Below are 72,089 nucleotides of genomic sequence, written 5' to 3'. Positions count from 1 at the left end.
CTGGAGACAAGTATGGAAGAAAAAAAAGCAAAAGTAGATCGTGAATGCACATTATTGATGAAATCTTAGAGTGAACAAACGTGAAGACACAAGTTGTGCTAAAAGACACGTGAGTGTGTGCCAACCTCCTTTGTGCTCGAGTGAATATGCAAAGTGGGGGGCCACAAAGGCAATCACACTCATGTGTTCCGACTTGTGCAAAGCTAGCAAGATTGTCATCAAATGTGATTTTTTTGAAGAAAAAATCGTGATCTACCGCATGAATGTGCGCCCATTCATGTGACCTCGATGAAAAATGTGGATTTAGGAGTATTTTAATGGAGTACTGCAGTAGATAATGTAGATAATCACTGTAGTAAAGTACTGTAGTAGTCACTATTCACATGTCACAGAAAATCAATTCCTGCAGATTCATATGGGTGTGTGCAAAATCCACACACCCGTGTGGATGCCCAATTCTAGCCCTACTTAAGTCACAATTTCAGCCTCTTTTTAGGTTCATTTGCTTTATCTTTTTCTTATATTTTCACCATGTTTGGATGCACTCATGGCTAGGGTTTAGAGAGGCTTTAGCAAGGCTTTTGGAGTGGGTCTAAGGCTTTCAACACTGTGTTCCTTTAGAAAAGAGATATTAGGGAGCTTTCATTAGCATTGATTTGGCGAGTGCCCTAAGCTTGATGAGGGAATCTTTGGAGAAGACGTGGCCAGTCCACAAGACCATCGACATGAATACCAAGGTGGTTTCACTTATGGATTGCATGTTTTTACTTCCGATTTCATTATTGGTTGTATCTTGCTCCATGGAGAGCTAAACCCTAGTGGGTACTTAGACTTGTAAACCTTAGGATGATATTGTTTCTTTGACATTTCTATTTTTTTTCTTTAATTGATATGTTTAATTGAGTTCTAATCTTGAATGCTTGTTGAATGAGAATACCCTTAGAATGACACTAGGGTTGAGAACCTATATTGGTAATCCTTGTGAGTAAGTGATACACCATCAGGGTTAGACAAAGCAAGATTGGAGAGGGTCGAGTGGGTAAATCGAGAGATAGCGAAACATCCGCCTTCACCTCCAGTGTAATTTATCCTACCTCCACTTTCCAAGAGTTCTTTGCGGTCACAATAGAGTGAAGTACTAAGAGACGAACACCGGTGGGGCTTAGTTGTGCAAGCAACAGAGTAAAGCATTGAAGTAATCCTTAGTATCTGGGGCTTAATTGTGATTAGGGGTCTTTCACCTGGGCCAAAGGGTTAGATCTATGTTAGGGAATAGGGTTTATCACTTCGAGTCCCTAGAGCTTTAAGCAACTTTACACAATGTTAGGTGCTGAGATTGAGTGATTTCAACGCCCGGCCATAGTGTTGGGTTAATCACGATTGACCTTATGTTTGGGACCGTGTATTTTAGGATTTTCACAACTCATTAAGCATCAGTTAGGAGACATAATAGTTGGTATTGCACTTGAAGCAATAGTCCTAGGGGGAGCAATGTTCGGGTGGCCCACTTCCTATCGATTGCCTTTCCTCTCATTTTGTATAGCGTCTCCCTTTCTTGTTCTTTTTTTTATTTTTCATATTGATATTATTCACACCACTATCGATCCATCTTCACTATAGTTAAATGGAAATCCTTGTGTTTCTGATCACTATTCCCTGTTGATACGACTATCCACACACTATGGTATTATTAATTCAACAAACCTTTGCACTTGTCGTACACACGCAAAGGGCGTTTGTCAAGTTTTTTGTGATGTTGCTTGGGAATATGTATTTTGGAAACACTTTGCACTTTGCTATTTTAGCCAATCATCACCTATTATATTTCACACTTTCTTATTCTTCCATCATTCTAATTTGTTTTTCTTTCTTTGGTTACAGCTCTAACTTATGACCTGAGGGAATCCTTCGACGTTGGTTGAAAGGGATCTTGAACTTGAACGAACACTTCGTAGAAGGGGAAATGAACCTGTGGAATAACAGTCAAATAAAGCTGAGGTAGAAGGTGTAGGGTCAGATAGTATGGCAGAACATAATGAGCAGTAGAGGACACTCTCAGATTGTGCCTGACCCGCAGTTTTAGGCACACAGTCTAGTATTGTACCGTCACGATCATGGCTCAGAATTTTAAGCTCAAGCTAGGCTTCATCCAGATGTTACAGTAGTCGGCATAGTTTAATGGTTTGGCCGATGAGGATCCAAACAATCACATTGAGAACTTCTTGGAAGTGTGCGACATGCTCAAGATTAATAGTGTTATGGATGATGCTATCAAGTTGAGAGCCTTCCCATTTTCCTTGAAAGGAAGAGCGAAGAAATGGCTACATTCATTAACTAGAGCATCGATCACTACTTGGGAGGAAATGGTAAATGGTTTTTCTTGGTCGATATTTCCCTCCCGAGAATCCGTGAAGCTTAGGAATAAAAATATCAACTTTTTGTGCAAAAAGAATCGAGTCTCTTTTGAGATATGGGATTTGTTCAACGAGCTTCTATGGAAATGCCCTCAACATGAGTTCCCCGAGTGGATGACCATTTAGACTTTCTATAATGGGTTGAACCCAAGCACAAAGACAGCTTGCTTGATGTCGCATGAGTAGGTACTTTAGGAAGCAAGAGCATTGAAGAAGCCCGACATCTCATTGAAGAAATGGCCATGAACAATTATCAGTGGAACACAAGAGACAAAAAAAGGTAGCCGGACTTCATTAGGCACCCAAGTTTAGTCACTGAGCAAGAAGTTAGATACTCTAAATTCTCCTAGAGTGGCGGCCTTGACCAGCTTACATCGGGTATGAGGGAGGACATGCTTTGCCCGATTGCCCGATTTCTATTGGTGGTACATCCTCAATAGAACAAGTGGATTTTATAGGTAATGCATTGAGAAGCCAAGGAAATCCATTTAGCAACACCTACAATCCGGGTTGCAGGAGACACCCGAATCTTTCTTGGAACAATCAAGAGTAACAAAAGACCATGGAACCACCAGGTTTCCAGCAACAACAACAAGCCTCGAACATGGAGAATGGAGTTTCAGGTTTGGAAACCCGGATGATCGATCTAGAGAAAGCTTTAACCAATTTCATCCAATCGTTGGATATAAATTTTCAGTAGGTCAATGCTACACTTCTCAACCACACCGCTTCATTGCACAATCTAGAGAATCAAGTGGGGCAAATTGTGAAGTCGTTATCGGAGAGACCTCAAGGAAGCTTGCCTAGTAACACGGAGACCAATCCAAGAAAGCATGTTAAGGGGATCGCTTTAATAAGTGATCATGAAGTTCAGGGTAGAGTCCGAGCTAAAAAGAACAATGTTGAAGTACCCGAGGTCGTGGAGGTTGAGGAAGTAGCAAAAGAGAAGGGGTGGCACCTCTACCCTATAAGCTAAGGATCCCTTATCCTTCGAGACCTAAAGAATGACCAAAATGAGGAGTAATACAAGTTCTTGGGTCTATTCAAGCAGCTTTCATATCAAAAATCCAATTTGTGGAGGTATTGTCTCAAATGCCTCGCTACGCAAAAGTTTCCCAAAGGACCTCTTGACCAACAAGAGAAAGTTGAGGAGAGTGCATCTGATGTTAGATGCTTCATGTTCGTGGTGTTGTAAAAAAATATGCCAAACAAGAAGAAAAACCCCGGAAGCTTCATTATTCCTTGCAACATTGGTAATTTGGGTGAAGAGAAGGCATTGGCAGATTTAGGGGCTAGCATCAACGCCATGCCTTACCCGTTTCTTTTCAAAAAGCTAGGCTTGGGAGAGCCTAGGCCCACTCGGATAACATTTTAATTGGCGGACCGAACAGTGAGACATCTGAGGGGCATCATTGATGAGGATGTCAATGTCCCATTGATACTTGGAAGGCCATTCTTGTGTACTTCCAAGGCTCTTATCGACATGGGTGACAGGGAGTTGACTTTACGAGTTGGGGATGACAAGCTTGCATATCGCGTCGCCGAAGCTATAAGACATTCTCTAGACTTTGATGATACTCTTTACTTTCTTGACACTACCCATGAACTAAAAGATGAATATGTATAGGAAATGATGTGTCCGGACCTGTGCAAGTAATTTCTAGACTAAGAAGTGGAGAATGAAGAAGTTGTGATGCCTGGTCTAGAAGATAAGGTACAACCTACCCAAGTTATTATAAAGTAGATCCAGAAGATAAAGCGAGCAAGGAGACGTCACAAGAAATGCACCAAGGCTAATGGAGATGTGCAAGAACGAAGTAAGGGTGATTTACTCTCATGTGGTAACATGCTCGACAACTCCTCCTCTACCTTGAAAAGATTATGTTCATCATGCTTCCAGGTTATGGGTAAGAGGAAAACATTCATCTGAGCCCCCGTGAGTTAAGAAGAGGTACGTCAAGCTTAGTGATGTTAAACAAGCACTTCTTGGGAGACAACCCAAGACTTTCCTATTTTCTAGGTTTTAGCTTAGTGCTTGCATGTATAAGGGCTTGAGTGTTGGTGTCTTAATCTTTTACATGATTTATTTGTGATTTTCTCATGGATCATTGGCATTTTCGTCTGCTTAATTGTGATTAGTGAAGTTCTTGGTCGTTTGAGCATGTTGTGCATGATTCTCTGCTTAGTTGTTCATAATGTAGGCAGGTTCTGAGTTGGTGTAAATGTGCAAAAATTTTCAGCTGGGTTTGTAATTTTTTCTAAGTCATCCTGAGAAGATACAAAGTGGTGTGGAATTTCCACACGGGTATGTGTTTCTATTCAGAGCTCAAATTCTCAATCCTGAGAAGACACAGGGCATGTGAATGCCCCTGTGAATAACCCTGTGAATGACCTTGTGACAGTCACACGCCCGTGGGTAATTTCGACGCGGGCATGTGTTTCTCTATATAGTTCAGAGCTCTATCCTTAGAAGACACAAGGGTGTGTATCTGCCCCTGTGGATGACACTTTGAATTATACACAGGCATGGGTTATTTCCACATGCCCATGTGAAACTCTGCATAGAGTTCTCATCCATCGTGAGAAGATACAAGGGCCTATGAGTGCGCCTATGAGTGGCCATTGTGAAGATCCACTGGAGTATGGAATATCCACATGGGCATGCGAAATACTTAGGGAAATTACTTGAATGGACCAAAAAGCCAAGGGCGTGGGTGATTTCCACACGTCTGTGTGGATGCGTTTAGAGGCAAGATGTGCTATCTCAACAGCACATACGGGCGTGTGTCTGCCCTTGTGAAGCTCCCTTATGGAGCCACACGGGCGTGGGTAATTTCCACATGCCCATGTGGATGTGTAGACAGTGAAGAGGCGTGACTTTTTCTTTATAAAACGCTCATGCCCCTTCGTTCTTTAACTTCCAAACACTCAAACGTCTCTTCCCTTCACTCTCCTGACCCTCACCGTCTATATATAGAGTTCTAAGGTTGTTTGCCGGTTGTATTCAAGGTCTTTCATCATGATTTCATTCGATTGAACTGGTGAATGTTGCTTCATTTGTATGTTAAAATTGTTGGTGTGTGGTTTAGAGTGAGTTTTGAGCAAATTTTTAATGTATTTGTGGATTTTTACATAGTGGCCATGTGGTTTTCACACCCCGTGGATCCACATGAGGGTGTGAAGTTTCCACATGATCGTGTGGATTTTTTCAGTATTGTTTTGTGAGTTTATTTAATCAATTCCCTGTTCAATTTTCACAGATATGGCTCCCAGAACAAAGAAAGTGACAGGCAAACATCCTAGAGAGAACTCCCCTGAGCCAGAGCTTATGGAATTCATGATTCTCGAGCACCAAGCTTGGTTTAAGAGGCTTTCGAAACTCATGTTCGGACAGACACGATTCTCGAACTTGAGTGCGCCCTGGGAGATTTAGTTATTTCATGATATGGCCGATGAGGTCAAGGAGCTATTGTCGGTGGGCTATTAGCTTAGATTGTTGACTCTTCATGACCCTGCCATCCGTTTGTTGATGTTAGAGGTGCTGCCGACTATGAGCCCCACCCCTTAATCAAATCCTAGCCATTGCTTTTATCATTTAATCCTAGTCATTGTTTTGACTTTTAATCTTAGCCATTAATTTTGTTTTTTTTTAGTTTCAAAACCCTAGCCATCTCTTCAGCTTCTTCGGTTTTAGATTACCGTTTAGGGAGAGAGAGAGAGAGAGAGAGAGAGAGAGAGAGAGAGAGAGAGACTTGCCTTATCTCTTTATCTTCCTTTTTACAGGTGGTGTCAGCGACAAGGACGGGTGAAGGGTCTCATCATCACGGATTTTGTTTCACTGTTATTGTTGGGGTAAGGTTCCAAGTTATTATGTTATTGCTCTTTCTTACGCTTGTTTGTGACATGTTACTAGTTAGGGTTAGGGTTTGGTCAGAATTGATTTAATTTTAATTTGAGGATAAAATTCACAAAGTTCCTGTTAGCATAGTAGAGATCCCTAATTTATTTTGGAGATCTAGAGATTTAATTTGGAAGAGATCAGAATAGAAAAATTGTAGATCGAGGTCTTTTTTAGCTTGCTACCAAATTTCAAAATATTTGCAGTAGTATCCCGCAAATTATAAATTTTTAGACGCAGGTGACGCGGATAGGATTTCTGTTTAGCCCTTGAACAGTTTTTGATTATTTTCATAATTGTAAGTTCTGTTTTAGATTTATATTTATATAAAAAAGTTATATAGGACGATGTTATCTTTGACCCTGCAAAAGTTAAGAATTTTTAGCCATGTGAATTTTGAGATATGATTAGATTTTTATAGATGTGCTCAATACTATTTCTGCAGAAAACATAAAGATTACTTAGACAATTTGATGGTCTTGTACATGGAATTTAGAGAAGAGTAATATAAAAATTTTATATAATTTGATGTTTTCTAGATACCTGTAAAAAGTTAGATTTTTTGGATGAGAATTTTAAAAGTTATAGAATTATTAGTGTAGTTGTGCCCAATGATATTACTGTGCAGAATCTGAAGTTTGTTTGGTACTTTTCATGGTCTTAGATATTGAATATAGTATGGAATAAAATAAGAAAGTGATGCATTACTGGATTATCTGACTACACGTAAAATATTATTGCTTTTGAAAATTTATATTGAGAGATATTTGTATTTGAAAGGAATACGTCTGAATTACAAGACTGCAGTAATAGTTGGATATTCAATTGAATGTTATAAATTATGTAGTACTCTAAATTGTCTGAATTTCGGATATGTCTTAGTGTTCGGTGTTTATTTTTCCCAGAATTTTGAACTTTGTGATTGGGAAAAGTGTATGTGAAGTTATGATAGTTTTAGTACTCATTGATCACGTTGGAATTATTGATATGGCTTTTAGAGTGGGTAATTGCTATTGTACCCTTCTAAAAATCTTTTTTTTAATACTATTGATTGTTAGCCTCGATTTGTTATTTGAAAGCTAATAGGATCTCTTTCAAAATATAGGACATGCCAAAGGTGTAAGGTTTGGGAGTATTTTTTTGGGCGTTAATCGTGTAAGTATGCCCACATATAAATCCTATTATATGTATATAGTTTAAAATTCTAGTTTTGTGAACTTTTGGAATTTTTGAGAAAAATAATGATTATTTTGAGTTATATTTTCAATTGTTTATTTATTATTATTTCATAATTACTTTAATTTTTTTGAAATTTTGAGTTAGTGATATTTTATTTTGGAATAGAATTATCTGAAAGGTTTGAATATCTATTTAAATTCAGATTATTCAAGTTCTAAAGTTTAGACATCTTATCTAAATATGTATTACTTCAATTCTAAATTTCAGATATCTTTTAGTTAATTTCTGATTAATTATTATTATTATTATTTGTTTAAATTATTTCATGTTTGGATTAAAATAACTGGTTTATTTTGATATGATAAAAATGGGATCATGCGACTTCAAATTACTTGCATTTTGCCAAATATGAACTTGACAATTTATTGTTATGTGAATATGAAATATTTTGACACAGTACTCATAGTCCCCAAACTAACTTTGAAATAACCCTGTCACTATGGGTTAAACACTGACCATGTTGACATGTACTCTGATATAGAAACTATAGTTTCCCACCGCTTTCCGTCTGTCAAGAATAATGACCTCTGATAAATCTTTCTCGGATCACCGAGGGTAAAAATATAAGTTCTGATAATTCTGGCTCGGGACACCGAGGGTAAATATATGAGTTCTGTTATTTTGTTTTGGCAATAGTCCTATATGTTTTGTTTTGACATCTGTGTTTATCTGAAATAAATTTGATTTCTGATTTTGATTTTGATAATTTATGATTTTTTGTAAATGATCCCTATAATTTTTAGTGGGTGCTTACTGGGCTGTCAAGCTCATAATCTATTGTTCAATTTTTTTTCAGATCATGAGTTTAATAGATCACCGCTTTAAAAATCAAGTTTTGAGTCCTTGCACGCCTATTGGGTCTCGGTCTCTAGAGTGTGCGGCTATTTGTCTGCAGCACCGGATTTAGCTGACCGGGTTTGTGGCGTGACAAATTTAGTGGTATTAGAGAGATTTAGTAAAATTTTGATGATATTAGTGTGCCAGATAGAAAGTTGAATCCCATGGTGTTATGGAAGCTTGAACCTAGAAAGTCAAATTACAATGGGAATATATTTCCTATTAATTGGTTGCTATTTTGCCCTTCTTTTTGTCGGATTTATGTGTAGCAGAATATAGTGGGCCTTAGTTCCAGTTTTGACATAACTTGTAGCTTTGATATGCATCTTCGAGCTTTTGTCTTTGATTAGTCTTCTGTTACTGACATGGTGTTTTGACACCCTTTGAAGGAAGTCTACTAGCGACCCTCTTTATTCTTGGTAAAGAAAATCTTGTGGTCATGTACTGTTGGTAATTAATTAGCATGTTGAATTAATTACCTCCATGCATTAATTTTCTTGGACTTTCATAGTTTATGGATTGACAATCTTATGTTCCTCTACTTGCTTTTTACTTAAACTCATTGTCTACAATTGCATGTTATAGTATTTATTTTGACAATTTGAATTGAGGGAAAATATATTTTTGCTTTGGTTAAAATTTGTCATTTGATCTTGTAGGATTGCATTGTATTGGAAATTGCTTGATATGGCTATTTGATATAAAGAGAATAAGGGATTTAGAAATTTGCAGATAAAATGATTTGGGAGAAAAAAAATGATTAGAGTTGAGTTCTTGTATTGTTATACATTGAAGCATAAGTATTGTGACTTTCAAGATTTTGATTTGAGTTGCCTGAAATTTTGTCCAAATTCAGAGACTATAGATATAGAATTTGGGGAAGTTTAAAACTAGAGAATTGTGGCATTTATCCATAGCTATCTACCTGCGAAATTTTGAATTTATTAGATGTGTATCCTAAGAGATATTCTCTTATAATTGGGTCTACTCCGGATATTATTGTTATGCAGGACTTGAAGATTAAATGTTATTTTTCAGGATTGTAGAGGAAGATTTAGCCAAAGTGCATTATAGAGAACTTGTTCCATATGCTCTTAACTACTTTTTCGTAAAATATTTCTACAATTGGATGTGTAGTTTGTAAGATATTCATAATCTTGTAAGACTAACCTAGAATATAAATGTGCTAAATTGGGTGAGATTTATATTGATGTCATAATTTGAGAAAAGCTAAGAATATTATGAAACTTGGTCACATTGTATCTTGGTGGGTCTAAATCTTTTTGAAATAGGAATCATGAGGTTTGTCAAGTTAAAGTACTGCTATAATATCAATTTGAGGGAAAAAATGAAATCAACCAAATTTAAGGTTTGTGAATACTTTATGATTGCTGATGTAATGATAAATTTATTGCATTGTTGATGTTAGTAAGGCAAAAGATATTTATTGAGCTGGGAATTTTTTTCAAGGCTACTTGTTTCCAAAATGAGTAATCTCTTATGTTCCTATTTATATACAGTGAACTTTTGACTTATGATTTTTTGCTGGTTCTATTAGGCATTTGATCTCCAGTTAATGAGGAAAAATTATGAGTGCACTGATATTGTTGGACTTGAATATGTTCATAATTTTAATGTTATAAATTTTTTCATAAATGCTTGTTGGTTGTAAAAATAGATATATGATAATCATGTCTTGTGATTTCGTAGGCAATATGTATTTCCAGTGGATGAGAAAGAAACTGATGACATTTTATTATTTTCTAACTTGTTTGATTTAGTCATCACATCCATGGAGTGATAAATGGATTGGGAATTTTAATTGAGGTTTGTTGGATTGCAATGATGGTAATGTATTTGCGGTTTTAAATTCTTTTGAAGTCAGATGATAATAAACACATGATAATATATGCTCAGATTGATGTTTATTAGAGGAAACCAAAGATTGGTTTATTATTTATTTGTTGTGACCATTGCCCTTAGAAGTATCATTAGTCAAGTTTTGCTTGAATCCATTTGTCTGTTAATTTTATCAGCTAATTTGATGACATTCAAACTTTTTCATCGTCTGCATCTTACTAGAAGACTGCTTTGATGGTTAAAGTTTCAGTTTAGAGGACTAAACTCTTTTAAAGGAAGGGTGATTGTGATCCCCACCACTTAATAAAATCCAAGCCATTGCTTTTATCTTTTAATCCTAGCCGTTGATTTTACTTTTAATCTTAGCAATTAATTTTAATTTTTTTTTAGTTTCAAAACCCTAGCCATTTCTTCAGCTTCTTCGGTTTTAGATCAGTGTTTAGGGAAAAGAGAGAGAGAGAGAGAGGGTCTCACCGTCATGGATTTTGTTTCACTGTTATTGTTGAGGTAAGGTTCTCAGTAATTTTGTTATTGCTCTTTCTTATGGTTGTTTGTGACATGTTACTAGTTAGGGCTAGGGTTTGGTGAGAATTGACTTGATTTTATTTTGAGGATAAAATTTAGAAAGTTCGTGTTAGCACAGTAGAGATCCCTAATTTATTTTGGAGATCTAGAGATGGAATTTGGAAGATCAGAATAGAAAAATTGTAGATAGAGGTCTTTTTTAACTTGCTGCAAAATTTCAGAATTTTTGGAGTAGTATCCTGCAAATTATAAATTTTTAGACGCAGGTGACGTGGACAGGATTTCTGTTCAGCCCTTGAATAGTTTTGATCATTTTCATAATTGTAATTTCTGTTTTAGATTGAGATTTATATAAGAAAGTTATATAGGACGATGTTTTGGAATTGTTGAGTAAAATATGGATTATTTTGAGTTATATTTTGAATTATTTATTTATTATTATTTCGGAATTACTTTAAATTTTTTGAAATTTCGAGTTATTGATATTTTATTTTGGATTAGAATTATCTGAAAGTTTTGAATATCTGTTTAAATTCTGATTATTTAAGTTCTAAATTTTAGACATCTTATCTAAATATGTGTTACTTCAATTCTGAATTTCAGATATCTTTTAGTTAGTTTCAGATTAAAATAATTGGTTTATTTTGATATGATAAAAATGGGATCATGCGACTGCAAATTTCTTGCATTTTGCCGAATATGAATTTGACAATTTATTATTATGTGAATATGAAATATTTTAACATAGTACTCGTAGTACGCAAACTAACTTTGCAATAACCCTGCCACTAGGGGTTAAACACTGATCGTGTCCACATGTACTCTAATATAAAAACTATTGGTTCCCACCGTTTTCCGTAGGTGAAGAATAATGGCTTCTGATAAATCTGGCTCGGGTCACCGAGGGTAAAAATATAAGTTCAGATAATTCTAGCTCGGGACACTGAGGCTAAATATAGGAGTTCTGTTATTTTGTTTTGCAATAGTTGTTTGCGGGACCTATATGTTTGGTTTTGACATCTGTGTTTATCTGAAATAAATTTGATTTCTGATTTTGATTTTGATAATTTATGATTTTTTGTAAATGATCCCTATAATTTTTAATGGGTGCTTACTGGGTTGTCAAAAGCTCATAATCTGTTGTTTAATTTTTTTAGATCAAGACTTTAATAGATCACCGCTTTGATAATCGGGTTTTGAGGCCTTGCACGCCTACTGGTTCTCAGTCTTGTAGGTTTGCGGCCATTTGTCGGTGCATCGGGTTTGGTGAGCCAGGTTTGGGGCGTGACAGGATCATTCAAGTTTGATCACTCTTATTCTAGTTTTTACAGTATAGATGCTATTCATTTAAGAGCTTTCAGACAGTACCACAACATGAGCGTTATTGACAACGCCCCTTGTGTATGTCCCGTAAGTGCACGGGTTTGTCGAGTAATAAAATCCCAAGTAAGTGGGTATCGTATCCATAGGGAGTAGGGAGTAAAAATACTTAAAATTATTTCTTAACCAAGTGAAGATAAATAATGGTTGTGTTGACAAGATGTAATGTAAACAAGAATAAAAGAAGCAAGAAGAAAACCACAAGTAAGTGAGAGATAAGGCAATCGATATAGATGGGGTACTTGGATATTGTTCCACCTAGGACAATCGTTTAAAGTGCAAAACCAACAATTATGCCTCCTAACTAATGCATTAATGAGTCATGGCAATCCTTCAATACACGATGCCAAATCTAAGGTCAACTGTGAATAACTCTATACCATATCCCGGAGGAGAAATCGAACAATCTCAACACTTCGCACTCGGATAGAATTGCATTGAGTTCTAGGGATTCCAAGTGATTAACACTCTTCCTAGATATAGACCTAACCCTTTGGTCCAGGTGAGAGGTCCCTAGTCACAATAAGCCCTAGGTGCTAAAATCACTTTAGCACTTCCCTCCGTTGCCTCTGCAACTAAGCCCCAGCAGAAGATTATCCCTTAGCCCATTCACTCTATTATGACCACAAAGAACTCAAGGAAATAGAGGTAGGATAAATCACATCAGAGGGGAAAGGGGACACTCTGTTACCTCTCGACCCTCTCCAATCTAGCTTTGTTTAACCCTCTTGGTGTGTCACTACCTCACAAAGGTTACCAATATGAACTCTCAACCCTAGTATAACTCTAAGGGAGGATTCAATCAATCAAGCATTCAAAATTGGAACTCAAATAAAACACCAATTAATGAAAGCATAATAGAATGTTTAATGAAACAAATACATCCTAGGGTTCACAAATCCAAGTACACACTAGGGGGTTTAGCTCTCTATGGAGCTCGTTACAGTAAACAATGAAATCAAATGTAAAAAATTAATCCATAGAAAACACCCTCGATAGTCGTGACGATGGTCTTGTAGATAATCCTCGTCTCCTCCAAAGGTCCCCTTGTTCGGCCTAGGACACATCTCGTTGGATCAATGCCAATGAAAGCTCTCCCAATAACCTTCTTTCAAGTGGAGCACGATGTCGAAGCCAAAAAAACTTCTCCAAAAGCCCTGCCACTACCTCTCACAACCCTAGCCGCAACCCTCTCTCAAAGTTGGGAAAGAATGGAGAAAAGAGTCCTGAAATCAGGGTTGAATTGCGGCTTAAATAGGGCTGGAATCGGGTATCCACACGCCCCTGTGGATTTGCCACACGGGCTTGTTGAATTTCCGTACATGAGTGGATAATTTCCACACGCCCCTGTGGATTTGCCACACGGGCCTGTTGAACTTCCGCATGGGCGTGAATAATTTCCATATGCCCGTGTGGATTCTTTGGAATTCTCTTTTTTGGCCGGTTGTGATCAGTACCTACTACAGTAATTTACTACAGTATGTAACACATTACCAGCCCGAAACACTCCCGAATCCGTGTTTTCATTGAGGTAACATCAACGGGCACACATTTACTTCAAAGATCGCTTTGCTTTTTCAATAACCGGCCTCATTGATGAAAATCTTGCTATCAATGCATAAGCCGAGATACTCTAATTTGACTGTCTTTGTGCCCCTCCAAACCATTGTGCTAGCTTGAATACATGGAGGTTGGCACACATTCTCGCATCTTGAACCCGACTTATATCTTCGTGTTTGATCCTTCTCAAGATGTCCTCTAAATGGTGCATTCACGATCTATATTGGCTTCTTTCTTTAACATTCGGCTTCACAACCCTATATGTATGAAAGTAACACAAATGCACAAGTATTAGCGCTAAAACTTGATAAAAGTAATGCTCATCATAATGAAAGAACACTAAGCATTCTTATCACACAAGCATTTATCAGTGACTCAGTTCTTTATTTGACTTGGGCTCTATCTGGAAGCATTCACCGGCAAAGAGGATTATTAGCAGTTTCCTATAGAATACGCCAGCAGTTTAACGCCGCAGCGAGGATACAGAACACTGTGCGGACAAGGACAGTATCAGCCGGGGGTGTCCAAGGACACATGTCTTTCCTGACCTTCATATTGTTATATTCATGCCATTCAAAGCAGGTCGGTGAATGGCTATAGTTTAGAGCGTGACACTCAACTAGGGACACATCCTGACAGAGTATTTACGGCATCAGGGATAATATGCTTGGATTTGTGTCCTCTTCTCTGGCCCACACATTACTAAACTCATCACCGGGATGGGTTTATTGGATGCTGTTCATGGGGTCGAGAAGACAATCGTAACTGCTCCCCTAGGCGTAGAGACGCTAAGATTGATGGGGATGGTGTGTAGATATAGAGACGAGGTGTATGTGTTGAACATGCCCCCACCAGAGATAGCTGTGGGAGAATGTAATGCTACCGAGGATGATCAGCTTGCACAGGAGTTACAACCGGCGCAGATGGAGACCGAGGCACCACCCACTTTAGAAGAGCCATCTCCAGTGCACATTCTATCTCGCTCTCGAGTCTATGATCATTTTGAGAGGCTCGAGACTACAGTGTGAGTGTGGGTGCTACTAACTGAGATTGTTGAGGTTCACGCAACATAGGCTGCAGGCCATACTGAGGTGATGTCCCGTCTGACATTTTACAGTAGTTATTAGAGTGAGATGCGATTTCACCATTCATCATACGACCCAGAGCTTCACTAACCCCTCAGGCGTCACCAACACCACCATCACCCTCACCAGCACTAGTTGATCCAGTACCAATAGCGACAATAGAGCGGCATGAGCCTAACACTAAGGCTTGATGTATCTTTACTTTATTTGCTCTTATTTTTCATGCTTCATTTTCACATGTTAGTTTGGAATTGTACTTCTTAAAAAGGATCCTCCTTCTGAGTTTATCTTTTATTTTTGTTGTCTGGAGTTGTATTTCATTGTTTTATCTTTATATACTTGAGTTTATTTTGCTTTTGTTGAGCCTTACTAAACCCCCTTGTGTATACATGCAGATGGTCTTGTGAATATGGAAATTGAGGACTAGTCATAGAACACGGTCAATATGATTTTTCACATGGATGTGTGTGCTCCAAAACCCATTGAAACTCAATGCTCAATGAATATAGCTCCATCAAATGTACCATTAGGAGTTCGAGGGGAGTATTATTTCAATTGCCCACTTCTATGTATGTTTTTTTCATCTTTATACTTTTTTTATTGTGCTTGCATGCGTACATTGAGGGCAATGGGCATCTTAAGTGTGGGGGGTAGTTCACACTACACATGTTCTTTACATAAGTTTTGATTAAAAATACTCACGTAGCTAATGGTACTTCTTAAAAAGGATCCTCCTTCTGAGTTTATCTTTTATTTTTGTTGTCTGGAGTTCTATTTCATTGTTTTATATTTATATACTTGAGTTTATTTTGCTTTTGTTGAGCCTTACTAAACCCTCTTGTGTATACATGCAGATGGTCTTGTGAATATGGAAATTGAGGACTAGTCATAGACAAGGTCAATATGATTTTGACATGGATGTGTGTGCTCCAAAACCCATTGAAACTCAATGCTCAATGAATATAGCTTCATCAAATTTACCATTAGGAGTTCAGGGGAGTATTATTTCAATTGCCCACTTCTATGTATGTTTTTCATCTTTATACTTTTTATTGTGCTTGCATGCGTACATTGAGGGCAATGGGCATCTTAAGTGTGGGGGGTAGTTCACACTACACATGTTCTTTACATAAGTTTTGATTAAAAATACTCACGTAGCTAATGGCAGTTCACCTTAGTTGCAATGGTTGTATTCTTAAGTTTAGGAGACTTTTTAACATTTAATGTTCTCATGCTTTAGCTTTTACTTGAAATTTTGGGAATTTTTGCCCGATTCACACTTGTCGCACTACTCGCTCTATAAACCTTTTTGGAAACTCAAGTTCATTGTTTGAGGGACTAGTTAGTTTTGTTTCTTGTGTTAATTTTTCCTAAAAAAATTCTATTTGTTTTGGTTGCGCATTTGGGCTGATAGAGCTACCGCCTATGAAGTATGAAGCTGATCTCATAAGTCGGATGCTAGTTATTCCTTGATGAGAGAAAGAGCTATCTCAGGGGATAAGTGAAAGCTACTACCCGGGTGGAAAGAGCTATCACCTCGAAAGTGTAAAAGTCACGTTAGCGGCCGCCTCGGAAAGGGCTACCTTAGAGGATGTGTAAAGCTACTACAATCTCTTTGTTTTGTTTTGTTCTGTAAATAAATAAGTCCCTTATACTTAGAACTTTGAGGAGTATACATTGGGTTGGCTTGAGTTAGTTTCCACACACTTACATGATTTCGGATTGGTTATCCTTTTTTATTTGAGATTTTAGCTGGAGCATTAATTTTTTGTATTTGGTGTTGAAATTTCCCTTACTTGTAGAATGCTTCTTTTGCATAATTTTGGTGAACCTAAGGCCAAGTACTTTCAATATTTCCTTCTTCTATGCTTCTATGTTTTATTTTTGTTTGAGGACAAGAAAAATATTAAGTGTTGGGGAGTTTGATAAGTGCTTGTGTATTAGTAATACAAAGTATTTTTTTTCTTATAATGAGCATTACTTTTCTCAGATTTTATCTCTCATACATGTGTATATGTGTTAATTTTATGCATGTAGGATTGTGGAGACAAGTATGGAAGAAAGAAGACAAAGTAGATCGTGAATGCACGATGTTGCTGAAATCTTGGAGGGAACAAACATGAAGACACAAGTTGTGCTCAAAGACACGTGAGTGTGTGCCAACCTTCGTTGTGCTCAATTGAACATGCAAGGTCTAGAGGCACAAAGGCAGTCACACTCATGTGTTCGGACTTATCCAAAGCTAGCAAGATTATCGTCAAATATGATTTTGTTGAAGAGGCAACGCAATATACAGCATGAATGTGTCCCCATTCATGTGGCCTCGATGAAAAGTGTGGATTAGGGAGTATTTTGGTGGTCTACTAGTGCACGATCCGCAAGCGCAGGGAGTCATCAAGTAATACCTCTTGTGTGAGCACGAGAGGGTCATATTTCCTGGGTCCATGGATCTACCCTTACTTCCTCTTCGCATATTGTCTAGCCGAAAGATTCGAAGGGGTTCTCTAATCTATTAATTAAAATGAAAGAACAACAAGTGGAGTCTAAAACAAGGCAAGGGTATAAAATCAGGGGAATGAAATGGTCATGGACGTGGATTCTCTAAGGGCTACTGAACTGTAAAGGATGCTAAGAATGTCATGCAATTGAAGGTTTGGACCTAGAGATTTCCTAAATTAGGTCAACCCGATGGTCACGGCAATTGACCCCTATTTTGGTATAAGTATTGATACGGAATTTCTTCCTATCAAATCCTTATACGATTGCATTCACAAGGGAGAAATCTCTAATTAGAGCCGGAACACAACTTGGTCTAGCCCTAATGTTGGAGGGATACAAAATACCCGATGCTCATGGCGTATTCTTACATGAATCCCTTCCAAACTTGGTGTGTCTAGTACAACGGCGATGGTCATGCTACCAAGTTGATAAACGTCTAAAAGCGTGTATTTTGCATGTATTTGTTTGGTATTATTCGTTACATTTATTTGTTGAACCGATGCCCTTTTGGTCTAAATTGTGTTATTTTTGCATTTCAGGCCTAATAGAAACCTAGGGAACTCGAGCGACGCGATTGGGGTTGAATTCGGTATCAAACCGGCATTTCCAGGCTGAATACTGTAGCACAGTACAGTAACAGTGTTAATGTAGCAGTTTCACTGCAGCAGTTACTGTAGCTCATCACGGCCTTCTTGGCAGAAAACTGGAAATCCTAAGGGGTCGGCATACCGACTGTATATTGACACATTTACCTATCGGGACCTGAGGGTTTAAAAAGTTTTGAGGGCTTCTTTTTGGGAAGCTTCCTTTCGGTGATCATCATCTTCTTTCGGCAAGAAACGACTAGGGTTTGGGAAGCACTTCCACCCCACCTTGAACTCGAGCTTGAGGTGGGCAAAAAGGAAAGAAATTCAAGCATTTCTCGACGGGGAGATCAAGAATTAGTAGGATCTACTTCTACGGCTACATTTCTTGGAGGTTGAAGACAACGGGAAGCTACCCATGCAAGTGGCGTCTTCGAAAGGTTTTCTCCTGAGATTCAAGCATCATTCGGCCTTCACCATTTGAGGGAGTGTTTCTCATGTTTATTTTAGTTGTTTGTATGGATTATTTGGTTTCTTTGTTGTACATGAACAACTAAACCCCTAGGTCACCAGATGTAGCTGAACCTTGGGGGTGAACTTGTGATGTTTTGGTTTATTTGGGTATTTTATGCATGTTTGCCTTATTGTGATTCTTGTTTGATGTTCTTGATTGTTTTGGTACATTTGATTGAGTGATGTATCAATTTATTGGGAGCATTTTGTAGCATGACCATTGCCTTAGTGCTAGACTTCACCAAACTAGGAAGGGATTATTGTATAAGTATGCCGTGACCATCGGGTATTTGTACCCATCCATTCCTAGGATTGAAAACTACTTGTGTTTCTATCCTAACTTGTGAAAACCATCTTTCTCCTTGCAACCGTGTGAGAAGTTGGGCGGAAGAAATTCTGTACTCAACACTTGCACTGGGTTAGGGGTCAATTGCCGTGACCATCGGGTTGACCTAAGTTTTGGTTTTCTCGGTCCAACTAGCCACGTGCTTAACTACTCAATTTCCTACTCACTTAAGTAACACCCTTGGGGATCCACATCCGTGACAATTTTCCAACCTTGAGCTTCTCCCGTGTTTTGATCGTATCATATTTCTTAAGAATTTCTCTTACTTTTCGCTTTGCTTTCTTTTCTTCTTTTCTCTTGAATTGGAATTGGTGAGCTAAACAACAGGCAAGAAGTGACTAAAGTAGCTCCTCAGGCCCCTTGGGAATATGATCCACTCGTGCGTGTGCGAGTGGTTTATTACTTGACGACCCCGTGCGTTTGCGGGTGCTCACACTCCGTGTCGATCACAAGTACAACCTAGGAGTTGGTTTACAAAGTTCACATATAAGCAACACATCAAATGCACCAAGAATGAATCACAAACACACAACAATTGCAATAGACAAAATTAGATCATCCAAATACACAAGTTCACCATAAGGTTCACCGGCATCCAGTGTCCTTGGGGTCTACTCGTCCATGCAAACAAATACAAATAATAGGTCTATGAAAACAACCACAAATAGCATAAGAAAACTCCCTCAAACAATAGAAGTGAGATGACAAGCCAAGTTAGGTGGAAAGCTTCCACGGACACCGCGATCGGGGCGGCTTCCCTCGTCGTCTACAAGCTCCCAAAGAAGAGATCGATGAAGATCTAGCCAAACCAAACTTCTCCTTTTGATTCCCCTTCTCCAAAACGTGTGATCTTGCCTCCTTTGAACTGGTGGAAGTCAGCTCCAAAAACTCTCCAAAAAGCTTTGTCCAAAAAACGTCCTCCTTTGCCTTAGAAATTCAGTCCAATATATACCTCGTTAGGTCAATACGGGCTCCATGCGGGGCGCATGGAGCCCGTGAAGCTCACTGCCATTTTGCCCAGAAAGGTGTCGGTGCTACAGTACTCAGCTATATTGTTTGCACTACAGTGTTTCTGCTACAGTCCCAGAATTGTGAAATTCCAACAAACTTAACTGGCATCCATGCGGGTGCATGGACGCCGTGAAGCTCACAGCCGAATGCCAGCTACAGTGCCAATACCCCAAAAATGCCGTTTTTGGTATCGAATTTGTCCAATTTGTATTTTTGTGCTTCGTTCGACCCATTTAAGATCTGCAACATCGAAATAACTAATTTATACTTAAACGGATATCAATTCATTAAGATACACACACATAATACAAGATTAATACGTATAAAATATGTACATTTATGTGTTTATCAAGTACTATAGTAGGTACTGTAGAAAACTACTGAAGCAAAGTTACTATAGTAGTTACTATGCACAAGTCTCAGAAAATCAATTCCTGCAGATTCACAAGAGTGTATGGAATTTCCACACGCCTATGTGGATGCCTGATTCAAGCCCTATTTAAGTCACGATTTCAGCCATTTTTCAGGATCTTTTTCTGGATCTTTTTCCCTATCTTTTTCTCATCTTTTCTCTATCTTTGGAGGTACTCGCAGCTAGGGTTTAGAGAGGCTTTGGCAAGGCTTTTGGAGTGGTTCTATGTCTTTCAATACTACGTTCCCTTGGAAGAGAGTTATTGGGGGAGCTTTCCTCGTCATCGATTCGGTGAAATGTGTCCTAGGCTTGACGAGGGAACCTTTGGAGAAGACGCGGCCACTCCATAAAACCATTGACATGAATACCAAGGGGGTTTTACTTATGGATTGCATGTTTTTACTTTCGATTTCATTATTGGTTATATCTTGCTCCGCGGAGAGCTAAACCCCTAGTTGGTATTTGGACTTGTAAACCCAAAGATGATATTATTTTTTTTACCTTTCTATTTTGTTTATTTAATTGATGTCTATAATTGAGATCTAATCTTGAATGCTTGTTGAATCAGTTTTCTGAGACTGACACTAGGGTTGATAACCTACATTGGTAGTCCTTATGAGTGAGTGACACACCATGAGCGTTAGATAAAGCAAGATTGGAGAGGATCGAGAGGGTAAGTCGAGAGATAGCGGAATGTCTCATTTCCCCTCCAATGTGATTTATCCCACCTCCACATTTCAAGAGTTCTTTGCTGTCACAATAGAGTGAAGTGATAAGAGATGAACTCCACTAGGGCTTAGTTACACAAGCAATAGAGTGAACAGTTGAAGTAATCCTTAGTATTTGGAGCTTAATTATGACTAGGGGTCTTTCGTCTGGACCAAAGTGTTAGATATATGTTAGGGAATAGAGTTAATCACTTGGAGTCCCTAGAGCTTTAAGCAACTTTGCACAGTGTGAGGTGTTGAGACTGAGTGATTTCTCCTCCGGGATATAGTGTAGGGTTAGTCATGGTTGACCTTAGGTTTGAGACCATGTATTTTAGGATTTCCATGACTCATTAAGTATCAATCAGTAGACATAATAGTTGGTTTTACAGTTGAAGCAATAGTCCTAGGGGGATCAATGTCTAGGCGTCTCACTTTCTATCGATGCCTTTCCTGTCATTTTTAATAGCGTCTCCCATTCTTGTTTTGTTTATTTCTTTTCATTTTAATATTATTCACACCACTATCGATCCCTCTGACAATGCCCCTTGTGTATGTCCCGCAAATGCACAGGTTTATCGAAGTAATAAAATCCCAAGTGAGTGGGTATCATATCCATAGGGAGTATTGTGCAGACACCGATCATGGCTCAGAATTTTGACATCAAGCCAGGCTTCATCCAGATATTATAGAAGTCAGCACAGTTGAATGGTTTGGCCGATGAGGATCCAAACAATCACATTGAGAACTTCTTAGAAGTGTGCGACATGCTCAAGATTAATGGTATTATGGATGATGCTATCAAGTTGACAGCCTTCCCATTTTCCTTGAAAGGAAGAGCAAAGCAATGGCTACATTCATTACTAGAGCATAGATCACTACTTGGGAGGAGATGGTAAAAGCTTTCCTTGCATGATATTTACCTTCCGAAAAATCTGTGAAGCTTAGGAATGAAATATCATCATTTGTGCAAATGGAATTGGAGTCGCTTTTTGAGACATGGGACAGGGTCAAAGAGCTCCTGTGGAAATGTCCTTAACATGGGTTCCCCGAGTCGATGATCATTCAAACTTTCTATAATGGGTTGATAACAAGCACAAGACAGTTACTTGATGCTTGATAAGTGTCTAAATGTAGATGTTTTCATGTATATATCGTATTCACTTTGCATGTATTTTGTGAGGTTTGATGCCCGTTTTGCGCTTAATCATCTACTATTTGCTTTGTAGGGCATAAGGAAGCCATGGAGAAAAAGAAGATATCATTTTGGCTAAAAGAGAAGAAAATAGGAATTTCATACTACCCAATATGGGGGTCGTATGCACTATAGCAGCGGAATGATTCGGAGTGTCTGCCCAGATTTCCATACTACCCAGTATACGAGGCCATATGGAGGCTGTATACACCCCGTATGGAATACAAATCTAGGGTTTTTGAGTGCTATACGACCCCCATACGACCCGTATGACTCGGGGGGTATATATACATACTTTTAGGTCAGAAAAGGGACTTTTGGCTAGACTTTTTGCTTGGCATATTTTGGGAGACACTTGAGAGGCTTGCGGCGACCTTGGGGATGAGAAGAAGGGCAAGGAAGCTAGAAGATGATCCAAGCCCAAGGTCCGTGACTCTCAAGGCAAGAAGGCAACTTCATTCAAGGGGAGACTTACCACGATTTGAAGGAAGGAGACCCACGGCTAGAGGAAGCATCATTGGGCACTCCTTTGGCGGGGAAAACGTCATTCAGCATATTCTTCACCTCCTCCTCCACCATTTCATCTAGGGAGTGTCATTATGCTTTTGTTTCATGTTTTGCTTGTTTGTATTGTTTAGTATGGGATGATGACACACTAGACCCCCAAGGCCACTGGGTGTTGGTGAACCTTGTGGGGTTTTATCATCTATGTTGGATGATAACTTGTTAATTCCATGTTTGGGTAATTTTGAGATTTAATCCATTGTTTTCATGCTAAGTGCTACACTAAGGAGAATACCGTAGCTCTTTTATGAGTGATGCATGTAGATGTGACTTTCTCCCATGTATTAGAACATGAATGGATTAGAAGGGGTTACTTGTATCATCACGCAGAGAAATCAGGTGTTTGGTAGCCCTCCATATAGGTTTAATCCGAAGAAGAGTAGGTTTACTCCTAAGTGAGATTTCCTCGTACTCAATGCAATCGTAGGGATATGGATTTGGGAGAAATTCCTATCTATGTTCCTATGGGATTAGGGTTCAATCGGCGAGAAATTGTGGTTGTTCTAATCTCAGAATCTCATGGTCCATTTTACTCTTGCATCTTTAGATCATCATCCATGTTTCATGATAACCCCACAAGGGGATCCACATCCATAGGCCTTTGCATTTCATTGATTATCTTGCTTGCTCATTGCTTGTTCTCTCTAATTTGTTGGCAAATATCGTTTTAGCTTTAATTACATTTAGTAGAGTAAAATCCATCGCTTGAGATCTTAGGCTAGATAATAGCTCAAGAAGGAGTAATAGGAGATCCTTCGCCCCGTGGAATACGATCCTCGTGTCTTCACACGAGGTATTACTTGGTGATCCCGTACACTTGCGGGGAAGCAATCAAGTTTTTGGCGCTGTTGCCGGGGAAATTTAAGGATTTCTAGGAAACTTTTAGATTATTACTCTAGCCATTTCATTCTATACTCAAATTTTTTTTATTGTTATTTTTATTTTACTTTAATCTTAACTTTCTATCATCTTTCTCGATTTTGCAAGGTACTGTGCATGACACGCTCAAATCCATCGACATTGATTACACCAGATAGTGAAATTGAAAAAACTTTACATCGGAGATTAAGAGAGGTTGGTGAAGGATCGGGTACGCAGAACATTGAAATTGAGGATAGAGAGTCTTCAATTCATGGGAGATGAGTTTAGTGTTCAAGCACCAACCGTGGCATCCAACAACTTTGAAATTAGAGCAAGTACAATCGGCATGGTCCAGAACTCTGTTCAATTCAATGGTCTAGCAAATGAAGATGCACATGACCACCTTTCCCTGTTCATCCAAATTTGCTCTACATTGAAGATTAATGGAGTGTCCGACGATGCGATCCGTTTGAGACTATTTCGAGTCAGTTTGAGAGACGGAGCTTATCATTGGCTTACATCATTGTCTCCGGTGTCTATTAAAACATGGAAGGATATGGTTGAGAAGTTCCTTGGGAGGTACTTTCAGCCAAGCAAAGCGGCAAAGTTGAGGCATGAAATTTCAGCCTTTAGACAAGGGGAGTCTGAAACATTGTTTGAAGCCTACGAGAGATTCAAGGATCTCCTTAGAAGGTGCCCCCACCATGGTTTTGCTTCATGGATGCGAGTACAAATCATTTACAATGGGCTGAATTATGCTACTCGCCAACTCATTGATGCCGCAACGGGTGGTTCCCTTAGCAACAAGTATCCCAATGACACCGAGCAATTACTTGAGTCTATGGCAAGCAATGAATCACATTGGGCCTCAAGAGGATCTACACAAAAGACTGCTTGGCTTTATGAAGTTAGTAGCAATGATGCCTTGGCTGCGAAGGTTGATGTGTTGACTCAAAAGCTTGATCTTCTTATGGGCAGCAGTTCGATGTCAGAATTAGTGATGAATTATAGCTCTTGTGGTGGTGGGCATGATGCAGCCCAATGTCCAATTGCTAGCTCCTCAGTTGCATCCATTGAGAATGTTGACTACATTGGAGGGGAACAAAATCAAGGGACCCCGTATAGCTCAACTTACAATCCATGGTGGAAGAACCACCCAAATTTTTCATGGAACGAAGGCCAAAAACAACAAAGAGGTACACCATCTCAAGGATCTCAATTTCAACCACCAGCCTTTGAGTGGAAGTTTTCTAATGAAGAGGTCCTTGCTAAGTTCATGCCCAGTACTAATGACAGGTTCAATAGTCTAACTAGTAGCATGGATGCACAATTTGGTAAGGTGAATGCTCAACTCACTCAGTACGCCGAACAGTTCAGTGAGATAGGTTCTATTTTGAGAAACCTTCAAGCTTCTGTGAAATCTCTTGAGCATCTACTGGGGAAACTCGCGAAGGCACACTCTGAACGTCCTCCGAGTTGTCTTCCAAGCAACATGGAAGACAATCCAAGGGAGCACTTAAAGGCTATTACTCTTAGAAGCGGGAGGCAAGTGGAGACAATGGTTGAGGTTGACCCAAGTGTCAAGAAAAGTGGGGTAGCCTCCCGGGAAGACCCCAAGCTAGTTGAAGAAAACAGTGAAGACAAAAATCACGGAAGAAATGACAAGTTCCAACAACAAGGACCAACAAAATCATCTGAGTATAAACCTCCAATCCCTTATCCAACCAGATTGAAGCATGAGAAGGAGGATGTTCACTTCAAAAAATTCATGAACATTTTCAAACAACTCCATTTGAACATCCCGATAGTTGAAGCGTTGACTCAAATGCCAAAATATGCCAAGTTTTTAAAAGAGCTCCTTACGAACAAGAGAAAATTGGAGGAAGAGGGCACGGTTGCGCTTACGCGGAATTGCTCGGCCATCCTAGAAAAGAAGCTCCCACAAAAGTGAAAGATCCTGGAAGCTTCATTATCCCGTGCATGGTTGAAGGTGGAATCCAAGAAAATGCTCTAGCGGATTCGGGGGATAGCATAAACGTCATGCCCTACACCATGTATTTAAACCTTGGCTTGGATGAGTTGAAAAGAAAATCGATCAAATAAACTCACAAAATAATACTATAGGAATCCATACGGTCGTGTGGAAATTCCACACACCCGTATGGATTTACAGCGCGTGAAAACCCCACAGCCACATGCTAAAAACCCACAAATACATCCTAACAATTGTGTCTAAACTCATTTTGAACATCCAACAGCCATTTTATCATAGAAATGAACCACATTTACCAGATTAAATTGACTAAAATCAAATAATGGCAAAGAAAAGAGAGAATGAGGGTTTACCTAAAAGATGAAGTTGAAAATCTTAAAATCGCAAGGAATACTCGAGTAAAATATCTTGAAAGTGACGGTGCAAGGTTGGGAGAGTGCAAGTATTCTTTCACTGAGTGTTTGCAAGTGAAAAGATGAGAAGACACAAAGGATTTATAAAGAAAACTTATGGCCTTCTAAGTTTTGTTTATCCACACGGTTGTGTGGGAATTACCAACGCCCGTGTGACTCCACAAGGGAGCTTCACAGGGGCAGATACACGCCCCTGTGTGCTCTTGGGATAGCACACTTTTTCCTTGAACACACCCACAGGGGCATCCACACGGCCCTGTGGCTTCTCTGTCCAATCAAGAAAAATTCTAAGTGTACCACACGCCTTTGAGGAAATTCTACACAGGCGTGTGGATCTTCACAGGGGTACTCACAGGGGCATCCGTACACCCTTGTGTCTTTTAGGGATGGAGAGGTCTTCTCTACATGATTTCACACGGGGAGTGTAAAAATTACCCACGCCCGTGTATAATGCACAGGGTTAGACACAGCGGCAAACACATGCCCCTATGTCTTCTCATGATAGAGCTCTAAACATCTGTAGAGAAACACATGCCCGTGTGGGAATTCTACACGGGCGTGTGACAGTCACAAGGTCGTTCACAGGGGCAGACACAAGCCCCAGTGTCCTCTCTTGATGGAGAAGTTGAGCTTTGAACAGAAACACACGCCTGTGTGGAATTTTCACATGGCCGTGTGTCTTCTCTGGATGACCTAGAAAAATTAACAGGCTCTACCAAAAATTTCTAAACATCTATATATACATAGAGCCTGCCTATGTAATGCCATATTAACTAGAGAATCATGAAAAATAGGCTCAAACGACAAAGAAACTTTGCTACATACAATGAAGCACACGATAACATTAATGATCCACAAGAAAAACACAACAATTTGCAGGTAAAATTAAGACACCAACACTTAAAGCCTTATTCATGCATGTTCTAAACTAAAAAAACTCGAAAAATAGTATGGACTTGGGTTGCCTCCCAAAATGTAACATCTACCCCGGAGATTGTGAAGAAGGTGCTCCAGAAGATGAAGCAAGCAAGAAGATGCCACAAGAAGATGCAAGAACGGAGTGTGAGTGATGAACCCTCATGTGGTAACATGCTCGATAACTCCCCCTCTAACCTAAAAAGATTATGTTCATCATGCTTTCAAGTCATGGGTAAGAGGTAAACCTTCATTCTTGGACCCCGTTAAGTAAGGAAGGTACGTCAAGCTAAGCAACGTTAAACAAGCGCTCTTGGGAGACAACCCAAGTTTTTACTATTTTTTCTAGTTTTAGTTAATGTTTGCATGAATAAAAGCATGAGTTTTGGTGTCCTAAATTTTAGATGCCATTGCTTTGATTTCCTCATGGATTATTTGGTGTTATCATGTGCTTAAATGTGTGTGGTGAAGTTCTTGGTCGTTTGAGTATGTTTTTCATGATTCTCTGGAATATTTTGGATTATAGCACATGCTCTAAGTTTGTATACATGTTAAGGAATTTTTTACAGAACCTGCAGACTTTTCTAAGTTATCTAGAGAATACTGATTGTTTGCTCACCTGCAAGTGTACCGGGTCACCAAGTAATACTTTGTGCAAAAGCCCAAGGATCATATTCCACGGGGCTAAGGAGCACCTATTACTCCTCCATCACTTATTTTCTAACCTTACAACTTAAGCATGGTATACTACTCTAATACATGCAAGAATGTAAATAGATCTCAAGTATGACAATTCCAAGGAAAGCAAGGAGATCACAAAAGCAACGATGATAAAAAATAGGCCTAGGGATGAGGATCCCCATGAGGGGTCATCATGGTATATGGATGCATGATAACGATGTGAAGCAAGGGGTGATTTAAACCGAATGATTTCATGAATAGTTCAACCACAATCTCTCGTGATTAAACCCTAATCCCATACAAATGTCAATAAGGGTCTCTCCTTAATTACATTCCTATGATTGCATTAAGAGTAGGGAAATCCCGCGATAAGGACATACTTGCTCTAAGTGTATCCTTATGATTCGGAGGGGTTAACGACACCCAATCTCTCGGCATATCGATATAAGAATACCCCTTCTAGCTCATTAAAGATCTAGTACATGCGAGTAGGTCACATCTACATATACAACTCAATAAAGAACTAAGAATCTCTCCATTTTATAGTTCTAGACTTGAAAACTCTACAGGTGCTATAGTGGCAGCTACAGTGATCTTGCTATAGTGCCGATGTTGAAGTACCACTACTACAGTACTCCGACTATAGCATTTTTGCTACGAGTGAATGCGCTCTGATGACCACGCCTCGGCTTTCTTCTCTTTTTCGCCCAAATTGTATCTTTGTGTCCTCCACGGCGTTTCCGTGCATTACAAAGCAAATAACACACGATTATGAACAAAACGAACATCAATCCTTATAGAAATACATACTAAATATATCGAATATATAAACTAAAATATATACATTTAGACATTTATCAAATACACACATTCGTGTGGAATTTCCACACGGGCGTGTATCTGTACAAAGGGCTCATCCAGAGAATGCATAGGGGTGTGCGTCTGCCCTAGTGGATGGCCTGTTGATGGTCACACACCGTCGGGAATTTCCACATGGTTGTGCGTTCCTCTATAGAGACTTATTGATTTTTCCCGACAAAACACAGGGGCTTGCGGATGCCCCTGTGGAAGATCTTGTGACAAACACACGGGCGTGGGTAATTTCCACACGCCCGTGTGGATCTCTGTAGAGAAGTGGTCCTCTATCCCAAGAAAACACAGGGTCATGTGAGTGCCCCTGTGAGTACCCCTGTGAAGATCCACACGCCCGTGTGGAATTTCCATTGGGGCATGTGGAACACTTAGAGAAACTTTTCAGATGGACAGAGGAGCCACAGGGGCGTGTGGGTGCCCTTGTGGGTCAGGCACACGCCTAGTGGAATTTTCACACGTCCGTGTGGTTGTGTTCAGAGCATATGGGTGTCATCTTGAGAAACCATAAGGGCATGCCTCTGTCCCTGTAAAGCTCTCCTGTGGAGTCACACGCCCGTGTGGATGTACAGAATACCAAAAGGCATGGGTTTTCTTTAAAATCTTTTCACATTTCTTCATCTTCACACTCTAAATTGCCCAGAGAACACACTCACTCAATCTCCCAACTGTGCACCGTTGATTTAGAGAGGTTTACTCATGTTTTCCGGCCGATTTTCAAGGTTTTCATCTTCATCTTGTCGGTAAACTTTCTTTCTATCATTTCTTTCCCATTACTTGGTTTTGTTTGATTTAAATTAGTGAATGCGCTTCGTTTTTATGCTAAAATGGTTTGTGTATGCTTTAGAGTGAGTTTGGAATGAAGTTGCGATGTATTTTTGAGCTTTTAACATGGTGCCCGTGTGGGGGTTATCCACATGGGAGGTTCTAGCATTTTTTGAGTTTGACCAGTTATATCCCTGATTCGATAGTGTTGACACCGTGTAGTTATGAGCATTTGGACATCAATACAGTATGATTGTTACACAGTTTTCGATCAGGATGGGGTTGTATGATGAGACTTTTACTGCATAGAGGAGTACGAGAGATTACCGATAGATTATACTGGCAGGTTGATTTCGAAGAGAGAGTATAGGATTTTATGTGGACAGGGTCAGTACGAGCTAGGAGTGTCTAAGGCTATGTGCTTGTCCTGACCGAGCTATAGATACATACATGCAGTGCTAAGTAGATCAGTGAGTGGCTGAGGCGATAGCATAAGTGTTTTGAGTCGGCAAGAGCTACTTTATTATTTTTGATGGTCCAAAGCTAGCCGATTCATATGAGGCATATTGTGGCCAAGTATCTTCGTCATCAGTGCCAGTATGCCAGAGTCAGTGTTCTGTTCTGAAGCCCTTACATCACCAGACTTATCGTGGAGATAGGATTATTAAACGCTATCAGGGAGGCCGAGAAGGCCATCGCACCGACTCCACTTGGCATAGACGCTATTAGATTGATGGGGATGGTCCGGAGATGTGAACCAAGAGTGTATATGATAATCATATCCTCTTCTGAGACAGCCAAGGTTGAGGGAGACACGGCAGAGGGTTCACAACCAGTACTGGAGCCACAGATCAAGAGCCCCCACTAGTTCGGATATTTTATCCACCTCGAGCCTATGATCGATTTGAGAGGCTTGAGAGTGTTGTAGTGGTGCTACAAGCAGATCTGACAAAAGTTCGGGCTACACATGCCCCGCACCATGCTGATGTGATGGCACATCTTGACACCCTTCAGTAGTTACTAGAGCGAGATGATGCCTCACCATTCATCATGATACCAAGGACCCCTTAGGCATCTCTAGCATCACCATCACCAATGCCAGAACTAGTCGATCCACCTATTACAACATCTTCACCAATAGCAGCAACCGAGTAGACAACGGATGAAACCGATGTTTGTTGCACTTTTCTTTTATTTCCTTTATGTTTTCATATTTTATTTCAGTATTATTATTTGGACTTGTATACTCAGAAAATGATCTTCATTCTGAGTTTAACTTATACTTTTATCTCAAGTTGTATTTCATTGCTTTACTTTTATATACTCGAGTTATTTTTGTTTGTTGAGCTTCACTAAACCCCCTTGTGTATGCGTGCAGATGGTCTTATCAGTATGGAAATTGAGGATTAGTCATAGACAGGGTCAATGTGCTTTACACTTGGCCGTGTGTGCTTCACAACCCATTGGAACTCAACTCCCAAGGAATTAGCTTCATCAAACGCACTACTAGGAGTTCAGGGGAGTATTGTTGCAATTGCCCACTCCCATATATATTTTTGAGTGATATACTTTTTATTTTGCTTGCATGTATACATCGAGGGCAATGTACATCTTAAGTGTGGCGGAGAGTTCACATTACACATGTTTTATACCTTTGCTTTGATTGTGCATGCTCACATAGCCAATGACGGTTCAACTTAGTTGCATTGGTTGTATTCTTAAGTTTAGGAGAATTTTTAACATTGAATTTTCTCATGCTCTAGTTTTTAGTTGAATTTCTAGGAAGTTTTGCCCGATTAACACTTGTTGCACTACTCGCTCATTAAACTCTTTTGGAAACTTATGTTCGATGTTTGAGGGACTATTTAGTTTTGTTTCTTGTGTTATTTAGCTGAATAAATGTATGTTGTTTAGTTTGATATTTGGGGTGGAAATAGCTACTACCTATGAAGTATGAAGGTATTCTCATAAGTCAGATACTAGTTATGCCCTAATGAAAGAAAGAGCTATCTCATGGGATGAGTGAAAGCTACTACCCCGCTAGAAAGAGCTATCACCTCGAAAGTATGAAAGCCATCTTAGCGGCCTCTTCGGAAATGGCTACCTTAGAGGATGTGTGAAGCTACTACCATCTCCTTATTTTGTGTTGTAGATAAATAAGTCCCCTTACACCTAGAACTTTAAGGAGTATAAGTTGGGTCAACTTGAGTGAGTGTACACACACTTACATGATTTTGGGTTTGTTGTCCTTTCTTATTCGAGTTTTTAGCCAGAGCAATGATTTCTCGTATTTAGTTTTGAAATTTCCCATACTTTTAGAATGCTTCCCTTGCATGCTTTCGTGAACCTAAGGCCGAGCACTTTCAATGTTTCCTTCTTTCATACTTTACTATTTTATTTTTTCTTGGGGACAAACAAAAGCTTAAGGATGGAGGAGTTTTATAAGTTCTTGTGTGTTAAGAATGTGAAGAAGTATTCTTTTCTTATGATGATCATTCCTTTTATCAGATTTTAGCGCTAATACATGTGTATTCGTTTTACTTTCGTGCATTTAGGGTTGTGAAGCCAAATATGCAAGAAAGAAGGCAAAGTAGATCATTAATGCACTATTTGATAAAATCTTGGAATGAAAAAATGTGAAGACACAACTTATGCTCGAGGATATGTAAATGTGTGCCAAACTCCATGCGTTCAAGAAATTACAATGATTTGGAGGGGCACTGATAAGTGCTTGTGCGATAAGAATGCGAAGTGTTCTTTCCTTATGACGAGCATTACTTTTATCGGGTTTTGACGCTAATATGTGTGTATTTACGTTACTTTTATACATATAGGGTTGTGAGGCCGAATATTGGAGAAAGAAGCCAATGTGGATCGTAAAATCACCAATTAGAGGAAATCTTGAGAAGGTTCAAACACAAAGACATAAGTCGGGTTCAAAATGCGGGAATGTGTGCCAACCTCCTCGTATTAAAGATAGCACTACGATTTGGATGGGCACAAGGGCAATCACATTCAAGCAGTCCGGCTTGTGCATGTATAGTAAGATCTCCACCAACATGTCCGTTATTGAAGAAGTAAAGTGATCTATGACATAATCGTGTGCCTGTTTACATTACCTCAATGAAAGCATGGATTCGAGAGTGTCTCGGGGCCGATAGCATGTGAGCAGCTCAACAAACATCGTAATCATGTATTGTTCACGACCAGCCGAAGAAAAAAATGAAAACGAGAATCCACACGGGCGTGCGTCACTCGACGCCGTGTGAAAAATCCACACGGGCACCACGGGGCGTGTGGATTAGCGATTCGACCATTTAAAAAGCCTATTTCAGCCCCGATTTCAGCATTCTTTTCTCCATCTTTTCCTCAACTTAAGAAGGCTTCGGCTAGGGTTTTGAGAGGTATTGGCTAGGGATTTAGAGAGGTTCTATGGCTCTGACATCGCGCTCTATTTGGAAGAAGGTTAGTGGGAGATCTTTCGTCTGCACCAATTCGGCGATTGTGTATCCTAGGCCAGACAAAGGGACCCTTGGACGAATAGAGGACTCTCCACAAGACCATCGCCATGACTATCGAGGGAGTTTTCTATGGATTCTTTGCTTTTACATTTGATTTTATTGATTGTAATTAGCTCCATGGAGAGCTAAACCCCCTAGTGGGTACTTGGGTATTTGTGAAGCCTATAATTCGTTGAATTGAACCTCTTTATTGTGCTTTCAATTAATTAATGTTTTATTTGAGTTCAAGTCTTCAATGCTTGATTGTATGAATACTCCCTTAGAGTGACACTAGGGTTGAGAGTTCTTGTTGGTAACCCTTGTGAGTGAGTGACACACCACGAGAGTTAGATAAAGTAAGATTGGAGAAGGTTGAGAGGATGAGTCGAGAGGTAGCGGATCGTCCCATTTTCCCTCTGGTGTGATTTATTCTACAACCATTTCTACAAGTTCTTTGCTGTCATAGTAGAGTGAAAGGGCTAAAGGATTACCTTCTACTAGGGATTAGTTGCGGGTGCAACGGAGTGAAACGTTGAAGTGATTTTAACACCTAGGGCTTAATCATGGCTAGGGACCTTCCTCCTGGACCAAAAGGTTAGGTCTATATCTAGGAAAAGGATTTATCATTTGGAATCCCTAGAACTTATTGCAATTCTATACGAGTTCGAGGTTGAGAGGTTATTCAATTTCTCCTCCGGGACATGTATAGAGTTAGGCATGGTCGACCTTAAATTTGGGACCATGTATTTTAGGATCTCCATGACTCATTATTACATTAGTTAGAAAGTATAATAGAGGGTTCTTGCACTTGAAATGATTGTCCTAAGCGGAACAATATCCGAGTAGCCCATTTATATGGATTGCCTTACCATCTCTATTACTTGTGCTCTCTTTCTTGTTATTTTACTGTTGTCATTTCACATCTTGTCACACATATCACTATTCATCTTTCACTTACTTAAGAAACAATTTAAGTGTTTTTATTCACTAATCCATATGGATACGATACATCACTCATCTGGGATTTTATTACTTCGACAAACCCGTGCACATGCGGGACATATGCAAGGGTGTTGTCATGTTTTTGGTGCTATTACCGGGGTGTAGGCGGTTAGAGATACTTTGCACTTTGTTTTCTTAGCTATTCATTCATTCATTCTAGTTCATTTCTTCTTATTCTATTGTAGTTCTGACTTCTTTTTATTTCTTATCAGTACAGCACCAGGTTATGACCCGAGGGAACCCCTCAATATTGATTGAAGGAATAATATGCGTGTAAACCGCAAGTGCACGGGTGTCAAAGTAATAATACCCCCGTGAGAGGGTAGTCGAATCCTCAGGGAATAGTGCTTAGAACCACCAAGATTGCCATTTAACTAGAATGAAAATATTTTGAAAGTGATGTGGAAACAAACTCAATTTAAATAAAAATACGAAAAGATAAAGGAGACGCAAGTAAAAGATAGGAAAGGGAATCGACGATAAATGGGGTAGCCGGATATTGCTCCGCCTAGGACAATTATTTCAAGTGAAAGAACCCTCTATTATGCTTCCTAATCAATGCAAGTGCGTCATGGAAATCCTTAATCACATAGTCCCAAATCTAAGGTCAACTATGTCTAACTCTATACATGTCCTGGAGGAGAGATTGAATAACCTCTCAACCTCGCACTAGCATAGACTTGCAATAAGTTTTAGGGATTCCAAGTGATAAATCTCTTCCTAATTGTAGACCTAACCATTTGGTCCAGGTGGAAGGTCCCTAACCACAATTAAGCCCTAGATTCTAAGATCACTTTTGCGCTTCACTCCGTTATACCCGCAACTAAGCCGCCGGCGCCTCCAAAGATGGGGAAAGGTGGAAGAAAAGATAGGGGAAAAGATATAGAAATCGCGGCTTTTAAAGGGCTAGAATCAGGCATCCACACGGGTCTGTGGAATTTCCAAACGTCCGTGTGAATTCTCTGGAATTCTGATTTTCGGCCGGCTGTGAACAGTAAAATACTACATCAACTGCTACAGTGATTTTGTTACAGTACTCCGCCAAAAAAATATTCCAGAATCCACTTTTCATCGAGGCAACATAAACGGGCACACATTTATGTTGTAGATCGCGTCGCTTTTTCAAATTTGACTGCCCTTGTGCCCCTCGAAATCATTGTAATTGCTTGAATACATGGAGGTTGGCACACATTCACGTATCTTTGAGCCCAACTTGTGTCTTCGCATTTGTTCCTTCCAAGATTTCATCAAATAGTGCATTCACGATATACTTTTGGCTTCTTTTTCTTAAAACATAACTTCATAACCCTACCTGCGCAAAAGAACAAAAATACAGATGTATTAGGGCTTAAACCTGATAAAAGTAATGCTCATTGTAAAGAAGGAACACTTCTCATTCTTAACACACATTATCAAACTCCCCCACACTTAAGCTTTTGCTTGTCCTCAAGCATAAATTAAACATTTTGTGCATAGATGAAGGAAATATTGGAAGTGCTTGGCCTTAGGTTCACCAAAGTATACAAAGTGAGCATTCGACAACTAAGGGAAATTTCAACACTAAACATGAAAAATCGAAGCTCTAGTTAAAAACTTGAATCAAAAAGGACAACAAACCCAAAATCGTGAAAGTGTGTGGACTCACTCAAGTCAACCCAAAGTATACTCCTCAAAGCTCTAAGTATAAGGGACTTCTTTATCTATAACAAGAACGCAACACCAATTTCAAAGACGGTAGTAGCTTCACACATTCTCTAAGGTAGCCCTTTCCCAAGCGGCCGCTAAGGTGGCTTTCACACTTTGAAGGTGGTAGCTCTTTCTAACGGAGTGGTAGCTTTCACTCATCCTATGAGATAGCTCTTTCTCTCATTAGGGCATAACTAGTATCCGACTTATGAGAGTAGCTTCATACTTCATAGGTGGTAGCTCTTTCCACCCAAAATGCAAAATAAACAAGAAAATTATTTTGTTCTTTCTTTTCATTTTCATTTTTTTTTCAGCAAAATAACATAAGAAACAAATCTAAAACTAGTCCCTTTAACATAAAACTTGAGTTTCCAAAAGAGTTTAAAGAGTGAGTAGTGCACAAGTGTCAATCGGGCAAAACTTCCTAAAAAATCAAGCAAGAACTAGAGCATGAGAACATTCAATGTTAAAAATTCTCTTATACTCAAAAATACAATCATTGCAACTAAGGTGAACCACCATTAGCTACGTGAGCATGTATGTTAATCAAAACTTGTGTAAAAACCATGTGCAATGTGAACTCCCCCCCCACACTTAAGATGTACATTGCCCTCAATGTACACATTCAAGCATAATAAAAGTAATACAATTTAGAACACATGTGGGAGTGGGCAATTGAAACAATACTCCCCTAACTCCTAGTGGTACGTTTGATGGAACTCAATCCTTGGGAGTTAAATTCCAATGGGATGTGAAGCATACAAGGCTTGACCGTGTCTATGACTAATCCTCAATTTCCATATGGACAAGACCAACTGCACGCATACGCAAGGGGGTTCAGTGAAGCTCAATAAACAAAAACAACTCGCGTATATAAAAAAAATAGAGCAATGAAATACAACTCAAGACAAAACTAAAAGATAAACTCAGAAGGAAGATCCTTTCTGAGCACAGAAGTCCAAAATAAAATGCAAAAAATAAAATGTGAAAAATAAGAACAGAGAAGGTAAAGACGCCTCAAGTATAGGTGTCAATTGCTGGTGCATCTGTTGTCGCTGCTGGTGAAGATGACGCTAGTGCTGCAAAATATATAAAGATAGGGCGAAGAAAAGAGAAAGAGAAGCTTACCGATGAAATGAGAATGAGAGACTAGAAAATGGCTGGAAAACTCAAGTAATAACCCTATATAACCATGGTGAGAGGTTAGGAGAGTGCAAGGATGTTCTCTGAGTGATTAGGAGTGTAAAGATGAAGAAAACCAAAAAGATTTTAAAGAAAACCCGCGGCTCTTGAGTTTTTGTGCATCCACATGGGCGTGTGGAAATTACCCACACCCGTGTGACTCCCCAGGAGAGACTCACAGGGGCAGACGCACGCCCCTCTGGCTTCTCTGTCCAACCGAGAAAATTCTCTAAGTGTTTCACACGCCCGTGCGATAATTCCACACGGCCGTGTATCATTACTGGGCAATTCACAGGGACAGACGCACACTCCTGTGTCTTCTCGGGATGGAGTAGAAATTCTCTGCAGAGAAACACACGCCCGTGCAGAAATTCCACACGGGCGTGGGCCATCACAAGGTCGCTCACAGGGGTGAGTCCACGCCCATGTGCTGTCTCTGGATGAGCTCTGAACGAAAATGCACGCCCGTGCGAAAATTCCACGCGGGCGTGTGTTTTCTCTAGACACTTAGAAAACTTTGTAGGCTTTGCAGAAAATTCCGGAACACAAATATACACTTAGAGTCTGCCTAATAATGCAATTTTAGCCAGACAAAACACGGAAATTACGGTCAAACGACCAAGATTCTTCACCACACATGATTAGGCACATGATAACACCACAATGTCCATAAGAAAATCACAGCGAAAACATCTAAGAATCATGATCCCAACACTCAAGTCCTTATTCATACAAATACTAACTAAAAACTAGGAAAAACATTAAAAACTTGGGGTGCCTCCTAAGTAGCGCTTGTTTTACGTCACTTAGCTTGACGTACCTCTTCCTTCCCTTATGGGGGCTTGAAAAGAGTGTATTCCTCCCGACTAGTCATTGCATAGCTACTTCCTTTAAACCAATAATCTACTTGCCGGGGTGAAATATTTGTTGGAGAGTCCAACCATCTTACCTTTGGCCTCCAAGGAAACAATTTAGGTCGGGAATTATCCAAGCTTAGCACAGGTGGGTCATTGGATGGTTTCAATCTCCTACCCACATCTTCTCCCAAACCCAAAATCTCTTTCTTGCAATTTATGAATTGATCAATCCAAATGAGTGGTGCTTGTTCCATTACCTTAGGATTTACTTCTTCTTGTGTATTTTCAGCTTGAAAGGAACATGACAATAGCAAACCCCCTTGAAAATTTTCTCGCTCACAAGCACAATCTTCATTCACACTGTCCAAAATCTCAAAATGGTATTCAGCTTCTCCCTTTTCATTTTCTGCACCAATGTACTCAATTTGCCCAACTTCTTAATTGTCGTTCACTACCACATCATCTCTACAAGGAAATTGAATTGCTTGCTCAAATGGTTGTTGTTCCTTGGAGAGTGTGTCAAGTATCCCTCCTAATTGATGCTCAAGGTTTTTATAGGAGGCTTCATGACATCTTAGTGTGGTCTACATATTTTGGATATAGACATCGGATGCTTCAATGAAGTTAGTTAATACTCTTTGCAACTGAAGTGCATCCTCTCCGAGTTTCTCACCCTTTTGACATTCCACTTGAGGGGCTTCCCAAGATTGTCTATCACTATTGCACAAGAAGTTTGGGTATCCCTTTTCAATTGGATGATATGTGTTGCAACCAGGAATGCTTTGTTGTTGTGAAGCAAAAAATCTATCAACTTTTTCACTCAGAGCTTCAACTCGAGAATACAGAGCAATAAGCGGATCAATCATCATTTAAACTCCTTGCAAGAAAAAGTAAGACATGACAAAAGAAAATAAATGAGCATGATGGAAGAATAAGAAATGCAAGAACCCTCTATTATGCTTCCTAATCAATGCAAATGAGTTGTGGAAATACTTAATTACATAGTCCCAAATCTAAGGTCAACTATGCCTAACTCTATACATGTCCCGGAGGAGAGATTGAATAACCACTCAACCTCGCACTAGCATAGAACTGCAATAAGTTCTAGTGATTCCAAGTGATAAATCTCTTCCTAATTGTAGACCTAACCCTTTGGTCCAGGTGGAAGGTCCCTAACCACAATTAAGCCCTAGATACTAAGATCACTTCTACGCTTCACTCCGTTGCACCCGCAACTAAGCCCTAGTGGAAGGTCATCCCTTAGACCATTCACTCTATTGAGGCTGCAAAGAACTCAAGGAATGGAGGTAGAATCTAACACATCAGAGGGAAAAGGGGACGCTCCTGTACTTTCGACTCACTCTCGCAACCCTCTCCAACCTAGCTTTGTCTAACACTCATGGTGTGTCACTCACTCACAAGGTTACCAACAAGAACTCTCAACCCTAGTGTCACTCTAGGGGAGTATTCACATAATCAAGCATTCAAAGGTTGAACTTACAATAAACATCAATTAATTGAAAGCATAACAAAGAGATTCAAAGAAATGAATACATCCTAGGGTTCACAAATACCCAAGTACACACTAGAGGTTTAGCTCTCCATGGAGCAAAATACAATAGATAATGAAATCAAAAGTATAGGGATGCAATCCATGAATGAAAACCCCCTTGTGTTCGTGTCTAAGGTTCTGTGGATCGGTCACGTCTTCTTCAATGGTCCCCTCGTCAAACCTAGGGCACACCTCGCCGGATCGGGGCTGACGAGAGCTCCCCCAATAGCTCTCTTCCAAAGGAAACGCGGTGTTGAAGGCCATCAAACATCTCCAAAGCCTTGCCAAAACCACTCCAAACCCTAGCCGCCGGCGCCTCCAAAGATGGGGAAAGGTGGAAGAAAAGATAGGGGAAAAGATAGAGAAATCGGGCCTGAATCGCGGCTTTTAAAGTGCTGGAATCGGGCATCCACACGGGTGTGTGGAATTTCCAAACATCATTGTATAATTTCTAAACTGGCGTGTGGAATTTCCACATGCCTGTGTGAATTCTTTGGAATTCTTATTTCCGGCCGACTGTGAATAGTAAAATGCTACATTACTTCTACAGTGATGTGCCTATAGTAACTTCCTACGGTACTCTACCAAAAATACTCCCGAATCCACTTTCATCGAGGCAACATAAATGGGCACACGTTTATGCCATAGATCGCATCGCTTTTTCAATAATTGGGTTCATTGGTGAAGATCTTGCTATCAATGCACAAGTAAGGATACGCAAATGCGACTGCCCTTGTGACCCTCCAAATCATTGTAATTACTTGAATACATGGAGGTTGGTACACATTCATGTATCTTTGAGCCCAACTAGTGTCTTCGCGTTTGTTCCTTCCAAGATTTCATCAAATAGTGCATTCGCGATCTACTTTTGGATTCTTTTTCTTAAAACACAGCTTCACAACACTACCTACACAAAAGAACACAAATACACATGTATTAGGGCTTAAACCTGATAAAAGTAATGCTCATTGTAAAGAAAGAACACTTCGCATTCTTAACACACAAGCACTTATCAAGTGGCTACACTCATTACCTAGAGCATTGATTACCACATGGGAGGAGATGGTAGAAGCTTTTCTGGCCCGTTATTTCCCTTCCGCAAAATTTGTAAAGCTTAATAATGAGATCTCATCCTTTATATAGTCGGAATTGGAGTCTCTATTTGAGACGTGGGGAAGGTTCAAGGAGCTCCTGAGAAACTGCACGCAACACGGATTCCCAGAATAGATGATTGTTCAGACCTTTTACAACGGGTTGAATCTGAGTACAAGGTAACTCTTGGATATGGCAGCAGAAGGTACCTTAGTTAGCAAGACTCCCAGTGAGGCCCATCAGCTAATTGAACAAATAGGGTTAAATAGCTACCAATGAAATGCTAGGAAGAAGAAAAAGGTGGCCGGGCTGCATGAGATAGATACAGTAACTTCATTGGCGGCTCAAGTGGAATCATTGAGTAAGAAGTTAGATCTTCTAACTTCGAATATAGTGTCGGCCATGACTACTTGCACCAGGTGTGGTGGAGGACATGCTTCCCTCGATTGCTCGATCTCTATTGGTGATGCATCTTCGGTGTAGAATGTTAATTTTGTGGGTAATGCAATGAGGAACCAAGGGAATCTATATAGTAACACGTACAATCCGGGTTGGAAGAATCATCCCAATTTTTCATGGAGTAACCAAGGTCCACAAAAGGCCATGGGGCCACCGGGTTTCCAACAATAATAAGCCCCAAACATGGGAAACTGAGTTTCAAGTTTGGAGACCCGAGTGACTGATTTGGAGAAGGCCTTAACTAGGTTTGTGCAATCGTCAGATACAATGTTTCAATCAGTCGAGGCTACACGTCGCAACCACACCGCCTCTTTGCATAATCTTGAAAATCAAGTGGGGCAGACTGCGAAGTCTCTATCTAAAGGCCATAAGGAAGCTTGCCGAGTAATACCAAGACCAATCCTAGAGAGTATATGAAGGGATCACTTTGAGAAGTGGTCGTGAGGTTGAAGGTAGGCTACCGAGTAAGAGACCCAATGAACACTCACCCGAGGTTATAGAGGTTGAGGAGAGAGCAAGCAAAGAGAAGAAGGTGGTACCCCCATTTTTCAAGCTAAAAATCCCTTATCACTCTAGATTGTAGAATGACCAAGAGGATGAACAGTACAAGAAGTTCCTGAGTTTGTTCAAGCAACCCCACATTAATATTCCTTTTGTTGAGGCATTAACCCAAATGCCTAAGTATGCAAAATTCTTGAAGGACTTGTTGACTAACAAGAGGAATTTGGAGGAGAGTGCTTCAGTGATCTTAGATGCGTCTTGCTCAAGGGTGTTGCAAAAGAACATGCCGAACAAGAAGAAAGACCCAGGAAGCTTCATCATTTCTTTTAATATTGGCAATTTGGGTGAGGAAATGGCATTGGCTGACTGAGGAGCTAGTATCAGCGTCATGCCAAACACCTTCTTTCAAAAGCTAGGCTTAGGCGAGCCTAAACCCACTCGGATGACTTTACAATTGGCAGATCGAATGGTGAGACATCCGAGGGGTATCATCGAAGATGTGCTTGTCAAGGTGGATAAATACATTTTTTCTGTAGATTTTGTGGTGCTAGACGTCGATGAGGATGCGGATGTACCTATGATACTTGGTAGACCATTCTTGCAAACTTCCAAGGTATTGATTGACATAGAGGGCAAGGAGCTAACATTGAGAGTTGGAGATGACAAGCTCACATACCGCCTTGCTGAAACCATGCGGCATTCTCTTGATTTTGATGATACTTTGTATTTTCTAGACACTACTAATGAAATTGATGTTGAATACATGTAGGAAATGTTTAATCCGGACCCGTACGAGGGTTTGTTCGACCAAGAGATGGAAAATGAAGAAGTTATGGTGCTTGGTTCGACTGAAGAAGTACCATCTACTATGGGGATCCTAAAAAAGATGCTCTGAAAGATAAAGTGGGCGAGGAGACACCACCGGAAATGCTCAAAGGCTGTTAGAGACACACGTGAACCAAACAAATTTGATGAACCTTTGCTAGGTGGTCCTAAGCCCGATAATTCACTCTCTACCTTCAAGAGACTTTGTTCATCATGCTTTCAAGCTATGGGTAATTGGGCAACCTTAATCTATGAACCCCCATGATGTAAGATAAGGTACGTCAAGCTTAGTGACGTAAAACAAGCGCTTCTTTGGAGGCAACCCAAGTGTTTACTATTTTCTTAGTTTGTAGTCTAGTGTTTGCACGAATAAAGTGTTGAGTATTGGTGTCTTGATTTTTAAATGCTTTTGCTGTGTTTTATTGTGGGTTTTTAATGTTATCGTGTGCTTTTATATGGATTTGGTGAAGTTTTGGCCGCTTGAGCTAGTTTCTCATGTTTTTCATTGCTATAGTTTGCATAATAGGGCAGGCTCTGAGTGTGTAAACATGTTTACGAATTTTCTGCAAAGCCTAAATGATTTTTAAGGCATCCAGACAAAACGCACGGGATTTGTACTGAGTGTGTAAACATGTTCCCGTGGATTTGTACTGTGAGCTCATCCAGAGAAGACACAAGGGCGTGGACGCGCCCCTGTGAGCGACCTCGTAACTTTCCCACGCCCGTGGGTAATTTCCGCATGGGCATGTGACAAGGTCCCCTTGCGTATATCCCGCAAGTGCACGGGTTTGTCGAAGTAATAATCTCGGGTGAGCGGGTATCGAATCCACAGGGAGTAGGGAATAAAAATACTTAATTCGATTCTTAGCTATGTAAAAGATCAATGATAATGAGTGTGACAATGATTCAATTCTTAACAGTAAAAGCAACAAGTAAGAGAGCAAAAGTAAAGAAGGGGGGTAAGGCAATCGATAAAGATGGGGTACCCGGATAATGCTCCACCTAGGATAATTGTTTCAAGTGCAAGAACCCTCTATTATGCTTCCTAATCAATGCAATGGTGAGTCATGGAAATCCTTAATTACATAGTCCCAAATCTAAGGTCAACTATGCCTAACTCTATAGATGTCCCGGAGGAGAAATCGAACAATCTCAACACCTCGCACTCGTATAGAGTTGCAATGAGCTCTAGGGATTCCAAGTGATAAATCTCTTCCTAATTATAGACCTAACCCTTTGGTCCAGGTGGAAGGTCCCTAACCATAATTGAGCCCTAGATACTAAGATCACCTCAACGCTTCACTCTATTATGGCCGCAAAGAACTCGAGGAATGGAGATAGAATCTATCACGCCGAAGCGAAAAGGGGATGCTCCTGTACCTCTCGACTCACCCTCTCAACCCTCTCCAACCTAGCTTTGTCTAACGCTCGTGGTGTGTCACTCACTCACAAGGTTACCAACAAGAACTCTCAACCCTAGTGTCACTCTATGGGAAATGTTCATACAATCAAGCATTCAAGGTTGGAGCTCACAATAAACATCAATTTATTGAAAGGATAATAAAGAGATTCAAAGAAAACAAATACATCCTAGGGTTCATAATACCCGAGTACCCACTAGGGGTTTAGCTCTCCATGGAGCTAAGTACAATCAAAGAAAAAGAATGTAAAAGCAATGAATCCATAAAGAAACCCCCTCGATAGTTGTGTCAATGGTCTTGTGGAAAGTCCTCTACTCGTCTTCCAAGGATTCCCTCGTCCGGTATAGGATACGCCTCGAAGGAAGCTCCCCTACCAACCTTTTTCTTAAGGATTAACGATGTCAGAGCCATAGAACCTTTCCAAAACCTTGGCCAATACCCCTCGAAACCCTAGCCGAAGCCCTCTCTCAAATTGGGGAAAAGATGGAGAAAAGAACACCAAAATCGGGGCTAAATCGGCTTTAAATAGGGCTGGAATCGAGCGACTACACGGGCGTGGATGCTCCACGTGCCCGTGCGGAATTTTGACATGGGCGTGGATAATTTCCACACGCCCGTGTGGATTCTCTGTTTCTCTGGTTTCTCAGCCGGCTGTGAGCAGTGCTGCTACAGTATATGCTACAGTGTTGTTACACTGTTCTGCTACAGTCCACCCTGAATAGCTTCCCAATTCCATACTTTCATCGGAGTAACGCAACGGGCACACGTTCACATCGTGGATCACTTGCTTCTTCAATGATGTACACGTTGGTGCAGCTCTTATTCTTGTGTGCATAAGTCAGAATGCTCGAATGTGACTGCCTTTGTGCCCCTCCAAATGGATGTGCCCACTCAAATAAGACGAGGTTGGCACACACTCTAGCATCTCACACCTGACCTATGTCTTCGCTTTTGAACCTTAGTAAGATTTCCTCCAAAATTGGTGCATTATGATCCACATTGGCCTATTTTGTATATACTCGGCCTCACAACCCTACCTGCATAAAAGTAACATAAAAACACACATATTACTGTAAAAACCCGAGAAAAGTAATGCTCAACATAAGGAATAAACGTTTCGCATTCGTATCGCACAAGCACTTATCAGCATGCATTTTCTCGCAGAGACTTCGCAACTTATACTGAGAGCACACAGGAGCGTGGACTCGTCCCTGTGGGTGAACATGTGAAAAACGCACGGGCATGGGTAATTTCCGCACGGCCGTGCAAAATTTTTGTGCTGGCGTACGAAACACTTAGCGATTTTTCTCGCTTGGACAGAGAACCCACAGGGGTGTGGGTATTTTTCTACACGCCCGTGTGGTTGCATTCAAAGAGATTAAGTAATATCCCGAGAGCTCAGAGGGGCACGCATCTGCCTTGTTGCTCTCCCCTGGGGAGGTACATGGGCGTGGGTAATTTTTGTGCGCCCGTCCGGATGTACAAAATGACAAGAGGCGCGAGTTCCTTTTAAAGGATCATTGTTCCTCTTCATTCTAACATTCTCCATTCATCTGAGAGCACTCTCACATCATTTCCCAACCTCACATTGCCGATTTGGAAGGAATTTTACTTGGATTTCAAACCGATTCAAGGTTTTTAATCTCAACTCGTCGGTAAGCCCTATCTTTTGTTTTCTTCACTAATTCTTAATTTTAATCGATGAAACTAGTTAATAATTTTTTCTTTCTACAATTAGAATGATTATGCATGTTAGAACAAAGTTAGAAGCTAGTTAATGGTGTATATTTTTATTTTTGAGGCGCAACCATGCGTTTTTCCCGCCCCATGGATCCACACGGGTGTGCGGAAATTCCACACGACCATGTGGTTTTCTACAGCATTACTTAATTAACTAGTTTGATCGATTTTCTTGCAAATTTTGTAGATTATGGCACCTCGGTCAAAGAAACAAGCAATGAAATGGCCGCATGAGTCATCCTCCGAGGCCAAGAGCATGAGAGTCCCTATCCCCGAGCATAAGGCTCATTTTGAGCGTCTATCGAGACTTCGGTTCTAACAGGCTCATTTAAAGCAGGGAGATAGTTTATAGATGAGGTCGAGGATCTCGTTTCTATGGGTGGATGGAAGTAATTATTGTTGATTAGGGAGGTAGCCATTCGTGAGCTTACACTTGAGGTCTTATCGTCATTCGAGTTCGATAGATCTTATGCGAGATTCGACAGCCTTAACACGTTCAGTTTAGAGCATTTGGACATTACCATAGCATGAGCATCACTCAGTTTTCAATTCGGCTTGCCTTGTATGAGGAGGCATTTACAGACACCAAGGAGTATTCCTAGTTATCGACAGATTACCCTAGAGCGTTGACCCCGCAGAGGGCTTACCGAGCGTTGTGTGGTTAGGGCCAATATAAGTCAGGGGTGTCCAAGTGTCACGCACTTAGAGTCCTCACTGATGTAGCGTGCGGCACTTGATCACTTGATCCTAGATCAAGTCAGCCTTCTCCAATGACTTGGCAAAAATACGAACTTTGGAGGCTTGAAATGATGAGAACCTCAAGAAACCTTGTGAGGAAAAAGATCTCTTGAATTATAACTTGGAAAACTTGCTGATTACAAATGAAGACCCCTTGGCTATTTATAGGCCAAGGTTGCCCTAATGGACGGCCGAGATCTATTTGCTCAAATGGCCCATAATATCCTTCTAGAGTATTCTATATTACTCTATACAAATCCAAGAAATATCTAGGTTTCTCCCTCCTTCCTAGAAACTTCCCTTTTCTAGGATGATGGAGAAGACTCTAGATTACTATACATACAAAGACAACTCTTCATATTTTTAGACTTATCTAGAAGACTCTACTAAGTTCATGTTTTCTCATGAACCTTCTAGAAGACTCTTAAGTTTACATGATATTATTCATCAAAATACTTAGAAAATCTTCTAAATTAGGAAGAGAACCTCTCTTCCCTCTCGGTCATGACACAATGTCATGCTTCTTGGCGCTCCATACCGGCTCCCATCGTGCCAGGCCGTGATACAAGGCCATGTGCCTTTCCTGGCCTGCATACCGATATTTACACACCATTCTGAGCAAGTCAGTGAATAGCCGTGGTGATAGCACTGCCGTTCTGAGCCAGCAAGAGCTTATGTACTTGTTCTTGATAGGGTAGCGCATACCGATTCATCTAGGGCACATCATCATAGAAAACATTCGACATCAGGGAAAGTATGCCAAATTGGGAGCGATCTTCTTAGGCTCCTACATTACAAGACTAGTTTTGGGCATGGGTCTCTTCGATGTCATTTGCGGGGCCAAGAAGATGAGTACACCTATGCCCCTTAGCCTAGAGATGATGAGATTGATGGGTATGGTTCGCAAGGTTCAGACGGGAGTTTATGCTTTGGTGCTATCAGCCAGAGATAGCTGAGGAAGATGGTGATGATCCCGAGGCTTCTTAGCCTACTCCCGAGCCTCAGCCAGCACTGATGAAGACCGAGGTACCTCTGGTGCCAGAGGACCCACCCCTAGTATGCATGTCTTCACCATCTCGAGCCCATGATCACTTTGAGAGGCTTGAGAGTGCTGTGGGGGTGATACGGACAAAGGTTGCTGACGTCCGAGTAGAGATTGCTGAGATTCGGGCTGCACATGCCACATAGTATACAGAGTTCATGGCACATTTTGACATGTTACAGTAGATTTTAGAGTGTGACATCACCTCATCATTTGTCTTGCGGACGAGGACTCATCAGGCCCCTCCAGCATCACCATCACCATCTTCACCAGTACTCTTTGATCTAGCACCCGCAACAGCAGAGGAGCCAGAGCGCGACACCGATACTTGATTTAATTTCTTTTGTCTTATTACTTTTTGAATTCCATTTTGGACATGTATTTTCATAAAGGACATTCCTTCTAAGTTTATTTTCATTTTGTTGTCTCGAGTTGTATTCATTGCTTTATCTTTTATATACTCGAGTTATTGTTTTTGTTTTATTGAGCTTCACTGAACCCCCTCGTGTATGAGTGGAGATGGTCTTGTCAACATGGGAATTAAGAACTTGTCATGGACACGGCCATTGCATTTTGGCACTTGGCCATGTGAGCTTCACAACCCGTTGGAACATTACTCCCAAGGATTTAGCTCCATCAAATGCAACATTAGGCGTCAGGGGAGTATTATTTTGATTTCTTCTCCCACATTTGTTCTTGATTGATATCCATTATGTGTGAGCTTGCATGTGTACGTTGGGGACAATGTACATCTTAAGTGTGGGGTGGGGGTGGGAGGAGTTTCATAGTGCACACATGTCCATTACTGAAGAAACAAAGTGATCGATGATGTAAATATGAGCCTGGTTGCATTACCTCGATGAAAGCAAGGATTCGGGAGTATTTCGGACCAGTACTGTGGTAGGGTACTGTAGGAAAAATGTAGCAAAATATTGCAGTAGCACTGTTCACAGCCGTCTGGGAAAACAGGAAAACAGAGAATCCACACGGGCATATGGAAATTCTGCACGCCCCTGTGCAAAATCCATAGGGGCGCCCAAACGGGCGTGTGGATTCCCGATTCCAGCCCTTTAAAAGCCGATTTCAACTCCAATTTCAGCATTCTTTTCTCCATCTTTTTCCCAACTTGAGAGAGTGCGGTGGCTAGGGTTAAATAGCTGTTGGCTAGGGCTTTGGAGAGGTTCTACAGCTCCAACATCGCGTGCCATTTGGAAGAAGGTTAGTGGGAGAGCTTTCGTCGGCACCGATCCAGCGAGGTGTATCCTAGGCCGGACAAAGGGACCCTTGCGACGAGTAGAGGACTCTCTACAAGACCATCGCTATGTCTAACGAGGGGGTTTCCTATGGATGCTTTGTTTTTATATTTGATTTCATTGATTGTATCTAGCTCCATGGAGAGCTAAGCCCATATTGGGTACTTGGGTATTTGTGAACCCTAGGATTTTTTCGTTCCATTGAATTCCTTTATTATGCTTTCAATTAATCGATGTTTTTGTGAGTTCCAATCTTGGAGACTTGATTGTATGAATACTCCCCTAGAGTGACACTAGGGTTGAGAGTTCTTGTTCGTAACTCTTGTGAGTGAGTGACACACCATGAGAGTTAGACAAAGCTAGATTGGAGAGGGTTGAGAGGGTAATCTATCCCTCCTGTGTGATCTATCCTGCCTCTACGTTCTAAGAGTTCTTTGCGGCCATAGTAGAGTGAATGGGCTAAGGGAAGACCTTCCGCTGGGGTTTAGTTGCGAGTGCAACGTAGTGAAGCGTTGAAGTGATTTTAGCACCTAGGGCTTAATTGTCGTTAGGGATCTTCCACCTGGACCAAAGGGGTAGATCTATACACAGGAATAGGGTTTATCACTTGGAGTCCCTAGAGCTCATTGCAATTCTATGCGAGTGCTAGGTTGAGAGGTTATTTAATCTCTCCTCCAGGACATGTATAAAGTTATGCATGGTTGACCTTAATTTGGGATCTTATAATTAAGGATTTCCACCACTCATAGTTGCATCAATTAGGAAGTATAATAGAGGGTTCTTGCACTTGAAATAATTGTCCTAGGCGGATCAATATTCAAGTACCCCATCTTTATCGATTTCCTTACCTTCTTCTTTACTTGTGCTCTCTATCTTGTTTCTTTTATTTTCGTTATTTCATATTTTGTCACACATCACTATTTATCTTCTACCGTAATTAAGAAACAACTTAATTGTTCTTATTCCCTACTCTTTGTGGATACGATACCCACTAATCTGGGCTTATTACTTCGACACCCGTGCACTTGCCGTTTACACGCTTATACGGATGTGTCAAGTTTTTTGCGCCGTTGCCGGGGAGTAGGCTTTTAAAGATACTTTGCACTTTGTTTTCTTAGCTATTCATTCATTCTATTTCATATCTTCTTTTCTATCATCGTTCTAATTTTGTTTTCTTTCTTTTGGTGCAGCTCCAAGTTATGATCCGAGGGAACCCTTCGATATTGATTAAAGGAGATCCCGAGCATGAATTTACACTTAGAAGAAAAGATAAAGAACCTGTGCAAGAACAGTCTAATCTAGCTGATTTGGAAGTAGAAGAATATAAAAGCATTACAAAACAGAATGAGCAGCAGCGGACATTATCCGATTATACCAGACATTCAGTATTGCGGACACAATCGAGCATTGTGCGTCTCCCGATTACAACTCAAAACTTCGAGCTGAAGGCGGCATTCATCCATATGTTGCAGCAATCCGCACAGTTCAATGGTTTGGCCGATGAGGATCTAAACAGTCATATAGAGAACTTTCTTGAGGTGTGTGATATGCTGAAGATAAATGGGGTAATGGATGATGACATAAAGTTGAGAGCCTTCCCATTTTCGTTGAAAGGGAGAGTGAAGTAGTGGCTACACTCATTACCTTGAGCATCAATTACCACATGGGAGGAGATGGTAGAAGCTTTTCTTGGCTGATATTTCCCTCCAGGAAAATCCGCAAAGCTTAAGAGTGATATCTTATCCTTTGTATAGTTGGAATTGGAGTCTCTATTTGAGACGTGGGAAAGGTTTAAGGAGCTCCTGAGAAAGTGCCCGCAACACAGATTCCCGGAGTGGATGATTGTTCAGACCTTTTACAATGGTTTAAATCCGAGTACAAGGCAACTCTTGGATGCGGCAGTAGGAGGTACCTTGCCCATCTATTAATTGAAGAAATGGGGTTAAACAGCTACCAATGTAATGCTAGGGAGAAGAAAAAGGTGGCCGGTCTCCATGAGATAGATGCGGGGACTTCGTTGGCGGCTCAAGTGGAATCATTGAGTAAGAAGTTAGATATTCTAACTTCGAATAGAGTGGCGGCCGTGATTACTTGCACCGGTTGTCATGGAGGACATGCTCCCTCCGATTGGCCGATATCTATTGATGATGCATCTTTGGTTGAGAACGTCAATTTTGTGGGTAATGGCATGAGAAATTAAGGAAACCCATATAGCAATACCTACAATCTGGGTTGGAAGAGTCATCCCAATTTCTCCTGGGGCAACCAAGGTCCACAAAAGGCCATAGAGCCACCGAGTTTCGAACAACAACAGCAAGCCCCAAACATGGAGAACCGAGTTTCAGGTTTGGAGACCCAAATGAACGATTTGGAGAATGCCTTAACTAGGTTTGTATAATTATCTAATACAAGGTTCCAATCAGTTGAGGCTACACTTCACAACCACACCGCCTCTTTGCATAATCTTGAAAATCAAGTAGGGCAAATTGCAAAGTCCTTATCTGAAAGGCCACAAGGAAGCTTGCCGAGTGATAAGTGCTTATGCGATATTAATGCGAAGCGTTCATTCCTTATGTTGAGCATTACTTTCCTCAGATTTCTATATTAATATGTGTGTTTTTATGTTACTTTTACGCAGGTAGGGTTGTGAGGCCGAGTATGAAGGAAATGGGCCAATGTGGATCATAATGCACCTATTTTGGAGGAGATCTTGTTAAGGTTCAAACGCGAAGACATAGGTCAAGTGTGAGATGCTAGAGTGTGTGTCAATCTCCTCGCATTCGAGTGAGCACATCTATTTGGAGGGGCACAAAGGCAGTCACGCTCGAGCATTCCGACTTATGCATATAAGAACAAGAGCCCCGCCAACATGCACATCATTGAAGAAGCAAGTGATTCATGACGTGAACGTGTGCCCGTTTTCGTTACCCCGATGAAAGTATGGAATTGGGAAGTTAATCAGGTCGAAGGCAGTATCAGAGCATTGCAGCGACACTGTAGCAATTACTGTAGCGATACTGTTCACAGCCGGCCGAGAAATCAGAGAAACAGAGAATCCACACGGGCGTGTGGAAAGTATCCACGCCCGTGTGGAAATCCCGCACGGGCACTTGTATTGTCCACGCCCGTGTAGTTGCCCAATTCCAGCCCTATTTAAAGCCGATTCAGCCCCAATTTTGGTATTCTTTTCTCCATCTTTTCCCCAACTTGTGAGAGAGCTTCGGCTAGGGTTTCGAGGGGTATTGGCCAAGGTTTTGGAGAGGTTCTACGGCTCCGACATCGTGATTCCATTAGGAAAAAGGTTGGTAGGAGAGCTTCCATCGAGCCGTATCCTATACCGGACGAAGGAATCCTTGGATGACGAGTAGAGGACTTTCCACAAGACCATCGACACGACCATCGAGGGGGTTTCTTTATGGATTCATTGCTTTTACATTCGATTTCTTTTATTGTACTAAGCTCCATGGAGAGCTAAACCCCTAGTGGGTACTTGGATGATTGTGAACCCTAGGATATATTCGTTTCATTGAACTTCTTTATTAAGCTTTCAATAAATTGATGTTTATTGTGAGTTCCAACCTTCAATGCTTTATTGTATGAACATTTCCCCTAGAGTGACACTAGGGTTGAGAGTTCTTATTGTTAACCTTATGAGTGAGTGACACACTACTAGCGTTAGACAAAGCTAGGTTAGAGAGGGTTGAGAGGGTGAGTCGAGTGGTACAGGAGCGTCCCAACGTGATAGACTCTACCTCCGTTCCTCGAGTTCTTTGCGGCCATAATTTAGTGAATGGTCTAAGGGATGAACCTCCGCTGGGGCCTAGTTGCGCGTGCAATTGAGTGAAGCGTTGAGAGGATCTTAGTATCTAGGGCTTAATTGTGGCTAGGGACCTTCCACCTAGACCAAAGGGGTAGGTCTATATTTAGGAAGAGATTTATCACTTGAAATCCCTAGAGCTTATTGCAACTCTATGCGAGTGTGAGGTGTTGAGATTGTTCGATTTCTCCTCCAAGACATGTATAGAGTTAGGCATAGTTGACCTTAGATTTGGGACTATGTATGTAAGGATTTCCATGACTCACCATTGCATTGATTAGGAAGCATAATAGAGAGTTCTTCCACTTGAAGCGATCATCCTAGGTGATGCATTATCCGAGTACCCCATTCTTTATCGATTGCCTTACCCTCTTCTTACTTTTTGCTCTTTTGACTTTTTGTTTTTTTATTGTTGAGAATTAAATCAATTTCACACTTATCACTATTGATATTCCACATAGCTAAGAATCAAATTAAGTATTTTTCACTCCCCTACTCCCTGTGGATTCGACCCGCTCACCCGGGATTATTACTCGACAAGCCCGTGCACTTACGGGATATAAGCAAGGGACCTTGTCAAGTTTTTGGCGCCGTTGACGGGGAGCTAGGCTTTTTAGAGATACTTTTGCACTTTGTTTTCTTAGCTATTTCACCCCACATTCTATTCCATATCTTCTTATTCTATCATTTTTCTGATTTTCTTTTTCTTTTTCTTTGAGTACGACTCCAGGGTTATGACCCGAGGGAATCCATCAATATTGATTGAATGAGACCACGAGCTTGAGCGTACACTTCGAAGGAAAGGGAAAGAACATCAGCAAGAAACGACCTAATCCAGAGTGATTCGGAGTAGAAGGATCGACAACATAGCGAGCAGAATGAGCAACAACGGACACTATCCGATTATGCGGACCTTTCGGGTGTTGGGGACACAATCGAGTATTGTGCGTCCCCTAATTACAGCTCAGAATTTTGAGCTAAAGCCGGCATTCATCCATATCTGCAGCGATCCGCATAATTCAACGGTTTTAGCGATGAGGATCCAAACAGGTCACATAGAGAGCTTCCTCGAGGTGTTCGACATGCTGAAGATCAATGGTGTGACGGATGATGCCATCAAATTGAGAGCCTTCCCATTTTCCTTAAAGGGGAAAGCAAAGCAGTGGCTACACTTATTGCCTAGGGCATCAATCACTACATGGGAGGAGATGGTAGAAGCTTTTCTAGCATGTTATTTCCCTCCCGTAAAAATCGAGCCCAAGCTTAGGAATGAGATCTCATCCTTTATGCAATTGGAATTGGAGTCTCTATTTGAGACATGGGAACAGTTCAAGGAACTCCTGCGCAGAGTGTCCGCAACACGGATTTGGAGTGGATGATTGTTCAAACCTTCTACAATGGGTTGAATGCAGGTACAAGACAACTCTTGGATGCTGCGGTAGGAGGTACCTTAGGTAGCAAGACCCAAGAGGCTCGTCAATTGATTGAGGAAATGGGGTCAAATAGCTACCATAGGAACGCGAGGAGAAGAAAAAGGTGGCCGGGTCTCCATGAAATTGATGCGGTAACTTCATTGGCGGCCCAAGTGGAGATTTTTGAGTAAGAAGCTAGATCTTATAGCTTCGAATAGAGTTGCGGCCGTAACCAATTGCACCGGTTATGGTGGAGGACATGCTCCATCCAATTGCCCAATCGTCATTAGTGATGTTTCTTCAGTTGAGAATGTCGTCTTTGTAGGTAATGGAATGAGATCTCAAGGGAATCCATACAGCAACACTTACTATTCAGGTTGGAAGAATCATCCCAACTTTTCATGGAGTAATAAAGGACCACAGTAAGACCATGGGGCCATCGGGGTTCCAACAACAACAACAAGCCCCTCAAGTGGAAAGCAATTTCGGCTTGGAAACTCGAATGACGGATTTGGAGAAGCACTTGGCTAGATTTGTTCAATCGGCAAATACAAGGTTTGAATCGACCGAGGCTACACTTCGCAATCACACCGCCTCCCTTGCACAACCTTGAAAATCAAGTGGGGCAAATTGAAATCAATTTCCAAAAAGGCCACATGGGAGTTTACCAAGCAAACACGTAAAACCAACCCGAGAGAACATGTGAAGGCGATCTCTTTGAGAAGCGGTCGTGAGGTTGAAGGGAGGCTTCCGGAGTGAGAAACCGAAAGAACACGCACCGAGGTCGTGAGGGTTGACACAGGGAACAAGCAAGGGAGAAAAGAGGTGGCACCCCACCTTTCAAGCCAAGAATCCCTTTATCCCTCTAGATTGAAGAATGACCAAGGGGATGAACAATATAAGAAGTTCTGAGTTTGTTCAAGCAACTCCACATCAACATTCCTTTTGTTGAGGCTTTGGCTCAAATGCCTAAGTATGCGAAGTTCCTTAAAGATCTATTGACCAACAAGAGGAAATTGGAGGAGAGTGCTTCAGTGGTGCTTGATGCTTCATATTCGGTGGTGTTACAAAAGAACATGCCGAACAAGAAGAAGGTCCCGGGAATCTTCATTATCCCGTGTAACATCGGCAACTTAGGTGAGGAAATGGTATTGGCGGATTCAGGAGAGAGTATCAATGTCATGCCATACACTTTTTTCCAAAAGCTAGGTTTGGGTGAGCCTAGGCCTAGTCGGATGACTTTTACAATTGGCGGACCGAACGGCACGACATCCGAGAGGCATCATTGAAGACGTGCTTGTCAAGGTGGACAAATATATTTTTCCGGTTGACTTTGTAGTGCTAGATGTCGATGAGGATGCAGAGGCACCCTTGATTCTTGGGAGACCGTTCTTGCGGACTTCCAAAGTATTGATTGACATGGACGGCGGAGAGCTCACATTGAGAGTCGGAGGCGATAAGCTCACTTGCCGCTTTGTGAAGCCATGCGGCATTCTCTGATTTTTGATAACATTTTTGTATTTTTCTAGACACTCATCGATGAGATTGTTGATGAATATATACAGAAATGTTCAACCCAGATAATGTATGATGGTTTGTTCGACCAAGAAGAGAGCAATGAAGAAAGTACTCGATGCTTGGTTCGATCGGGAGGAAACATCTACCCCGGGAATCTTGAAGAAGGTGCTCCAAAAATGAAGAGGGCTCGAAGACTGTTGGAGACGTACATGAGCCAAGGGAGTTGGACGAATAATTGCTTGGTGGTCCGAAGCCCGCTAGTACACCCTCTACCCTCAAGAGACTTTGCTCATCATGCTTTCAAGTTATGGGTAAGAGGGCAACCTTCATTCATGAACCCCGTGAGGTAAGAAAAGATACGTCAAGCTTAGTGACGTTAAACAAGCGCTTCTTGGGAGGCAAACCAAGTGTTTATCGTTTTCGTGCCTTTTTAGTTTAGTTTGCTTGCATGAATAAATTGTTAAGTGTTGGTGTTTCAATTTTTGAGTGCTTGTCTAGCGATTTTATTGTGGATCTTTAAAAAGAATTCATTGTTGGTTTTTGTTGTGAGTTGCGTGAAGTTTGGTCGTTTGAGTTTTTATATTGTGTTTTTCTCCCGTAAATTTTTGCATAATAGGCAGGGGCTTTGATGTGTGTGGACATGTTTTGATTAATTCTGAGAGCTCGTAGGTTTTTCTAAGTCATCTAGAGAAAACACATGGGCGTGTGGAATTTCCACACGCCTTGTATGTTCACCGTGAGCTCATCCAGAGAAGGCATGTGGGGCGCAAGGGCTGCCTCGTGGATGACCACCTAGCGGCGCACGCCCGTGGGTAATTTCGCACTGGGCAGTGAATTCTGCAGAGTTGGGCGGTTCCCGAGAGCACACTGGGAGTGGACTCGCCCATGTGGGCAACCTTTAGTGAACAACGCGAGGCGTGGGTAATTTCCGCACGCCCATGCGAAACTCGCAGGTTGCTCCCTCCATCCCTAGAAAACACAAGGGCTGCGCGCCACGTGAGTTGAGGGCATGTGAATGACCACACTAGTGGGGGAATTTCCACTGACGTGTGTTAGACTTGATATTTTTCTCGGATGACCCGGGGAAGCCACTGGGCGCAGTCTTGCCTGTGGGTCTAGCGCACGCAGGCGTGGGGTATTTTCTACGCCTGTGAATGCACGTAACGCCGAAGTCACGAGTTTTGTTTAAAAAGGGGATGATTTCTCTCCTTCTTCACGACTCCTTCTCACTCGAAAACATCCTCACAACATACTCCGAGTCCATGGCACCGGATTTTAGCGAAGTTTTCCGGCCGGCTCTTCATTTTCAAACTCTTCCTCATCGGTAAATCCTTTTTCATCATCTTCTTCATCAATTCATAATTTCTATTGATTAATCTGGTTAATAATGCCTCGTTTCTTTAATTAGAACAATGAATTACATTTAGAACAAAGTTAGAGATATTATTGAGTAGTATTTTTGGATTGATGATGCTTGGTCGTGCGGTTGTCACGCCCCGTGGATCCACACGGGCGTGCAGAAATTCCAAACGACCTTGTGGATTTCTGCAATATTATTTTATCGACTTGGTTGACCAATTTTGTTTAAAATTTTACAGATCATGGCACCTAGGTCAAAGAAACAAGCTGATAAGAGGCCACGTGAGTCATCCCCTGAAGCTGAGGACATGCGATTTGTGATTCTCGAACATCAGGTCCGTTATGAGCGCTTATCGAGACTCCGTTTCGGATAGACTCAATTCCAGGACACGACAATACTGCGAGATCTTCAGCAGGGAGATGGGTTCACTGAGGAGGTTGAGGATCTTGTTTCAGATGGTGGTTGGCGGTAGTTATTGACGATTAGAGAGCCAGCCATCCGAGCATTTACATTGGAGGTGCTCTCCTCGTTCGAGTTTGATAGAACATATGCGAGCTTCGACAGTTTAGGCACCGTTCAGTTCAGAGTATTTGGACACCATCATAGCTTAAGCATTACGCAATTTTCCATATTACTTGGTTTATACGAGGAGGCATCCACAGAAACAAAGGAGTATGCATAGTTGCTTACTGATTATCCTGGAACCTTGACCCCGCAAAGAGCTTATAGAGTGCTATGTGGTCAAGGCCGATCTGAAACCCGGGGTGTCAAAGGTCAGCGTGCCTTTCCCGACCGCATACGAGATATTTGCACGCCATCATGAGTAGGTCGGTGAATGGTCGTAGTGACAGATCGTGTTCTACGAGTCGGGCGAGTTGTTGTATTTGTACTCGATGGTAGAGCGTGCATCGATCCACTTAGGGCACATCCCGGCTGATTACATCGGACATCGGATGCGATATGCTAGGCATGGAGTGATCTTCTCGAGCCCATACATTACTGAGATTATCATGGGCATGGGTCTCTTGGATTCGATTCGAGGGTCGAGAAGACGAGGTGTACCCGCTCCTCTAGGTCTGGGAGACGATGCGCGGTTGATGGGCATGGTCCGCATGGTTCGGACGGGGTTTTTACGTTAGTTCTACCAGCCCGAGGTAGGCGAGGATGAGGGGTGATGACTGCCGAGCATCTCGCCGACGATCGAGCCTCGACCCAGCATTGATGGAGACCGAGGGCACCTCCGGTGGCAGAGGAACCACCCCAGTGCAGTATGTTTTCACCTTCTCGAGCCAATGATCGCTTTGAGAGGCTCGAGAATGCTATAGGAGTGGTCCAAGCCAAGGTTGCCGAGATTAGGGCTACGCAAACCACTCAGTATATAGAATTCATGGCACATTTTGACATTTTACAGCAGATCCTAGAGCGAGAGGTTGCCTCATCATTTGTCCCTACGTACCGAGGACCCTTCAGACCCGTCATCCCCCAAAGACCGGGAGGACCCACCATGTAGCTTCACTTCCAGTTGACAGCAGAGAGCTCCCGAGCGGCAAAGCCAGACACTTGACTTCTTCCTCTTTTACTTTCACGCATTTTACTTTATCTTATTTTCTTATGTTTTAGACTTGTTCACTCGTGAAAAGGACTTTCCTTCGATTTTTATGTTATTTTTACATTATCGAGTTGTATTCATTGCTTCATCTTTTATACACTCGTGTTATTTTTGTTTTTCTTGAGCTTCACTGAACCCCTCGTGTATGCATGCAGATGGTCTTGTCTTCTTGGAAATTGAGACTTAGTCATGGGCACGGCCAAGGTGCTTTTGGCACTCTGGCAGGTGGGGCTTCACAACCCGCTGGAACACTACTCCCAATGAATTAGCTCCATCAAACGCAACACTAGGAGTCGTGGGAGTATTGTTTTTTGATTGCTTCTCCCACATATATTTTTCATTGATATACATTATGAGTGAGCTTGCATGTGTACAATGAGGACAATGTACAACTTAAGTGTGGGGGGGAGTTTCATAGTGCACACATCATTTCTATTGTTCTTGATTGATATATGCTCACATAGCCAATGGTGGTTCACCGTAGTTGCAATGATTGTATTCTTAAGTTTAGGAAAATTGTTAACATTGAATGTTTTCATGCTCTAGTTCTTGCTTGAATTTTTAGGAATTTTTGCCCGATTTACACTTAGTGAACTACTCACTCTTTGAACTCTATTGGAAACTCATGTTCGATGTTAAAGGGACTGAGTTAGGTTTATTTTCTTGTAGCTAAAATTATAAAAATAAAAAGTAAAAAATGAAAAATGAAAATAAGGAACAAAAATAGTTTTTATTGTTTATTTTGAATTGTTGGGCGGAAAGAGCTACCACCTATGAAGTAGTATGAAGCTACTCTCACAAGTCGGATACTAGTTATGCCCTAATGAGAGAAAGAGCTATCTCATAGGATGAGTGAAAGCTACCACTCGGGTAGAAAGAGCTACCACCTCGAAAGTGTGAAAAGCCACCTTAGCGGCCGCTTGGAAAAGGCTACCTTAGAGGATGTGTAAAGCTACTACCATCTTTTTAAAATTTTTATCACTTGTGTAGATAACAAGTCCCTTTGCACTTAGAACTTTGAGGACTATAACTTGGGGTGTTTTGAGTGAGTTCACACACTTACACGAAATTCGGGTTTGTTACCCTTTTTGGTTCTTGTTTTTAGCTAGAGCATTGATTTTTTTCGTGATTTAGTGTTGAAATTTCCTTACTTGTAGAATGCTATCTTTTGTATACTTTGGTGAACCTAAGGCCAAGCACTTTCAATATTTTTCTTCACGGATGCGACGCATCGTTTTTAATGTTTGCTTTCGAGGACAAGCAAAAAGCTATAGTGGGGAGTTTGATAAGTGCTTGTGTGATATGAATGCTGAGGCGTTCATTCCTTATGTTGAGCATTACTTTCCTCAGTTTTCTACATTAATATGTGTGTTTTTATGTTACTTTTTATGCAGGTAGGGTTGTGAGGGCCGAGTATGAAGGAAATGGGCCAATGTGGATCATAATGCACCTATTTTGGAGGAGATCTTGTTAAGGTTCAAACGCGAAGTCATAGGTCAGGTGTGAGATGCTAGAGTGTGTCAACCTCCTCGCATTCGAGTGAGCACATCTATTTGGAGGAGCATAAAAGGCGACCACGCCGAGCATTCTCGACTTATGCATATAAGAACAAGAGCCCCGCCAACATGTACATTATTGAAGAAGCAAGTGATTCATGAAATGAAGGTGTGCCCGTTTGCGTTACCCTGATGAAAGTATGGAATTGGGAATTGGAAAGTATGGAATTGGGAAGTTAATCGGGAGCGTGAACGCAGTGCCCGCTGCTACTCAGCACCGCAAAGAACAATGCAGCAATTACGTAGTAACACTGCTCACAACCGCAGAGAAATCGAGAAAGCAGAATCCACACGGGCGTGTGGAAAGTATCCACGCCGCTGTGGAAATCCTCGCACGGGCGCTGCTATCGACTCACGCCCGTGGGAGTTGCTCCGATCCGACCCTAAATTTAAAGCCGATTCAGACCCCGATTTTTGCTATTCTTTTTCTCCATCTTTTCCCCAACTGTAGGAGAGAGCTTCGCTAGGGTTTCGATGGGTATTGGCCAAGGTTTTGGAGAGGTTCTACAGACTCGACATCGTGATTCCATTAGGAAGAAGGTTCGTAGGAGAGCTTCCATCGAGGCGCATCCTCATACCGGACGAAGGAATCTCTTGGGACGATGAGTAGAGGACTTTCCACAAGACCATCGACACGACCATCGAGGGGGTTTCTTTATGGATTCATTACTTTTACATTCGATTTATTTGACTGTACTAAGGTCCATGGAGAGCTAAACCCCTAGTGGGTACTTGGATGATTGTGAACCCCAGGATGTATTCGTTTCATTGAACTTCTTTATTATGCTTTCAATAAATTGATGTTTATTGTGAGTTCCAACCTTCAATGCTTGATTGTATAAACATTTCCCCTAGAGTGACACTAGGGTTGAGAGTTCTTGTTGGTAACCTTATGAGTGAGTGACACACCACTAGCGTTAGACAAATCTAGGTTGGAGAGGGTTGAGAGGGTGAGTCGAGAGGTACAGGAGCGTCCCCTTTCCCCTCCGACGTGATAGATTCTACCTCCGTTCCTCGAGTTCTTTGGGGCTATAATGGAGTGAATGGTCTAAGGGATAAACCTCCGCTGGGGCCTAGTTGTGCGTGCAATGGAGTGATGCGTTGAGAGGATCTTAGTATCTATGGCTTAATTGTGGCGAGGGACCTTCCACCTGGACCAAAGGGGTAGGTCTATATTTAGGAAGAGATTTATCACTTGGAATCCCTAGAGCTCATTGCAACTCTATGCGAGTGTGAGGTGTTGAGATTGTTTGATTTCTCCTCAGGGGACATGTATAGAGTTAGGCATAGTTGATCTTAGATTTGGGACTATATATGTAAGGATTTCCACGACTCACCATTGCATTAATTAGGAAGCATAATAGAGAGTTCTTGCACTTGAAGCGATCATCCTAGGTGAAGCATTATCCGAGTACCCCATTCTTTATCGATTGCCTTACCCTCTTCTTACTTTTGCTCTTTCACTTGTTGTTTTTATTGTTGAGAATTGAATCAATTTGACACTTATCACTATTGATATTCCACATAGCTAAGAATCAAATTAAGTATTTTCACTCCCTACTCCCTGTGGATTCGACCCCGCTCACCCAGGATTATAACTTCGACAAGCCCGTGCACTTGCGGGATATAAGCAAGGGGACCTTATCACCGAGTAACACCGAGACCAACCCTAGAGAACATGTGAAGGTGATCACTTTGAGAAGTGGTTGTGAGGTTGATGGTAAGCTTCTGTGCCAGAAGCCAAATGAAGATGCACCCGAGGTTATAGAGGTTGAGAAGGGAACAAGCAAAGAGAAGGATGTGGTACCCAAACCTTTGAAGCCAAGAATCCCTTATCCCTCTAAATTAAAGAATGACTAAGGGGTTGAACAGTTCAAGAAGTTCCTCAGCTTGTTCAAACAACTCCACATCAATATTCCTTTTGTTGAGGCATTTGCTCAAATGCCTAAGTATGCAAAATTCTTGAAAGACTTGTTGACCAACACAAGGAAATTAGAGGAGAGTGCGTCAGTGATTTTGGATGCATCTCGCTCGGCGGTTTTGCAAAAGAACATGGTGAACAAGAAGAATGACCCGGGAAGCTTCATCATTCCATGTAACATTGGCAATTTGGGTGAAGAAATGGTATTGGCAGACTTATGGGCTAGTATTAACGTCATGCCATACACTTTCTTTCAAAATCTAGGCTTGGGCGAGCCTAGGCCTACTCGGATGACTTTGTAATTGGCGGATCGAACGGTGAGACATCCGAGGGGCATCATCGAAAACGTGATTGCCAAGGTGGACAAGTACATTTTTCCGGTTGACTTCGTAGTGCTAGACGTCGATGAGGATGCGGATGTACCCTTGATACTTGGGAGGCCGTTTTTGTGGACTTCCAAGGAATTGATTGACATGGACGGTGGAGAGCTAACTTTGAGAGTTGGAGATGACAAGCTCACATACCGCCTTGCTAAAGCCATGCGGCATTCTCTTGATTTCGATGATACTTTATATTTTCTAGATGCTATTGATGAGATTGTTGATGAGTACATGTAGGAAATGTTCAATCCGGATCCATACGAGGGCTTGTTCGACCAAGAGGAGGATAATGAAGAAGTAACGATGCTTCGTTCGACGGAAGGAGTACCATCTGCCCCGATGGTCTTGTAGAAGGGGCTCCGGAAGATGAAGAGAGCTAGGAGACGCCACTGGAAACGCTCCAAGGGTGTTGGAGATGTACGTGAACCGAAGAAGTTTGATAAACCATTGCTAGGTTGTCCTAAGCCTTATAATTCTCCCTCTACCTTCAAGAGACTTTACTCACCATGTTTTGAAGCCATGGGTAAGAGGGCAACCTTCATCTATGAGACCCCGTGAGGTAAGAGAAGGTACGTCAAGTTGAGTGACGTTAAACAAGCGCTTCTTGGGAGGCAACCCAAGTGTTTACTGTTTTCGTAGTTAAGTAGTTTAGTGTGTGCATGAATAAAGTGTTGAGTGTTGGTGTCTTGATTTTTATATATTTCTTCTGTGATTTTATTGTGGGGTTTCAAGTTCATCGTGTGTTTTCATGTGAATTTGGCAAAGTTTTGGTTGTTTGAGCTTCTTCTCATGTTTTTTACTGGTATAAATTGCATATTGGGGCAGGCTCTGAGTGTGTAAACATGTTCAGAAATTTTCTACAGAGCTTGCAGAATTTTCTAAGTCATCCATAGAAAACGTACGGGCGTGTTAAATTTCCACACGCCCGTGTGTTTGCATTGCGAGCTCATCCAGAGAAGGCACAGGGACATGGACTCGCCCCTGTAAATGACCATGTGATTCTCGTACGCCCATGGTTAATTTCCACACTGGCGTGTGAATTCCTACAGAGATTGGCAATTTATCCCGAGAGCACACAGGGATGTGGACTCGCCCCAGTGGGCGACCTTGTGAAAATCGCACCGGTGTGGGTAATTTTCGCACGCCCGTGCGAATCTCTGCAGAGGAGCTCTCTCCATCCCGAGAAGATACAAGGGCGTGCGCTTGCCCCTGTGAGTTAAGCTTGTGAATGCCCACGCAAGTGCGGGATTTCCATCCGGGTATGTGAAACACTTAGCGATTCTTCTCGGGTGGACAGAGAAGCCACAGGGGCGTGCGACAGCCCCTGTGGGTCGGGTGCAAGTGTGTTGGTATTTTCCACACACCCATGTTTTTGAGTTCAGAGATAGTGAGTGTTTTCTTGAGAGTACAGAGGAGTGTGCATCTGCCCCTGTGAGGCTTTCTTCGGGATACGCACTGCCGTGGGTAATTTCCGCACACCCGTGCGGATGTACAAAACTCCAAGAGGCGCGAGTCCTTTTAAAAGGATTATCGTTTCTCTTCACCCTCATTTCCCCTGTGGATTCGACCCCACTCACCCGGGATTATTACTTCGACAAGCCCGTGCACTTGCGGGATATAAACAAGGGGATATTGTCAGAATGTCTACTATTTTTTAATCAAAACACTAATCCTATGTTTTATTTTCGAAATGTCAACTATTTTCTAATCAAAACCGTTATCCTATGTTATCTTATAACAGTGTCTTTATTTTTCAATAAAAATCCTAATCCTATGTTTTTTTTCGAATGGCTACTATATTTGAATCAATACCATAATCCTATGTTTTATTTTTGGAATATGAACTATCTTTGAATCAAAACCCTAATCATATGTTTTCTTATAGTAATGTCTCCTATTTTTATTCAAAGCCCTAATCGTATGTTTTTGTATAGTAATGTCTCATATTATCAATCAAAACCTTAATCCTATGTTTTCATTTTAAAATACCTCCTATTTTTCGATCAAAACACTAATTCTAAGTTTTCTTTTTTGAATATCTCCAATTTTGAATAAAAGCCATAATCCTATTTGTTTTAATGAAATGTCCCCCATATTTTGGCTTTTAATAAAAACCCTACTCCGATGTTTTATTTTAGTAATATCTATTACTTTGGAATCAAAAGATTAATCCTCTGTTTTCTTTTCGAAATGTATCACATTTTTTCAATCAAAACACTAATCCTATGTTTTTTCCTTTTTAGAATATCAACTATTTTTGTGTGGAAACCCTAATCCTATATTTTCTTATAGTAACATCTCCTATTTTTCATTCAAAATACTTATCCTATGTTTTCGTATTGTGCTGCCACATTTTTTTCAATAAAAATCTTAATCTAATGTTTTTTTATAGTAATGCCTCTTATTTTTCAATAAAAACCATAATACTATGTTTTCTTTTTGGAATGCCTACTATATTTGAATCAAAACTCTCATATACTATGTGTTCTTTTTCGGAATGCCTCCTACCTTTCAATCAAAATCTGTATCCTACGTTTTCTTTTCTTAATATCTTCTATTTATAAGTTTTGAATCAAAACCTTAACTTATGTTTTATTTTAGAAATGTCTCCTATTTTTCAATCAAAAACCTAATCCTTTCTTTCCTTTTCTTTTCAGACTGTTTTCACTTTTTGAATCCAAATCCTAATCCTATGTGTTCTTTTCGGAATATGTTCTATTTTTTAATTTTGAATTAAAACCCGAATCCCTTATTTTATTTATGGAATATGTCCTTTATTTTTATTAAAATGCTATTAAAACCCCAAATGTTATGTTTTCTTTTGGGAATGTAAGCTATTTTTAAAAAAAAAACCCTATTCCTATGTTTTCTTTTGTAAATGTTCCCTATTTTTCAGTTTTTAATCAAACCCCTAATTTTACTTTTTAATAGTAATATCTCATATTTTTCAGTCATAACCCAAATACAATGTTTACATTTTTTGAATATTGACTCATTTTTAATGAAAACACTAATTTGATGTTTTTTTTTATTCTAATGTTTGATATTTTTCATTCAAACCCCTAATTCTATGTTTTCTTATAATAATGTCTCCTATTCTTAAATCAAAATTCTAATCCTATGCTTTCTTTTTGGAATGCCTACTATATTTGAATCAAAACCTCGAATCTAATGATTTCTTTTCCGAATGAATCCTATCTTTTAATCAAAACCCGAAACTGATGAATTTTTTTTCTTTTCACAATGTCTCCTATTTATTTGTTTTGAATCAAAAGTCTAACCAATGTTTTCTTTTCAGAATGTCTCATATTTCTCAATCAAAAACCTAATCCTTTATTTCTTTTTTAAATCTCTACTATTTTTTAATCGAAACTCTAATCCTATGTTTTGTTTTTGGAATGTGTCCTATTTTTTAGTTTTGAATTAGAACCCTAATACTTTGTTTTCTCTTCGGAATATCTTTTATTTAATCAAAACCCTAATCCTATCTTCTGTTTTGGGAATTTCTGTTAATTTTTAATCAAAACCCTAATGTTATGTTTTATTTTTATAATGGCTCCTATTTTTGAATAAAAATTCTAATCCTATGTCTTCATTTTAGAATGTCTCCTATCTTTTAATCAAAACCCAAATGCTATGTTTTCTTTTCTTAATCTCTACTACTTTTAATTCAAAACTGTAATCCTATTTTTTTCGTCTCAAAAATGTCTCCTATCATTCAATCAAAACAGTAATCCTATGTTTTCTTTTCATACTATCTCATATCAATCAAAATACTAATCATATATTTTTCTTTTTCGAATAGCTCTATTTTTGAACGCAAAGCAAGAATCCCAGTGTATTCTTTGTGAAATGTCTCATTTTTCAATAATTCTATGTTTTCTTTTTGGAATGTCTCCCATTTTTGAACCAAAACTATAATATTATGTTTTCATACAGTAATGTCTCCTATTTTTTAATCAAATACCTAATACTATGTTTACTTTTTGAAATGTCTCATATTTTTAAATTTAAACCGTAATCCAATGTTTTCTTTTCAGAATGTCTCTTTTTTTGAATCAAAACTAAATCAAATCCTAATCCTATGTTTACTTTTTTGAATGTCTCATATTTATCACTTTTCAATAAAAAGCTTAACCTATAATTTCTTTTTTGAATGTCTCCTTTTCTTCAATCAAAACCCTGATAATTTCTTTTCTTTTTAGAATAAATCCTAATTTTCAATCAAATCTCTAATACTATGTTTTGTTTTAAGAATGTGTCATTTTTTTTAATCAAACCCCTAATCCTATCTTTTGCGTTGGGGATCTCTACCTTTGTTTTCCTCTCATAATGCCTCCTATTTTTTTTAATAAAAATCCTATTCCTATGTTTTCTTTTTGGAATGATTCCTATTTTTTAGTCATAATACTAATCTTATGTTTTCTTTTTTTAATGCCTGTTATTTTTTAATCAAAATAATAATCTTATTTTTTCTTTTTGGAATGTTTTCTATTTTTTAATCTTAAGTTCTCATATTTTTTTAATGAAAACCCTAATTCTAAGTTATTGTTAGGAATTTTATAAAACGAAACCCAAATATTCGGTTTTTTTTTGGGAATGTCTGCTATTTTTGAATCAAACCAAAATCCTATCAGTTTTCTTTTCGTAATGTTCATATTTTTAAACTCATAAGCTATTAATATGTCTACTTTTAGAGTGGCTCCCATTTTTGAACTGTCAAACCTAACTATATTTTCTTTTTGGGGATTTCCTGATATTTTTAATTAAAATACTAATCACAAAGTTTTCTTTTTGAAAAGTTCGCTATGTAGTTTTAATCAAAAACCTTAATCCTATGTTTTTCTTATAGTAACGTCTCTATTTTAAATCAAAACTGTAATTTTATGTTTTTATTTTGAGATGTTCTCATATTTTTCAATCAAAACAATAATCTTATGTTTCTATTTTAGAATGTATCATATTGAAAACCCCCTAATTCCCATCTTTTTATTTTTGGGAATCTTGCTAATGTTTAATCAAAACCCTAATCTCTTTTGCAATGGCTATAAGCTTTTAATCAGAAACCCTAATCCTATGTGAATGAACTCTCTATTTTTGTTTTGAAACCCTAGTCTTAGTGTTTTTCATATCATGTCCCTGATGAATAACTAATAGTATGTTTTATTTTCGAATCGTTCATATCTTTTTAATCAAAACCCAAAAATCTAGTTTTATTTGACAAGCTCTTAGTAATCAAAAGCCTAATCTATGTTTTATTTTTTGAATGTCTACTATTTTGAATCAAAACAATATCCTACTGTTTTATTTTATAATCTATCATACTTTTCAACCAAAACACTTATTGTATGTTTTCTTTCAAATGGCTCTTCAGTCTTTTTATTCAAAAACCCTAATCCTATATTTATTTTAATGCCCAGCTATTTTCAATCAAATAAATGAAGCCCATATTTTATATTATAAATGTCATCTATTTTTCCGGTTTTGAATCAAACCTTAACCCATGTTTTGCTAGTAGTAATGTCTCATATTTTTAAATCAGAAACTTCAAATCCTATGTCTCCTGATTGTCCTATATTTAGCAATAAGAAAACCCTAAAATGTTAGTTTCTTTCTCGTGAATGTCTCCTGCTGAAAAATCTAAATCTTTATATTTTCTTTTTGGAATGTCTCCTATATTTGAATTAAAACCCTAATCCTATGTTTTCCTTACGAAATGGCTCATATTTTTCAATCAAAATCCTAATCCTATATTCTTTTCAGAATATCTACTATTTTTAAATGAAAATGATAATTCATTGTTTTGTTATAGTAATGTCACCTATTTTTGAATCGTATGTCTTTGTAGTAATGTCTCCATATCTTCGTTAAAAATAGTAAACTTTCTCTTTTCTTTTCGAAATGTGTGCTATTTTTTAATCAATACCCTAATCCTATGTTTTCTTTTCAGAATGTATTATATTTTTTTAGTTTTTAATCAAAATCCCTAATCCTTTGTTTTCTTTTCATAATGTCTCATTTTTTCTAATCAAAACCATAATCCTATCTTTTTTGTTTCGGAATCTCTGGCTATGTTTTCGTCTCGTAATGCGTCCTATTTCTGAATTAAAACACTAATCTTGTGTTCTTTTTTGGAAATGTCCTATATTTTTAAGCAAAATGATAATCATATGTTTTCTTTTCGTAATGTCACATATTTTTTAATCAAAACCCTAATCGTAAGTTTTTTTTTAGTGCCTCCGATTGTTTAATCAAAATCCTATTCTTGTATTTTCTTTTGAGAATGCCTACTATTTTTGAATCAAAACGATAATCGTATGCTTTTTCGTAATGTCTCATATTTTTAATCAAAAACCCAAATCCTAAGTTTTTATTTTTGAAGTACTCCGGATTTTTAATCAAGATCCTAATCTTATGATTTCTTTTGGTAATGTCTACTATTTTTGAATCAAGACAATACTCCATATTTTTCTTTTTCGTAATGTCTCATATCTTCAGTCAAACCCTAATCCTACGCTTTCTTTACGCAATGGCTCATATTTTTTAAGTCAAAAAACTCTAATCCCTATGTTTTTTTCTTTAGGGAATGTCTACTATTTTTTAATCAAAACCCTAATCTTTTGTTTTCTTTTTTGAACGACTGCTATTTTTGAATCAGAACCCTAGTCCTATGTTTTCATATTGTAATGTCTCCTAATTTTCATTCAAAAACCCTAATCCAATATTTTCTTATAATAACATCTCCTATCTTTTATTCAAAACCCTAATACTATGATTTCTTATAGTAATGTCTCTAATTTTGAAATCAAAATCCTAATCCTATGTTTTCTCTTTGTAATACCTACTATATTTTAATCAAAACTCTAATCCTATGTTTTCTTTTCGAAATGTTTTCTATGTTTCAATCAAAAACACCTAATCCTATGTTTTCTTTTGTGAATTTCTGCAATATTTGAATCAAAACTCTAATTCTATTTTCTTTGGTAAATGTCCCCTATTTTTCATTTTTTAATCAAAACCCTAATCATATGTTTTCTTATTGTAATGTCTACTATTTTTTAAGCAAAACCTTAATCCCATGTTTTTTTTAAATGTCTCAGATTTTCAATAAAATCCCTAATCCTATATTTCCTTTACTAAATGTCTCGTATTTTTCTATCAAAACCATAATAACATGATTTCTTTTCAGAATGTCTATTATTTTGAGAAGAAATAATAGGATTAGGCTTTTGATTTAAAACCAAAATTTAGTTGACATTCCGAATAGAAAACCCAGGACTAGTGATTTAGTTGAAAGTAGGAGACATATCGAGAAGAAATCATATGATTAGGGCTTAGATTAAAAAATAGCAGACATTCTAAAAAGATAGTAAAGGATTAGGGTTTTCTTTTAAAACTTAAAAATATGAGTCATTCTGAAGAGAAAACATAGGATTAGGGTCTCGATTGAAAAATAGGAGACAGTCTGAAGATAAAAGACAGAATTAGTATTTGAATGAAAACCAATAAATAAGAGACATTCGGAAAAGAAAACATAAAATTAATGATTTCATTGAAAATAGGAGACATTACTAAAAGAAAATAAAGGATTAGGATTTTTATTCAAAAATAGGAGATATTACGAAACGAAAAACATACGATTAGGGTCTTGATTCAAAAGTAACATACATTCACAAAACAAATATATAGGATTAGGGTTTTGATTCAAAAAATAAGACATTCAGAAATAAAAACAAAGGATTATGGTTTTTATTCAAAAGTGAAAAATATGACACATTCCGAAAAGAAAACTTAGGATTAGGGTGTAATTTAAAAAATAGCTGGCATTCTGTAAAGAAAGGAAATGATTAGGTTTTTGATTGAAGTATACGAGATAGTCTCAAAATAAAACATAGGCTAGGGTTTTGATCCAAACTAATAAATAGGAGACATTATGAAAAGAAAGACAAAAGATTCTGTTTTTGTTGCAAAATAGGAGACATGCTTGGAAACTACCAACTCACCTCACTACTTAAGTCAGGCCAACTTGTATATAGTACGATGCCGCTCTGTAATGATCTTGAGCTTCTACACAACCACTTCAAAGATGATGTTTTCACAATTACCTACATCAATCAAGAACTTACATACCCTACCGAGGATGATACAGGTGGACTAGATGTTGTTAGTTTGGAGCTAGTCATCTTCGGTAACCCTTGATGTGAAATAGGACCTCTGTACAACTAAGGCAGCCCTAACATCGCCTTCAACAACCTGCTTGTCAAGGTCACCTTCATCAAATACAAGCAGGCCTAAATCTATTGTGTCATCTTCTTCCTCTACCAACATAACTCTCTTTCCCACCCTTTTAAAACTTGCCTAACAATGCCTCTTCTCCACATAACTAAAACACTAAATGGTGCTGCTATTGGCACCCCTCACAGTCGTGGTTCTTGTGGGACAATCAGCAGCATGAAACCTGTACTAGTGGCAAGAGATTTGTTTCCTCCAGCCGCTTCCCCTGAGCTTATAGGGATTGAGTGCTGCTATTGCAGCTCGATAATCAATGCCTATTAATTGGCCAATGAGATGGAGATTAGGTCGAACAGGTTGATGATCTCCTGGATCTGGAATCCCAAACCTAGATATACTCCTCCACGGTGTGATTACCCTGGTACAGATTATGTAGGCGGCTAAAAATCAAATGTTGGTAATTGTGGGGCAAGAAACTAGAGCGCATGCGTTTCCTTATCTTCTTCTAAGAATTAATCTTGGCTTTCCTAAGCCTACTATGTATTAGCTTTAGTTGCTGCCACTATGTTGTTGTACTGCTACAAAGCCTCGTCGCCACTAATGGCTCTCTCCTGTCCTTGGGGATCGCCATGAATTCTAAGATATCCTCGATTATAGCTACCAAGTCGAGGAATTGCTCTAATTTAATTCCACCATGAAATTCTGTAATCATAACCCTTATGCTAGATTCCTAATGCTGATCTTCATCGCGGTGGGTCCTAGCATCGCCCCCACGATCATGCCGTTCACGCCACCATGCCAAAGCAATGTCAGCAAAATACCCTTTGTCATCTACGATGAAGTCATCACCCCCACTCTCTGATGTATATCCTTGATTGATGTTTCCAATCATTTCTGTGAACTACTGGGTAAACTCTCTCAGCATCCAGTCCACTTGATGTTATGAAAGGCAAACAACTTGCTGCTCAAATCGGGCATCATAGTCGCGCTCATAGATATCCTGCATCCATTACTTAGGGCATCCCCGTCCACACGGTGGCATGATCAATTCGTCTCTGGTACCAAACTGATGCAGCGATAATCATCAAAAATGTTGATCTGGGTATGAATGCCAGTAACAAGCATTCCAACATGTTTGATCAAAGATTGCCAGGATTGGGCAAAAACTAGAGTAAGGTTTATTACTCAAGGAAAAATAACTATTACAAGAATGATCCTCCTTAGCCTATAAATTTACAATAAATGGAATAAAAAAAAGATACGAGAAAACCCAAAAAAGATAAGATTAAAAAATTTGCAGAAAACGACAAGTTTTCAATTTTCAGCAAACTAATAAAGAACTTAACAAATAAAAACTATTAGAAAACATATGATTGCAATTTTGATTTAGAAATAGGTGGCATTCCAAAAAAAACATAATATTAGGGTTTAGAAATAGGAGACATTAAAAAATATGAGATGTTAATTGAAGAAAGAATATGATTATTGTTTTAATTCAAAAAAATACCAGTCATTCCCAAATGGAAAAACATAAGATTATGGTTTTGATTAAAAAATAAGAGCCATTCCAAAAAAAATAGGATTAGTGTTTTGATTAAAAAAATATGAGACAATACAAAAAGAAAACATACGATTATTGTTTTGATTAAAAAATAACAGACATTTGCTAAAGAAAACATAAGATTATTATTTTGATTCAAAAATAGGAGGCACTCTGAAAAGAAAATATAGGATTAGGATTTTTATTCAAAAATAGGAGGCATTATGTAAAGAAAACATAAGATTAGTGTTTTTAATAAAAATTAGCAGAGGTTCCAGAAACAAAAGATAGTAGGCATTACTCCAAGAAAACATAGGATTAGGGTTTTGATTAAAAACATAGGTTAGTCTTTCATTTTTTTTTATTATTGTTTTTTTAATTAATAAAATCATTAAAATAAACCATGTAACAAAATATGGGGGAGGAGGTGCAACAGAAGGACTTTGAAAAAGGTCAAAAATCCCAGTACTACTCTCGCTGAAGCTCGCTTTACTTTGAAGTTTTCATGGGATCCAGTTCTTTAGTGTTGGGATCACACCCGGTAGAAGCTCAACTGGGTTATAAAAAAGAACTAGGTTTTTGATTGAAAAATAGGGGACAGTTCTAAAAGAAAACATAAGATTAGAGTTTTGATTAAAAAGTAGCAGCCATTTTGAAAAAAAAAACATAAAATTAGGATTTTAATTGAACAATATGAGACGTTACTAAATCCTATGTTCTCCTTTGCAAACAAAACCCAATACTTATGTTTTATTATAGTAACATCT

General features: G+C 39.8%; 5 non-coding genes across 5 annotated transcripts; all 5 read right to left on the bottom strand.

The window, feature by feature from the left end:
* Nucleotides 1-21,810: 21,810 nt before the first annotated feature.
* On the bottom strand, nt 21,811-21,917 carry LOC120252375. The gene has a single exon (XR_005533909.1). It is a non-coding gene; the product is annotated as a small nucleolar RNA R71 (small nucleolar RNA).
* A 2,177-nt stretch (nt 21,918-24,094) lies between these two features.
* On the bottom strand, nt 24,095-24,201 carry LOC120252275. Its single transcript, XR_005533819.1, has one exon. It is a non-coding gene; the product is annotated as a small nucleolar RNA R71 (small nucleolar RNA).
* Nucleotides 24,202-40,016: 15,815 nt separating this feature from the next.
* LOC120252343 lies at nt 40,017-40,123 on the bottom strand. The gene has a single exon (XR_005533881.1). It is a non-coding gene; the product is annotated as a small nucleolar RNA R71 (small nucleolar RNA).
* Nucleotides 40,124-49,698: 9,575 nt separating this feature from the next.
* On the bottom strand, nt 49,699-49,805 carry LOC120252397. The gene has a single exon (XR_005533930.1). It is a non-coding gene; the product is annotated as a small nucleolar RNA R71 (small nucleolar RNA).
* A 3,248-nt stretch (nt 49,806-53,053) lies between these two features.
* LOC120252268 lies at nt 53,054-53,161 on the bottom strand. The gene has a single exon (XR_005533812.1). It is a non-coding gene; the product is annotated as a small nucleolar RNA R71 (small nucleolar RNA).
* Between the last annotated feature and the right edge of the window lie 18,928 nt (nt 53,162-72,089).

Source organism: Dioscorea cayenensis, chromosome 20, assembly GCF_009730915.1.
Source record: "Dioscorea cayenensis subsp. rotundata cultivar TDr96_F1 chromosome 20, TDr96_F1_v2_PseudoChromosome.rev07_lg8_w22 25.fasta, whole genome shotgun sequence".
Taxonomy (NCBI): domain Eukaryota; kingdom Viridiplantae; phylum Streptophyta; class Magnoliopsida; order Dioscoreales; family Dioscoreaceae; genus Dioscorea; species Dioscorea cayenensis.
This window is presented reverse-complemented; position numbering and strand designations above follow the sequence as displayed.